Here is a 60948-nt window from a genome sequence, read left to right on the forward strand (position 1 = left end):
GCTTTAAAGTAACTATTACCTTTTTCATTGGTCTACATTTTCTTTTCTACATTCTTCATTATTCTAGGCGTGTGAATATAAAGCAGGTTAGCCACTGGTGAGGCTTCACATACAGTACAGTACTGTATAAGACTCCTGGAGTGCATATACAGTACAGTAGTAGTACAGTCAGTGCACCACCATCTCCCATCCTGTACTGTATAAGACTGCTGGAGTGCATATACAGTACAGTAGTAGTACAGTCAGTGCACCACCATCTCCCATCCTGTACTGTATAAGACTGCTGGAGTGCATATACAGTACAGTAGTAGTACAGTCAGTGCACCACCATCTCCCATCAGTTATAGTGCTGGCATGGGGGGGCCACTATACAGTAAAGGATTAGTGAGAAGTTAGTGACTACTGTACTATAATTGCTGGTTTTGTTGAATGTTTCTTGTGTATAATGTACTATACAGTATAGTGCTACTCTGTAATGTCCTGTATAGTATATAGTGCTGTTCTGTACTGTAGAGATTAAATTGGGCACTATACAATGTAATATATGATACTGTAGCTAATTATTGGTGGCTGCTGGAACCGATTAAACATATTTACATTATTACCTATGGGAAGACACTGCTCGGTTCTCAAACTGCCCTCCGGAACCAATTAAGTTCGAGAACCAAGGTACCACTGTAGTCATCGGCTTATACCATTCTGGTTGTAATCGTTTATGCCAATTATCTTGGTTTGTGACTAGCTTTGCCTTGGGCAGTTAAGCCCTCTTGAGTTTATTTGTACCCCGTTCCCCTACCCCTTTTTTTTTATTCTGTACCCTCTTTCTCTTATTCAATAAAAATTTGTTTGAATACAAAAAAAATTGCTCTACTAATGTATTATCTACTAATAACTTAAGTTTAGAGGGTCTTTTGGGGGTGACAGACACTTTAAAAAAATGTTTTTTGTGTTTATACATTGCTTTAATAAAGTTATATTACTTTGCAATAACTAAATTAAATACAGAGGTACCTCGGTTCTCGAACTTAATTGGCTCCGTAAGGCAGTTTGAGAACCGAGCAGTGTCTTCCCATAGGAAATAATGTAAATGTGTTTAATTGGTTCCAGCACCCACCAATAATTACCACCAGTACCCATATATTACATTGTATAGTGCCCAGTGTAATTCCTGCAGTACATTACAGAGCAGCTCTATATACTGTACAGGACATTATACACAAAAAATATTCAACCAAACCAGCAATTATAGTACAGTGGTCACTAACCCCTCTCTAATCCTTTACTGCAGGGGTGGGGAACCTTTTCCATGTCGAGGGCCGGTCGGGCATTAATAAAATCATTCGAGGGCCGCATACCGTGTGCGGCAGTTAGTAGCGTGGGTTTGCAGCACCCGGGGCAAGGCACAGTATTGTTTCCCTAGTGCCCCTGCTATTGTAGTTAACCCCCAGTGATGACCCTGCTATTGTAGTTAACCCCCAGTGATGCCCCTGCTATTGTAGTTAACCCCCCAGTGATGCCCCTTGTAGTCTAGTTAACCCCCAAGTGATGTCCCTGGTGGCCTAGTTAACCCCCCCAGTGATGCCTCTGGTAGGCCTAGTTAACCCCCATCAGTCATGTCCCAGGTGGCCTAGTTAACCCCCATCAGGCATGTCCCTGGTGGCCTAGTTAACCCCCATCAGGCATGTCCCTGGTGGCCTAGTTAACCCCCATCAGTCATGTCCCTGGTGGCCTAGTTAACCCCCATCAGTCATGTCCCTGGTGGCCTATTTCACCCTCCATCAGGCATGTCCCTGGTGGCCTAGTTAACCCGCATGTCCCTGGTGGCCTATTTAACCCTCCATCAGGCATGTCCCTGGTGGCCTAGTTAACCCCCATCAGGCATGTCCCTGGTGGCCTAGTTAACCCCCATCAGGCATGTCCCTGGTGGCCTAGTTAACCCCCATCAGTCATGTCCCTGGTGGCCTAGTTAACCCCCATCAGGCATGTCCCTGGTGGCCTAGTTAACCCCCATCAGGCATGTCCCTGGTGGCCTAGTTAACCCCCATTAGGCATGTCCTTGGTGGCCTATTTAACCCTCCATCAGGCATGTCCCTGGTGGCCTAGTTAACCCGCATCAGGCATGTCCCTGGTGGCCTATTTAACCCTCCATCAGGCATGTCCCTGGTGGCCTAGTTAACCCCCATCAGGCATGTCCCTGGTGGCCTAGTTAACCCCCATTAGGCATGTCCTTGGTGGCCTATTTAACCCTCCATCAGGCATGTCCCTGGTGGCCTAGTTAACCCCCATCAGGCATGTCCCTGGTGGCCTAGTTAACCCCCATCAGGCATGTCCCTGGTGGCCTAGTTAACCCCCATCAGGCATGTCCCTGGTGGCCTAGTTAACCCCCATCAGGCATGTCCCTGGTGGCCTAGTTAACCCCCATTAGGCATGTCCTTGGTGGCCTATTTAACCCTCCATCAGGCATGTCCCTGGTGGCCTAGTTAACCCGCATCAGGCATGTCCCTGGTGGCCTATTTAACCCTCCATCAGGCATGTCCCTGGTGGCCTAGTTAACCCCCATCAGGCATGTCCCTGGTGGCCTAGTTAACCCCCATCAGGCATGTCCCTGGTGGCCTAGTTAACCCCCATCAGTCATGTCCCTGGTGGCCTAGTTAACCCCCATCAGTCATGTCCCTGGTGGCCTAGTTAACCCCCAAATCAAAAAAATAAACATCCCACTCACCTTACCTCCGTTCCCACGCTGTCCATGTCCTCTTCTGTCCCAGGTCCTCTGTGCCGGTCTTTCTCCTGCAGGCGGCGCGCGATGACGTCATTTCATCGCGCGCCGCCTGCAGCAGAAAGACCGGCACAGAGGACCTGGGACAGAGCCTGTCATGTGTGATGAGCTGCAGAATGCGACGCTGTCTTGTGTGATATTGTCTGCAGAGCCGTGGATCTAGGGTTGGGTTCACATTATAAGGAGGCGGAAGCATTTTTGTATCTGTATCATGGCCACAAGTGTCCCCCCCCCCCCCCCCCCCCAATGTGGCGACCTGGATTGATAGCCGTCATCTCTCCATGGTGGGGTCGGGATTTTTTCCATAATAGATGCATTTGTAGAATGCCGTGGTGAACCCTACCTGAACCTGTGAACCTGTGTGATACTACCTGCTGAGCTATGTATCTAAGGCTATATGTGAATTAACCAATGAGTACCTGAATCTAAACCTAAATCTAGTATGATATGTTCTGATGTCTGATCATGTATGTTAATAAATGAAGAGGCGGTGTTTTTATATGTGATATTAAGTAATAAGCTAGTGTATCTAAGCCTATCATGTGTGATATTTTCTGCCAACCTGTGTATCTAAGCATATAATGTGTAATATGAAGTGCACAGCTATGTGTTAAAGCAGGGGTGGGGAACCTTTTCCATGTCGAGGGCCGGTCGGGCATTAATAAAATCATTCGAGGGCCGCATACCGTGTGCGGCAGTTAGTAGCGTGGGTTTGCAGCACCCAGGGCAAGGCAAAGTATTGTTCCCCTAGTTCCCCTGCTATTGTAGTTAACCCCCCCAGTGATGCCCCTTGTAGTCTAGTTAACCCCCAAGTCATGTCCCTGGTAGCCTAGTTAACCCCCCCCCAGTGATGCCTCTGGTAGGCCTAGTTAACCCCCATCAGTCATGTCCCAGGTGGCCTAGTTATCACCCCCATCAGTCATGTCCCAGGTGGCCTAGTTAACCCCCATCAGGCATGCCCCTGGTGGCCTAGTTAACCCCCATCAGGCATGTCCCTGGTGGCCTAGTTAACCCCCATCAGGCATGTCCCAGGTGGCCTAGTTAACCCCCATCAGGCATGTCCCTGGTGGCCTAGTTAACCCCCATCAGTCATGTCCCAGGTGGCCTAGTTAACCCCCATCAGGCATGTCCCTGGTGGCCTAGTTAACCCCCATCAGGCATGTCCCTGGTGGCCTAGTTAACCCCCATCAGGCATGTCCCTGGTGGCCTAGTTAACCCCCATCAGGCATGTCCCTGGTGGCCTAGTTAATCCCCATCAGGCATGTCCCTGGTGGCCTAGTTAATCCCCATCAGGCATGTCCCTGGTGGCCTAGTTAACCCGCATCAGGCATGTCCCTGGTGGCCTATTTAACCCTCCATCAGGCATGTCCCTGGTGGCCTAGTTAACCCCCATCAGGCATGTCCCAGGTGGCCTAGTTAACCCCCATCAGGCATGTCCCTGGTGGCCTAGTTAACCCCCATCAGTCATGTCCCAGGTGGCCTAGTTAACCCCCATCAGGCATGTCCCTGGTGGCCTAGTTAACCCCCATCAGGCATGTCCCTGGTGGCCTAGTTAACCCCCATCAGGCATGTCCCTGGTGGCCTAGTTAACCCCCATCAGGCATGTCCCTGGTGGCCTGGTTAACCCCCAAATAAAAAAATAAACATCCCACTCACCTTACCTCCGCTCCCACGCTGCCCATGTCCTCTTCTGTCCCAGGTCCTCTGTGCCGGTCTTTCTCCTGCAGGCGGCGCGCGATGAAATGACGTCATCGCGCGCGGCCCGCAGGAGACTGAAGACACGCGCCGCTCTGCTGGGGAAGAAGCCGGCATAGACAGCATCCTCCTGTGTCCGGCAGCTGTCACAGACACCGGAGGATGCTGTGTATGCCGGCTCCTTCCTCCTCCAGAGCGGCGCGCATCACAGGGGAGCTGCGGGCCGCATCAGGTGGTCTCAGGGGCCGGATGCGGCCCGCGGTTCCCCACCCCTACTTTACTGTATAGTGCCCCCCATCCCAGCACTGTAACGGATGAGAGATGGTGGTGTACTGACTGTACTACTACTGCACTGTATATGCACTCCAGCAGTCTTATACAGTACAGGATGGGAGATGGTGGTGCACTGACTGTACTACTACTGTACTGTATATGCACTCCAGCAGTCTTATACAGTACAGGATGGGAGATGGTGGTGCACTGACTGTACTACTACTGTACTGTATATGCACTCCAGCAGTCTTATACAGTACAGGATGGGAGATGGTGGTGCACTGACTGTACTACTACTGTACTGTATATGCACTCCAGCAGTCTTATACAGTACAGGATGGGAGATGGTGGTGTACTGACTGTACTACTACTGTACTGTATATGTACTCCAGCAGTCTTATACAGTACTGTACTGTATGTGAAGCCTCTCCAGTGCTAAAGTCACCAGGTACAACCCACCATCCACGCTCGCAAAAACGTTCAGATACAGAGTACTTCAAGACTGTACAAGGAGGAAAAAAAAAAAAAAAAAAAAAGGTCTGTAAAGGGTTAAAAGAACATTTGCGGGGCACAGACCCACAATTAGTGACGTGGTCTATGGAAGCCCACGCACATGAGTGGTCTATGCACCAGTAGTGTTATTTTAAATAAGGTGATTCCATCATATGTATTATAAGCTGTCTGAAGAAGAGACAGTTTTGGTCTAGAAGCATGTTGCTGTGTAAATAAATGTTTTAATAAAAGTTCCAGCACCAACTCCAGATCTCTGTTTTTGTGGTGATTTTCCCTACTGCCTTTATTACACACTGGTAGCTGGTCCAACAGCGAATAGGAACCTAGGCTGCAGGACCGAAGCAATTTTTCCCACGAACCTGATGTGATTATTGGTGTTGTGCCCTTTGTACAATACCCTCAGGTGAGCAAGTTTTATTCACTCTCCTACTAGGTGAGTCCTGTGGTCCTTTATTACAGCAATGTATTAACAAACAAAAATAACCTTTTAAAGCTTTTTACCCTTTAAAACGTATTCCCTTACAAAAAAAATATGTGTTAGCAATAAGTCCAGCTGCTGGTACTATCGCCGATCATTAGAACACAAGTTTCTTGTCCCAAGTGAAAGTAGAGGAAGTTGAGTATTTAAGGTCGAGCTTCAATCAAGGGACCCCAATTCTCCATACCAGTGAAATCCCAGCGGTTGGACCTCCACAAATAAGATACTTATAACTAGTGTTAACTTTGTACTGGGTATAACTTGGTGTTACTTGTACTGTTTAGCTGAACACCCAGACCCCAACAGTTAAAAACTTTTGACATATTGTCTAGGACGTGTGCAATGTTTTTGAAATAGCAGTGCCCATTAAACCATTCCACTAACTAAGACCCCCACAGAAATTGGCAATAATTCCTTTAACTGTCCTAGGAATTTTCACCAAAAAACTGCAACAAATATGATGGGGTGGGAATGAGCTGCCAGGGACCACCCTGATGACCCGTGGATCGCACAACGTGAAAGTAACGCCAGGTTCTCTTTAAGTTTTTATTGAATTTGCACTACACCTAGAATCTTGGCCTTTTCTCCCAGTTGTTGTAGAGTTGGTTCAAAGAATTAATTATCTGGACATTTCCCATCGTCAGTGTTTACACAATTAAGATAATTAAGTTAATGAGGAAATATTCTTTGTTCTGCTGCTTGTTAACAGAATGTGAACTGCTTATATTTCTTTCTGTATGACTGCTTAGTCTTCTGGCCACATACAAAAAAGGCTTCACGGTCTGCTGAGTCCCTGGCTCATAACATGAAAACTGAGAAATAACAATAAAGAGCAGCTACTGCAATGCATCTTTAGCATTAGAGTATTAAATCTGCATTTGTCTTCCTCCATATAACCTATTATTGCCCTATTGACAGACCCATTATCTGCTGAATCGAGCAGATATCGCTCAATGTAAAAAAGACAACGATCAGCGGAGAAGCAAGCAATACTTCTCTCATCAGCTGATTGTTGTCTTTTAACAAGATTAAAATCCAAGTGAGGAAGTTGCAACTTTTATAAACAGTGTTTGGGTTATAGGTATGAGGAAGAGTGTGTTTTTGGTTGCAATTAAGTTTTGAAATGTTGTAATTTTAGACTGGTTGCCCGTAAAACATACAACATATTTTTCATTACAGACAAAAACTGAAAGCAACTCAGACAACCCCTTACTAGAAGGCCTAAAATAAATTATACTGACTGCTCCACATGACAGAATCCATGGTCTTAAGCCAAGTCAAAAGTTTTTCTAGAGGGCACTGAGTGTTGGGCAGGAAATTGTAGCTTACCAGTTTCTTTAGTGCCAGCACAGAGCAGATGAACGGCCTGAATCCTTTATATAAGAACCTGTTTTCCATATTATATATATATATATATATATACACATACACATATACATATATAATCGCAAGTCAGACAACTGAAATATGTTATGTGTATGTGTAGTTTTGCTTACTATACAGAAAACCTAGGGAAAATATAGAGGAAGAGAAGAAAATTGGTAATAGTGGGATTTTTCCACCTTTAACATTTTAATGGGAAAAAGTTGCATATTTTTACATTCACACAGTGTTTTCAGCTGATGTTTTATGTGTTTTATCTTTTGTTATGAGTTTGAAGCACAAAACCAAGCAGGAATGAAGCTAATAACATGCTGCATGTTTCAGCTGTGTTTTTGGCTTCACACCTGCTTGTTTTTGTACTTGAAAAAAGACAAAACATGCAGCTAAAAATGTAACCTTAACCCCTTAAGGTTGGAGCAAATGTTCATTTTTGGACTTTTGGTTTTTCCTCCTTGTGTTTTTTTTTTTTTTTTTTAAATATATATTTATTTATCAATTTTTACATATATATATATATATATATATATATATATAAAAAGACTGTATACAAAATATACCATACATAGGAGGATACAAAGACAGCACATATTACACCACACAGCGTTACACCCAATTCATAAACCTCATTTACCCTCCTCTATCTATTCCATGTATAGTCCAACTATCCCAACCCCCCCCCCCTACATGGCGCATGCGGTATGTAGAGACCACAGGTGTGTTTGCCCTCATACTATTGGTGGGGATCCACTATATAATATCCATCCTGCTGGGTTGACGTCACTCCCTGATGAAGGAGAAGAACGTACGTCGGGGTTTGGCGGCATCCCGGGAGAGCAGAGCACTGTTAATGGGTATGTGAGGCACTTTGCTTTTTTTCTGTTTACATCTGCACCAGTCACTTTACCTATGATGGACTGATTAGGTTATTATTTCAGCAGATAGCTGTATATGTGGTTACCTATTCCATCTGAAGTACTCTTAGACTCATTCATTAGTGGTTTACAGCGCATGTGCTCACTTTATCATGAGGCTACCCCAATATTCTCTACCTGAGGTGTCGTTTTCAATGTGTGGATTTTTTGACATTTCTTACTGCGATATTTTAACCAATAAAGATATGATTTAGATATATGTTGTGTTCTGATTGTTTATAATATTATTATACTGCACATAAGGTCTTGGTGCTATTTTTTGGATGTTTAGAAACTACCCTCTCCCACTCCAATATTGATGGAGCCCTAGTAGCGAGCCACCTCCTATCAAAAGTCTGCCATAAAAAAATAATCGGATAGATTATTCCTTTAATCTCTTACTTCTAACATTACCTGGAGTATCTTCAAGAAGGGCTAAAAGAGGAGAGGGATCGATTCTACTTTGTACCTTAACGGAAACGTGATTAAATATATGCCTTCCAGGTCCCTACAATCCCAGAGCATATGCATAAAATAGCCTGCCTCTTTACCGCACCTTGGGCAACTATCACTTTCACTTCTATTAATCCTATATAAAAATTTAGGAGTACAATAAGTCCGATGGAGTATATTAACCTGTACTGGATGATGAGTATAACCTCTGGAGACCTTCTTAATATTGCCACAGACCCTTTCTCACTTTTCTAATGTGATCATACCCCACTCCCTGTCCAAAGTAGCCTACTCCTAGGGACCACCCATACCATTTCCAGCAAGTTCTTATATATAACTGCCGTCTCCTTCTATAAGATTTCCCCTCTTTTACAGATCTTAATACCCTGACAGATCCTCTGTATAAATTTTATGTACTTCCTGGCTCATAGCGTGCTTCAATCTAACGTACTCCCACCATGTCTTCTCAGGAAGGTCAAACTGAGTTTTAACCATTGCCCAGTCTTTGAGTTGTCCATCACAATACAAATCCGCCACCCTGGATAAACCTGACGATTGTAAACATGGGAAACCACAAGCCCTCCGAACCTCTTTCAAATTTGAATTACGCCAGATAGGTGCAATACCCAGCACCCCTTCCACCCCGAGTTTCACTTTAAACACTTGTGTTTAAATGGCCATATTTCTTTAAATTTTTTTTTGCTACACCAATTGTACTTTGCAGTGACATGCAAGCTTAATTTTTTCATAAAATATGCTGTAAAACCTAAAGAAAATTATTGGAGTAGTGAAATAAAAAAAATAAAAACAACTTTTGTACACTCTTTGCCGTATGATAAAACTGACATGTTATCTACATTCTACAAGTCAGTAACTGTACTGACAACAATACAATTTGTACAAGACTGGGTTCACATCGTTTTATGCAAAAGAAGGTTGAAAAAAAAGATGCATGTGTGTGCATGTGTGCATGTGTGTGCTTGGCTCTCCGCCAAGATAAGTAGTTGCCGCCCCTCTCCTGGCCTCATGCGCCCAATTGAAACTACTGTATCTTTTCTCCAATATAAGGGTAGGTGCACACTGAGAAAAGGCGAGGAATTAGGTGAGGAATTGAAGAGGAATCCGCTCTAATTTTTCAGCTTGAAATTCCTCCCGTAAAATATGTGCAGAGCAATGTCCTATTGTGTTTAACCCCTTAACGACATCGGGCGTAAACTTACGCCCTGGCGCCCTGGTACTTAGCGCATCAGGGCGTAAATTTACGCCCGATGTTTCCCCGATCGCTGCGTGTTCACACACAGCGGTCGGGGAAGATGGCCTGCTATAAATCATAGCAGGCCATCATAGCTTCTCGGCACGGGGGGTGGTTAACACCCCCCGTGCATACGATCGCTGCTATAGGCTGATCAATTCAGATCAGCCAATAGCGGCGATCGGAACCTTTCCGGGTCATCGGTGACCCGATGACCCGGAAAAAAATGGCGGTCGGAGCTGTCCGAGGACGGCACCGACCGCCATTACTGTAAAAAGTAATGTTGATCGCCGTGCCACCGGCCCGATCGCCGTGAACGGCCGGCCGGCCGTTCACGGCGATCGGGCCGGTGGCACGGCGATCAGAGTCCCACAAAATAGTAAATACCTGCCCTGGACCCCTCAGCTAGGTAGCCGAGGGGTCCAGAGCAGGTATTTGTACATTACTCACCTGTCCCGGGCTCCTGATCGGCGGCTTCCGGGTTCGCGGCGTCCTCCGTCATTCCGTTCGGTCTTCGGGTCTTTCCGGCGGTCCTCGTCGTCTTCTTTCGGCTATTTTCGGCTCCAGCCTCGTCATTTTCCGGATTTTGCGCTCTGCTGCCCCCTAGCGGCTGATATGTGTAATACACTTATCAGCAGCTACAGGGATATTCAGAATATAGAAAAAGTGTTTGTTTTTTTCCCCAATTTTTTTTTTTCTATTTTCTGCACCCTATCGCCGCTGAGTGTTGATTAGCATCGCACGAAAGTGCGCTGCTAATCAGCAACTCCTCCTTTTTGGCGTAGGGTGTTTTTTTTCTATATTCTACTGCCACGGTCTGCTTATAAGTGCCGCACATAAGTCCGGCATTTATCAGCAACTCCTTTGTTGGCGTAGATTTTTTTTATACTTACTGTAAAAAAAACACGTAAAAAACACTACATTACACCACACTACATTGAATAAAGTTTGACACTACACCACTACATACCCCATATACTAGTCCCCATATAAAGATGGCCCCCAGGGTGTTTTCGGTGTCAGAGGAATACGTTATTGCCTCCGACACCGAAACAGCCAGTGAGGATGAATGGGGGGATCCTTCTTTCCTCCATTCATCCTCATCATCCAGTGACGTGTCTGGGGGTAGCGTAGCGTACGCTGCCCCCCAGACACGTCTTTTCCACCAGTACCGTCCCAATAAGAGATGACGGTATGGTGTGAAATTCTACAAACTCTGTGAGAGTACCTCTGGGTACACTTACAGATTTAGGGTACGTGCACACTGCGGAATCGCGACAGATAACCCTTCGTGCATTCCACAGCTGGCACCCACCGGCGGAGTGATGCAGGCGCACGTCTCCATCCGTGTCATAGACTCCATGTTATGCACGGGCGGATTCCGTCGTCCATCCAAAGAATGAACACGTTGGACGGAGAGCGGAATCCGCCCGTGCATAGAATGGAGTCTATGACACGGACGGAGACGTGCGCCTGCATCAGTCCGCCGGCGGGTGCCAACTGCGGAATGCACGAAGGGTTATCTGTCGCGATTCCGCAGTGTGCACGTACCCTTAGAGTGTATGTAGGAAGGGACACCCGAATCCAGCCCCCAGATGCCCCCTCCCCTCCCATCCTCGGAACAAGTGGGAAGATCGTCCGGGAACTGATCTTCCCACTGCTGGATAAAGGTTACCACCACCTGTACGGGGATAACTTTTATACCAGCACCCCCTCTTCCGGTCCGTCGCTACCCGAGCTACTGTAGCTTGCGGCACGATCCGAACATATCAGAAGTAGTAATAGCGCCCTAATATTTAGCAGCCATGGAGCGGACCCAGCACTTCTGGATATGAAGGACCCCGTATCGCACCAGGACAACATTTTCCAGGTGACGTCCCCAGCACTGGAGAACAGGAGACCCCAGAAGAAGTGCAGAGTGTGGCGTAACAGGGGGATCAGGAAGGACACCATTTTCCAGTGTGACGCCTGTCCTGATCACCCCGGCCTCTGCATATTGGATCGCTTCAAGGCGCACCACACGTCACTGGGGTTCTACATTATCTAAATTCTGTCCCTTATTCCTATTTCAGGGGTCACGTTGGTCCGGGGATTATTCTGATCGCCATTATGGAGTCGGGAAGGAATTTTTCCCATTGATGAGGCTACTGTCGTCTGCCTTACGAGGGGTTTTTGCCTTCCTCTGGATCAACACAGGTTGGATTTGATGGACACCTGTCATTTCCAACCTTATAAACTAATAATTGGCCTAATACCCCCAAATAAATTAGAATTGTCCCTTTTCCCCAGCTAAGTAGGTATGGCCGCCATTCCCATTAGAGGATGCCATGATGCAATTACAAAGCCTCTGTGCGGCCAGGACAGTAGAAACCCCCCACAAGTGACCCCATTCTGGAAACTACACCCGATAAGGAATCTAACAAGGGGGGCAGCGGGGATATGGCCCCCAAGTGACGGCCACATTTGGGACGTGAAAATGAAAAAAATGGTATTTTTTATTTTCTCGGCACATGTTCTACGTAAGTGCCTGTCACCAGTGGGGTCCATATGCTCACTGCACCCCTTGTTAGATTCCTTATGGGGTGTAGTTTCCAGAATGGGGTCACTTGTCGGGGGTATCTACTGACCTGGCAGCACAGGAGCTTTGTAATTGCGACATGGCCTCCATCCTCCATTCCAGCCTCTAAATGGCGCTCTGTCCCTTTGGTGGCTTGCCCTGTGCCCATATGGCACATTATGCCCACATATGGGGTATTTTCGTAATCAGGGGAAACTACCCTACACGTTCTGTGTTAATTTTCTTTTTTAACCCCTTGTGGAAATGGAAAAAATCAAGGCTAGACCAACATTTAGTGTAATTTTTGTAAAATTTTTACTCTAAATCATTAATCTTGTCATGATTTTTTCATTTTCACAAGGGGCTAAAAGATAAAAAAAAAACACTAAATGTGTAGAGCAATTTCCCCTGAGTACGGAAATACCCCACTTGTGTACATAAAGCGCCATTCGGGTGCAGGGTAAGCCTCCGAAGGGAAGGAGCGCCATTTCGTTTTTGAAGGCTGGATTTGGATGGAATGGATTTTAAGGGGCCATGTTGCATTCAAAAGGCCTCTGTGTTGCCAAGACAGTTGAACCCCCCCACAAGTGACCCCATTATGGAAACTACACCCCTCAGGGAATGTAACAAGGGGTGTAGTGAGCATATGGACCCCACTGGTGACGGGCACAAATGTGGAACAATGTGGCGTGAAAATGAAATATTACATTTTTTACACTATAATGTTGGTTTAGCCTTGAATTTATCATTTTCACAAGGGGTTAAAAGAGAAAAAAACACACAATATGTGTAGAGCAATTTCCCCCGAGTCCGTAAATACCCCACATGTGGACATAAAGCGCCATGTTGGCGCAGGGCAAGCCTCCAAAGGGAAGGAGCGCCATTTGGATTTTGGAGGTTGGATTTGGCTAGAATGGATGATGAACGCCATGTCGCATTTACAGAGCCCTCGTGCTGCCAAAACACTGGAAACCCCCCACAAGTGACCCCATTCTGGAAACTGCACCCCTCAAGGAATCTAACAAGGGGTGCAGTGAGGATATGGACCCCTTGATGACGGGCACATTTGTGCCATGAAAGTGAAAAAATGAAATTTTTTACTTTTACGTCACATTGTTCCACATTTGTGCCCGTCACCAGTGGGGTCCATATGCTCACTGTGCCCCTTGTTAGATTCCTTGAGGGGTGTAGTTTCCAGAATGGGGTCACTTGTGGGGGGTTTCCAGTGTCTTGGCAGCACGAGGGCTCTGTAAATGCGACATGGCCCTTGAAATCCTTTCCAGTGAAATTCAGCTTCCAAAAGCCAATTGGCGCTCCTTCCCTTTGGAGGCTCGTCCTGCGCCCCCTTGGCACTTTATCGCCACATGTGGGGTATTTCCGTACTCGGGAGAAACTGCGCTACACATTTTGTGTCTTTTTTTTCCTCTTATCCCTTTAAGAAAATGAAAAATTGAAGGCTAGAACAACGTTTTAGTGTAAAAAATAAATTTTTCTTTTTTCACGCCATATTGTTCGGAAAATCTGTGAAGCACCTGTGGGGTCCAAATGCTCACCGCACCCCTTGTTACATTCCTTGAGGGGTGTAGTTTTCTAAATGGTGTCCCTTTAGGGGTGTTTTTTAGGTTTTGGCACCCCAGAGCCTCTGCCAACCTGAAGTGGTACAGTCAGAAATGACCAAATATAACGGAGGCGTTGAAATTCACTAGGCGCTCCTTTGTATCTGAGGCTTGTGGTTGCGTCAAATAGCGCAATAGGGCCACATATGGGGTATTTCTATAAACTGCAGAAACGGGGCAATAATTATTTGGGTGCATTTCTCTGGTAATAGGTTTATAATTATGAAAAATATTGGATTACAATAAAATCTCTGCACAGAAAATTAAAATTTTCAAATTTCTTACACACTTAGCTTTTATTTCTGTGACTCCCCTAAAGGGTTAAAACACTTTCTGGATATGCTTTTGCAGAGTGTGGGGGGTGCAGTTTCTGAAATGGGGTGCTTTGTGGGGCTTTCTAACATACAGGCCCCTCAAATACACTTTAAACCTGAACAGGTCCCTAAAAATATCTGATTTTGAAATTTTACTGAAAATTTGGAAATTTGCTGCTAATGTTTTAAGCTTCCTATTGTCTAAAAAAAATTAAAGATCGTTTAATAAATGCCGCCAACATAAAGTAGACATGTTGCTAATGCTATTTAATATATAATTTATGTGGTATAACCGCTTTCTGTATACGCAAAAAAGTTTCAAAGTTGGAAAAATGCAGTTTTTCACATTTTTTCACATTATTTGGGTTTTTTTCATAAAGATTTGTTATGATTATCGACTCCAATTTACCAGAAATGTAAAGTACAATATGTCACGAGAAAACAATCTCAGAATCAGCCGGATAGGTAAAAGCATCCCGAAGTTATTAATGACTAAAGTGACACTGGTCATATTCATAAAATTTGTCTCTGTCATTAAGGCCATTTCAGGCTCTGTCCTTAAGGGGTTAATGGGATTTCTGCTCTGTTGTTCACATTGCAGAATTTCCAAGCAGAATTTTCTGCCGCTTATCCGCTTTCTGCCCAAAGAATTGACAAGTCATTGTCGGTCATACAAGAGGAGCAAGACATTGGCAGTCATACAAGAGGAGCAATTTCACATGGATTCAATGTCATCTCCTGCTGAAGGAGTGCTATATATCAGATCTAACAAGTCAGAAATTAGCGTAGCTGTCTAAATATACGACCACAGTCTGAAGTATCCCGTATGAGGAACAGGAACAAAGCACAAAAAAAAGAAATAGCAACCCGGAGCAGAACAACAGAAACTCCTGTATAACATAGAAACTACATAAAACAAAGAACACGGACAAAAAAAAAAAAAAAAAATAACCCAGACATGAGACTAAGGGGTATTACATTAGGAGGGGAAGGCTGTTGGGTAGAGGGCGTCCCAGGGATCCCAGACCAGGCCGAACTTCTCAACTGTATTAGCATTTAGAGCAGAGAGGTACTCCATCCTCCTGACATCTCTAAGCTTGCCAATCAGCGCCTGACTAGAAGGAGTGTCAGTGGTTTTCCATGCCGCTGCTATAGTACATTTAGCGGCTGTTAGGATGTGCAGGAGGAGGCGCGCTCCATGTTTGCGGAGAGTCTTAGGGGGAATATTCAGTAAGTACGTGGAAGCATCTAATGGAACCACCACTCCTAGCACTGAGCGTATCAGAAGTTTCACCTCCCTCCAGAATTGTATCAAGTTATCACAGTCCCAGAAGATGTGGGGGATAGTACCCAACCTCCCCCACATCGCCAACATAGTTCCGAGACCTGTGGAAACAGTTTATGTAGTAAGGCAGGAGTGTGATACCAGTGCATCAATATTTTGTACTGGTTTTCCTTATAACTAACACATGCAGAAGACTTCGACGCCTGGGACCACACTATCTGCCAAATTTCGGGTGGTAGTTCTCTACCGAGGTACTCTTCCCATTTAACTATGTAGGGTAGCTTGGCTGGGTCTCTGTCAGGCGGTCGAGAGATGATGTCATAAATGGAGGTTATGAGTCCTCTGGTGGAGTCACAAGTCTTACACAGCCACTCAAATGAGGTAGGTTTGGGGAATCCGTCCTCTGGACAGAACGTGCTTTTATAGTGTGATATCTCTTCATAAAGGCCATAAGCCCGAAGGGGGAGATGGAACCGCTCCCGCAGTTTTTGAAAGGGGAGAAGGGTTCTCTGAAGGGGGTCCACTATATCGGCAAAATGAAAAAGTTTCGCTTGTAACCAAGGGGCTATCACCTCTGCCTGCATACTCGTCGGTATAGAGGGGTTATAGAGGAAGGAGGTTAATAGGGAGCAAGGGGACCTAAGGGAGGCCAGGGAGCACGTGTCTTCCTATATCCGTGCGGTCAATCTCATAGGGCCCAGAGAGTCCCTAGACAGAGGTGGGGAGTCGGGGTTCCAAAGCGTGCTGTTAGGATGACCAGGGGCCATCCATAGCCGTTCCAGGAACATCCACTTCGTATATGGGAGTAGGGAGAACCATGCCGGTACCCGCCTGAGATGTACCGCCCAATAGTACTGTTGCAAGTCTGGGACCCCCAGACCCCTGGCCACAGTTTTAGTCGTCATAGCCCGGAGGGGAATACGGTGACGTCTGCCTCCCCAAATAAACCTCATTATGATTTTCTGAAAAGTCCTCAAAAACATCTTAGAGTTAGGGACAGGTAGGGTTTCCCATAGGTAAAGGAGCTTCGGAAGGACAGACATCTTTACCGCTGCCACACGACCGAGAGGTACATCCTCTTTAATATGACCCACGGATAGAATGGCGCCGCTACGGGGAAGCTGGTGCTGCAGTGGGAGTGAATTCTCTCCCCTCTATGACGCGGCTCCTTTAGAATCAATGGATCCGCGTCAGAGGGGCGGGGGTTTCCTCCCTTGCCTCTGGGGTTGCCTCCAGTGCTTCAGCCCCGGCCCGCTACCCGTGGATAGAATGGCGCCGTACACGGGAACCGGGCCACGGTTCAAAAAACAGACCGCGGCACAGGCTTCCCCGTGACAGCGCCGTTCTATCCGTGGGTCATATTAAAGAGGATGTACCTGATGGTACATCCTCTCTAAATTCTACCTCCGCTTGTATTCTGCTCAAATTCTGCCAGAGCTGAAAAGGCGAGGAATTTCACCCAGAAAACTTTCTGCCACAATTCCTTAAGAATTGCTCAGTGTGCACATACCCAAAGAATTGACATGTCAATTCTTTGGGCAGAAAGCGGATCAGCGGCAGAAAATTCTGCTCAGAAATTGTGCAATGTGAACAACAGAACAGAAATCACATTGAACACATTGCTCTCTTCATATTTTACTGGAGGAATTTCAGGCTGAAATTAGAGCGGATTCCTCTTCAATTCCTCACCTATTCCTCAGTGTGAACATACCCCAATTCCTTGAGAATTCCTCACTGTGAACTAGGGCTGGGCGATATGGGCAAAAAATAAAATCTCGATTTTTTAAAAAATTTGGACGATTCTCGATTTAAATCTCGATTTTTTTTTCTTTTTTTGCTAAATAAACAGAACATTTTCTCCCTGCAGCATCAGATACTATTTTAATGATATTTCAGACAACAACTGTATTGCTTTCCAGTGTAACAGAGCCCCCATATAGTATAGGAAATCATGTTTGTGCCTTCATCTACGTAGGGTGTAGTAGTGGAGGTCTAGTGGATAAGGGGTGTAGTAGTGGAGGTATAGATGAGGGGTGACTGGGGAGACTGAGGGGGAATGGGGTGACACTGGGGGACACTGAAGGCGACTGGGGTGACACTGAAGGGGACTGGGGGGGACACTGAAGGGGACTGGGGGGGACACTGAAGGTGACTGGGGGGGACACTGAGGGGATTGGGGGGGACACTGAAGGGGACTGGGGGGGACACTGAAGGGGACTGGGGGGGACACTGAAGGGACTGGGGGGACACTGAGGGGATGGGGGGACACTGAGGGGATTGGGGAACTGGGGGGACACTGAGGGGATTGGGGTGACACTGACGGGACTGGGGGGGACACTGAGGGGATTTGGGGACTGGGGGGGGACACTGAGGGGACTGGGAGGGGACACTGAGGGCATTTGGGGACTGGGGGACACTGAGGTGATTGGGGGGACACTGAGGGGACTGGGGGGGGGACACTGGGGGGGGACACTGAGGGGTGACTGGTGCAGCTGGGGGTGATTGGAGCAGGAGGGCACATACATCTCCTCCTCCTCTCACCTCCGCACACATGCTCTCCTGCCGGCCAGACATGGAGGTCCCGGGTCTGTGGAGGAGGAGGCCGCAGGGACTACAGTAGGTGGTGATCGCGGCGCTGCGGGTCACGGAGCTATACAGCGGGAATGGGGATCTGCACTGAGCCCCCCCCCCCCATCCCGCTGTATAGCTCCAGGACCTGCAGTGCTGCGATCACCACCTACTGTAAGCCCTGCGGCCTCCTCCTCCACAGACCTGGGACCTCCATGTCTGGCCGGGAGGAGAGCGGGACGCTCAGTGGAGGGGGCGGGGGCAGGTCAGCGGCGGCGCTGTCAGTGGCTGGAGGCCGCCGGCACCGCCCCTCTAAAGCCTGGCCACCCAGCGTCTTCTCCCCACTCACCCACACCGCCCCTCTGCGGCTCTCCCACCGGCCCGCACCGCAACCCACCTTCCTCTCAGCTCCTCTCCGGCACAGCAGCCCGAAATGATTTTTTGTGAAAATCGAATTTACGATTTTCACAAAAAATCAAATCGATTTCAACGTTCTAGACGATTAATCGAATTAATTCGATTAATCGCCCAGCCCTACTGTGAACCTACCCTCAAGTTGAATGGGTCACATACCCGCAGCCCAGGGGCGTAGCTAAGGGTTCAGCCTAGGGGGGGCGAGTGAGTCTAAGTGGGCCCCCAACCAACCTTACCCATAGGGAACCTCAGCAGGTGACAAGGCTTTCTGAATAATAAAGGGAATATTCTTCTACATTACTCATAGTGGATAAGGATAAAGAGCAGTGTAAGAGGCTTCTGTACATTTTACATATAGAACCACAAAAAAATTTAAAGTGCTTAAGATTGGAAAAATATAGCTGCCTTCTTCCACAGACAGCACCACTCTTGTCCTCAGTTTGTGTGTGGTATTCGACTGAAGTGAATAGTGCCAAGGTGTAATACCACACACAACCTAAGAGAAGGGTGGTGCTGTTTTGGAAGAAAGCAACTATGTTTTTTTTCTTAATTCTGGAGAACCCTTTTAACCAGATTATCTTTGCCTAAAAATAATAGTGGTATAGGTAATAAGTTTTTAGACATTAAGGCTATGTTCACACTGCGTATGAGTTCGGCCGCATTTCGTACGCCGGCGTACATGTGCGGCTGAAACTACGGGCGTGGGAAAAATCGACACGCGGCCGGATGCGTACAAACCACTAACATACGCCCGCAGTACAGTTATGCTTCCCTAGCTTAATTCGAAGCGATCTGAAACAGGTCATTTACTTGGAAATCTTCGCCCAGCCCCGTAAACCACACAGAACTTTTTGGATCGAAAAATCAAGTTAAATTTGGCTGAAATAAGTACTTTGTACGAGACCGCATGGAAATCCACGGCAGTGAGTTTCAACATTTCCGTCCTCAAACAATGATCTTGTTCATTTTTCACAGCGCCGTATACGATCCGGCCGTAAGCTCATACGTAGTGTGCATTGTGCGGGTGTATATCGTATACTTTCAAGCGAACGCATCAACCTCAAAACTACGTGCGTATATTCGCGGTTCGCACTACGGACGGAATCATACGCAGTGTGAACATAGTCTCAAAGGGGTGAGCTGGTTGTGATCATACATGTACAATCCAAGATATGTGATGAGCTGCTAGATATCCATCTCCTATCTATCTACAGTATCTATCTCCTATCTATCACATTACAGGAGGAGATATAAGAGGACAATGATCACATGTCCTTCATGCACCAGCATCTTCTCCCGTTCTCAGCCCCGCCCCCTTATGACGTCACCACAGGTCCTTCCTCATCGCTCTGCAGGCTGTCTGCAAAAGAAATAGCTTTTGCAGCCAACATTAAGCCTCTGAGACCTCAGTGGGCCCCTGCCAGTGTGGGCCCAGGAGCCACTGCATCCATGCCCCCCCCCCCCTAATTTCGCTTATGTCACAGCCGAATTATCATTTTACTGCCAGTATGTGACCCGGCTTCTGTAACCCTCCCGCAGCCTGCAGCATACTACTACCTGCTTGGCGGCGCAGCTGCATGTGAGGCTCCCGTCGGTCCCAATCAGCCAATCAGTGCTGCCTATGATCTGACTGGCTGATGAGGACCGACGGGAGTCGGAAGCCCCACATGCATCCACGGCGCAGAGCAGGTAATGTATGTTGCGGGCCGGGGGTGGAGGTTAAAGGGGCTGGGTTACATGAATAAATGAAAATTCCGCTGGGGGTATGTGACCCCATAGAACTTCACACTACCAGGATTCGTGGCTGCAAACTCGCAGCGTGAAATCCTCTGTGGATCCGGTACGAGTGAAGGCACCCTAAAGCAAATCTATCACCCCCAGTAACCACAGGAAGCGACTGGCAGCATTGTGCAGAGTGTAATAAAACCTGCTCAGGTTGCGTGCGGGCGCATACTGGTAATGGGACCGGCCAGCGATACCACACAGGAGTGCTGCTGTTTCTGGGAGAAAGCTATGCTTTTTTTATTCCGGGTTGGGTTTTCCTCCTCAATAAAGTCTGCTAGTTAAATTCCAATGTCCGACCCCTCTCTGCTCACTGACCTCCTATCTGACAACCATGTTTGTCAGGGAAAAGTAAGGAGACCCCATACACATCACATAGGCGGTAGGCTCTGATGAAATTGGCGACTTTTCCCCCTTGGATAACACCCTCGAAGAGCAAAAACACAACTATGAGGTAAAGTTACCTCAAATCTCCACAGTTTTATGAGAAACTATGATATAAGCGCCTCATAATGAAATAATATGGGGGACATGTCCCGGCAACCACATTACAATTGTCAACACAAATGTTCATTTTTTAGCCTCTTTTTTACCTCAGGAGAAAATAGGGGCTTTCAGCGGCGGCTTGCCCACGTGACCGGTCACGTGCCACTGTTTGATTCCCCCCCCCTCCTACACACCTGCACGGATCTCGCCGCTCTTTCATCTATTTCTGGCCAGTGAGCGGGGCGATTGGACGTCACCGGTTGTCTAAATGACACTTTGCGGTTAGGGGCTCGTCACGTCTTGTGTGTTGTGATTGGCTGATGGACCGGCAGGTGCTGCATCTACGGCGCGGTTGATTGGCTGAGCGGCGTGTCCATTAGGGAGGAGGGGAGGGGCGCTCCGTGTGAATGGGAGCCGAAAGCCGGAGACAGAGGAGAAGCAGAGGTGAGCGGGTGGAGCACCGGTCCAGCATCACTGGGTATCCTCATCACAGCGGGGAGAAGCTGCACCACCACCGGGGACAGGTACTATATGTCTGCATCATGTGCTGTGTCTGCCTCCAGGGGGCGGCGCTAGGGGCAAGTGCCCAGGGGATGACGGTTAATGCCCCCGGCACTCTTCTCCAACCTGTAGCTTTACAGCTGCTGCAAAACTACAACTCCCAGCATGCTCAAACTGTAGTTCTGCCCCAATGGTTGGGGGACACTGTCCTAGCTGATGCAAAGGTGTTCATTGTCGTGAATGAAATCCCCCTTTAAATCCCCTCCTCTCATCACCTGCCCCAGGCCCTGCTGCCTGCTTGCTGTCAGTGAATTGCAGTCTCATAGCTGGCTGGTGTTACATCCCGCCCTAACAATCCTCTTCTTACACTGCATTAGTGCAGGTGATGTTCAGGTTACAGAGGACTGTGTAGACTCCATTGCACATATGGGGTCCCTTGTGCTCTGACAGCAAGCAGAGGTATTAGAATGCCTAGTATGGTTATTCAGGACTGTGTCCAGCTGTAATGGTGCAGCCTTGGTGTAGACAGACCGGATGGTGGTGTCAGGGTGATCTTCCTGCTATCAGTCAGTGACTCACCAGCTATGATGTGGCAATGTGCACATAGAATACTGCCCTCATTTCTGTTTCACTTTTTGTTACATGCGGCCGTGTGTTATTTCTGGCCGTACATTGTGACTGGTGTTATCCGGGGGTCATTATTATGGAGGCCGCTGGTCAATAACTGGTGCGCATATACGACTCCCATTGGATCCCAGTTCTTTAACATTGGGGAGAATTGGATCAGAGGGTACAGCAGAAGATTCACACTTTGTAATAGTACAAGAATAAAATAATACAGGTCAGACTCCTAGAATAATTCAGATCCACACACAGCAGACTGCAGACCCCCTCCTGTCCACACACAGCAGACTGCAGACCCCCTCCTGTCCACACACAGCAGACTGCAGACCCCCTCCTGTCCACACACAGCAGACTGCAGACCCCCTCCTGTCCACACACAGCAGACTGCAGACCCCCTCCTGTCCACCCACAGCAGACTGCAGACCCCCTCCTGTCCACCCACAGCAGACTGCAGACCCCCTCCTGTCCACCCACAGCAGACTGCAGACCCCCTCCTGTCCACCCACAGCAGACTGCAGACCCTCTCCTGTCCACACACAGCAGACTGCAGACCCTCTCCTGTCCACACACAGCAGACTTCTAGAATCCCTCCTGTCCACCCACAGCAGACTTCTAGAATCCCCTCCTGTCCACCCACAGCAGACTTCTAGAATCCCCTCCTGTCCACCCACAGCAGACTTCTAGAATCCCCTCCTGTCCACCCACAGCAGACTTCTAGAATCCCCTCCTGTCCACCCACAGCAGACTTCTAGAATCCCCTCCTGTCCACCCACAGCAGACTTCTAGAATCCCCTCCTGTCCACCCACAGCAGACTTCTAGAATCCCCTCCTGTCCACCCACAGCAGACTTCTAGAATCCCCTCCTGTCCACCCACAGCAGACTTCTAGAATCCCCTCCTGTCCACCCACAGCAGACTTCTAGAATCCCCTCCTGTCCACCCACAGCAGACTTCTAGAATCCCCTCCTGTCCACCCACAGCAGACTTCTAGAATCCCTCCTGTCCACCCACAGCAGACTTCTAGAATCCCCTCCTGTCCACCCACAGCAGACTTCTAGAATCCCTCCTGTCCACCCACAGCAGACTTCTAGAATCCCTCCTGTCCACCCACAGCAGACTTCTAGAATCCCCTCCTGTCCACCCACAGCAGACTTCTAGAATCCCCTCCTGTCCACCCACAGCAGACTTCTAGAATCCCCTCCTGTCCACCCACAGCAGACTTCTAGAATCCCCTCCTGTCCACCCACAGCAGACTTCTAGAATCCCCTCCTGTCCACCCACAGCAGACTTCTAGAATCCCTCCTGTCCACCCACAGCAGACTTCTAGAATCCCTCCTGTCCACCCACAGCAGACTTCTAGAATCCCTCCTGTCCACCCACAGCAGACTTACTAGAATAACTCAGACCCCTCCAATGAAAGACTTGTAGAATAGTTCAGACTCCAGATCAGACAGATTCTTATACAGATTTAGTTCCCAGACCAGATTCCTAGATTGATTCAGACCCAAGATCAGACCCATTGAAATATATATATATGTAGACTACTAAATTTAGGTCCAGACCAGAGCCCTAAAGTCTTCAGAAAAGACCCTGTCAATTAATTCAGACCTTAGATCTCTAAGGGTACCTTTACTTGCAGATTTATCAGATAGATTTTTGAAGCCAAAGCCAGGAGTGGATTTGAGAAGAGGAGAAATTTCAGTCTTTCCTTTATGATCTGTTCCCCGTTTATAGTCTGTTCCTGGCTTTGGCTTCAAAAATATTTCAGAAAAATCTGTCTGCGTAAAGACACCTGAAGAGCAAACAAAGCAAAAGAGGTGAAGATTTCAAGTGCAGTCCGTGCCTGTCCTATTGATCCAATGGGATTTCTTGTGCGTCTCCACTTAAAGGGGTTATCCAGCGCTACAAAAACATGGCCTCTTTCTTCCAGAGACAGCCCCACTATTGTCTCCCGGTTGGGTGCAGGTTTTGCTGCTTAGTTCCATTGAAGTAAATGGAGCTTAATTGCAAACCGCACCTGAACTGGAGGCAAGAGTCGCGTGTCTCTGAAAGAAAGTGGCCATGTTTTTGTAGCACTGGATAACCCCTTTAATATGTCAATTCTTTGAGTGGAGAGCGGACCTGCACAATAAAACCCAAGTCTCTGCCTCTTTTCCTCTGTGTGCACGGGCCCTAAGTCAGTGCAGTCACTAGACCAGACCCAGATACTTTAGGTCCAGGCCCAACTACCATGGGTGCTGACACTGTTGCTTGACAGTGATAGGACCACGTAAGGCAGCTCATGGATCTGAACAGGAGCGTGGAAGTGAGAAGGGTCAGGATTAAAGGGGGTTGTCCAGGCTTAGAAAAACATGGATGCTCTTTTGTCCTCCGTATCAGTGTGTTTTAACAGCTCGGTTCCATTGAAATGAATGGAGCTGAATTGTAATACCACACACAGCCTGAGGACAGGGGTGGTGCTGTTTTTACAGAAAGATAGCTGTGCTTTATCTAGCTTTTATAAAGGGGTATTCCCCTCTCAAACATTTTTGATACATCCTGTAGTTGTGTCTGATAGATGCTCCTCCAGCCTATTTGTATAGTGGGGTCTCCCCAATCTTTCTGGCCTGGTCGCTGTGGGCAGGGTTCTGAGATCAGCCTATACGGCTGCTTTACATAGAATGAATAGGGAGCACCAGGCATATGCCCAAGCACCACTGTATTCATTTGCCTGCTGTGTGGTGGAGCTCAGAGGGGGTGGGGGGCCCTGGGTGTGGGTTACACAGGTGGGACCCCCATCTCTCAATCATTTGCACCCTGGTAGACGGTGACTGCTCCATGTACAGTATTCCTCCTCCATGGCTGTGCAGTGGGCGGAGGGAGACACGCTGATCGTACCCAGATGACTTCACACATCTGCTGAGTGCTGGGAAAGCCGAGGGAAGCTCATCATCCTCAGAGATGGCCCCAGCTGCACAGAATGCATCCTTTTGTTCTCAGCACCGCGTACTGTCTCTTTAAATGGCACTAGCGATAACTCTTGAAAGCTCGGCTCCTTTTGAATATCATTTATAGCTTGAGGTGTGTAGCTAGCACAGTACTGTCTCACTGTATATAGGGCTTGTATATGTTATAATCATAATGGATTATTATATACTCATGTAGGATTTGTATCCTATTCTGTATGGGAGCATTGTGATGACAGGTCGCCAGCCGCCCTATGCCTGCTATATAGATGGGCACCATAGTGTACGTGGCCCGGAGCTGGGACGCATCCTTTGTTGGTGTCTGCTTTAATATCATCTTTCTGGTCTGATGGGTAGCGCCAGGAGATCCGGGGCTCGCTGATTAGCTGCTCGCTGGCAGTAGAGCATCGTATGATGATGCCAGACAGTGCCCGCCTACATGGGAGTCTGACAGCTCAGGGTTACTGCCGGTCAGGCACCTGCCTCGTGTGACTCCACCGCCAGGGCCTACGGGAAATTAGGCCTTACTCATCATGCTACCCAAAGGGTTAAATGTGTCACAGAAGACGAATACGTGATGCGGATTACAGAGTATGTAGATTATTATTAATAATCGGATACACACTGTCCTAATGTATTCTGTGATGAGACTGTGTGACGCTGAGCGGCTGTATCTAAGCCTGTCATGTGTGATGAGCTGCAGAATGCGACGCTGTCTCGTGTGATGTTGTCTGCAGAGCCGTGGATCTAGGGTTGGGTTCACATTATAAGGAGGCGGAAGCATTTTTGTATCTGTATCATGGCCACAAGTGTGGGCCCCCCCCCCCCCCCCCAATGTGGCGACCTGGATTGATAGCCGTCATCTCTCCATGGTGGGGTCGGGATTTTTTCCATAATAGATGCATTTGTAGAATGCCGTGGTGAACCCTACCTGAACCTGTGAACCTGTGTGATACTACCTGCTGAGCTATGTATCTAAGGCTATATGTGAATTAACCAATGAGTAACTGAATCTAAACCTAAATCTAGTATGATATGTTCTGATGTCTGATCATGTATGTTAATAAATGAAGAGGCGGTGTTTTTATATGTGATATTAAGTAATAAGCTAGTGTATCTAAGCCTATCATGTGTGATATTTTCTGCCAACCTGTGTATCTAAGCATATAATGTGTAATATGAAGTGCACAGCTATGTGTTAAAGCAGGGGTGGGGAACCTTTTCCATGTCGAGGGCCGGTCGGGCATTAATAAAATCATTCGAGGGCCGCATACCGTGTGCGGCAGTTAGTAGCGTGGGTTTGCAGCACCCAGGGCAAGGCAAAGTATTGTTCCCCTAGTTCCCCTGCTATTGTAGTTAACCCCCCCAGTGATGCCCCTTGTAGTCTAGTTAACCCCCAAGTCATGTCCCTGGTAGCCTAGTTAACCCCCCCCAGTGATGCCTCTGGTAGGCCTAGTTAACCCCCATCAGTCATGTCCCAGGTGGCCTAGTTAACTCCCGTCAGGCATGTCCCAGGTGGCCTAGTTAACCCCCATCAGGCATGTCCCTGGTGGCCTAGTTAACCCCCATCAGGCATGTCCCAGGTGGCCTAGTTAACCCCCATCAGGCATGTCCCTGGTGGCCTAGTTAACCCCCATCAGTCATGTCCCAGGTGGCCTAGTTAACCCCCATCAGTCATGTCCCAGGTGGCCTAGTTAACCCCCATCAGGCATGTCCCTGGTGGCCTAGTTAACCCCCATCAGGCATGTCCCTGGTGGCCTAGTTAACCCCCATCAGGCTTGTCCCTGGTGGCCTAGTTAACCCCCATCAGGCATGTCCCTGGTGGCCTAGTTAATCCCCATCAGGCATGTCCCTGGTGGCCTAGTTAACCCCCATCAGGCATGTCCCTGGTGGCCTAGTTAACCCCCATCAGGCATGTCCCTGGTGGCCTAGTTAACCCCCATCAGGCATGTCCCTGGTGGCCTAGTTAACCCCCATCAGGCATGTCCCTGGTGGCCTAGTTAACCCCCATCAGGCATGTCCCTGGTGGCCTAGTAAACCCCCATCAGGCATGTCCCTGGTGGCCTAGTTAACCCCCATCAGGCATATCCCTGGTGGCCTAGTTAACCCCCATCAGGCATGTCCCTGGTGGCCTAGTTAACCCCCATCAGGCATGTCCCTGGTGGCCTGGTTAACCCCCAAATAAAAAAAATAAACATCCCACTCACCTTACCTCCGCTCCCACGCTGCCCATGTCCTCTTCTGTCCCAGGTCCTCTGTGCCGGTCTTTCTCCTGCAGGCGGCGCGCGATTAAATGACGTCATCGCGCGTGGCCCGCAGGAGACTGAAGACACGCGCCGCTCTGCTGGGGAAGAAGCCGGCATAGACAGCATGTGTCCGGCAGCTGTCACAGACACCGGAGGATGCTGTGTATGCCGGCTCCTTCCTCCTCCAGAGCGGCGCGCATCACAGGGGAGCTGCGGGCCGCATCAGGTGGTCTCAGGGGCCGGATGCGGCCCGCGGTTCCCCACCCCTACTTTACTGTATAGTGCCCCCCATCCCAGCCGGAGGTTCCCAACCCCTGTGTTAAAGCCTGCTACGTGTGATACTAACTGATGAACTTGTGTATCTAAGCCTGTGATGTGTAATACTGTGTCCTGAGCTGCTGTATTTAAAGGGGTTATCCAGCGCTACAAAAACATGGACACTTTCTTCCAGAGACAGCCCCACTCTTGTCTCCAGCTTGGGCGGGGTTTTGCTGCTCAGTTCCATTGAAGTGAATGGATCTTATTTGCAAACTGCACCTGAACTGCAAACAAGATTTGTGTTGTATCTGAAAGAAAGTGGCCATGTTTTTGCAGCATTGGATAATCCCTTTAATGGTGCATTTACACAGTGATTTATCTGACAGATTTTTGAAGCCAAAGCCAGGAATAGACTATAAACACAGAACAGGTCATAAAGGAAAGACTGAGATCTCTCCTCTTTTCAGATCCATTCCTGGCTTTGGCTTCAAAAATCTTACTCTGTGATATTTAAGACTATCCACTGAGCCATGTATCTAACATACCATTTGTGATACTACTAGCTACTGAGTACATGTCATGTCTGCTGTGCTGGTGACTGTATCTAAGTCTATGATGTGTGATATTGGCTTCTGAGCTGATGTATCTGTATCATGTGTGACTTTGCAGTATTTGAATCTAAACTTATCATGTTTGATACATCCCCACAGAACCGTGCAGCATATCTCCCATAATACTGAATATCATACAAAATACAATAGGGACAGTGAGTTGCTGACCTGGTGTATCTAAGCCTATCATGTTGGATACTGTCTGCTGAACCACGTGTGGAAGCCTTTGGTGTGTGTTTCTGGCTCATGATTTGGTGTCTCATCTTGAGCACATGTGATACTCTCTGTAATATATGAATCTAATGCTGCGTTTACACGAAAGGATAATTGGCCCGATCGTACGATTAACGATGTCGGAGTAACGATTTTTTTTTTTAATAACGATCAGCGTTTAGACGGTACATTATATCGTACGGAAAATCGTTTTGCGATCGCTTAAGCCTATCTCACACATTGGTTAAATCGGCGAACGATTGTTTACACAGAACGATCTGCGGATTTTTTACGAACGACGATTTAAGAACATGTTGTAAGATCAAAATCAACGATTTCTCGTTCGACGTTTGATCGTTCGCTGTGTTTACACGTACGATTATCGTACGAATTCGATCGTTATCGCGCAAATTTGCACGATAATCGTTACGTGTAAACGCACCATGGGGGAGAATTATCAAACTGGTGTAAAGTAGAACTGGCTCAGTTGCCCCTAGCAACCAATCAGATTCCACCTTTTATTCCTCACAGACTCTTTGTAAAATGAAAGGTGGAATCTGATTGTTTGCTAGGGGCAACTGAGCCAACTCTACTTTACACCATGTTTGATAAATCTCCCCCCATATGTTTATCGTGTTGGATACACCTTCACAGAACCATTGCGCATGCATAATGATGAATTTTATTATATAATATACTTTGAGGGCAGTGTTACTGAGTTGATATATCTAAACCTATCACGTGTGGTACTTTTCTGCTCAGCCAGCTTTTTTGGGTGATGCTGTGCTGCTAAGCTGATATATCCCGCGTTGCGCTGCACTTGCCATCATGTGCCTCTGAGCTCATGCAAATCAGGTTTGACACTGACTGCTGAATCACGTATCTAGCCCTGTCATGTATGATACCTTCCTCCACCTGCCTGGTATTATTCTGTGTTTGTCACATGGGTTCATTATTTCCCATAAATTTGCAAAGCAAATCAGTCTCAGGGTGATCGGGCCCACTGATCATGTGATCATGTAGTAACAGGGTGACTGGGCCCGCTGACAATGTAGTATCAGGGTGATCGGGCGCGCTGATCATGTGATCATGTAGTAACAGGGTGTCCGGGCCCGTTGACAATGTAGTAACAGGGTGATCGGGCCCGCTGATCATGTGATCATGTAGTAACAGGGTGATCGGGCGCGCTGACAATGTAGTAACAGGGTGATCGGACGCGCTGATCATGTGATCATGTAGTAACAGGGTGAGCGGGCCCGCTGACAATGTAGTAACAGAGTGACCTGGCCCGCTGATCATGTGATCATGTAGTAACAGGGTGACCGGGCCCGCTGACAATGTAGTAACAGGGTGATCTGGCCCGCTGATCATGTGATCATGTAGTAACAGGGTGATCGGGCCCGCTGACAATGTAGTAACAGGGTGACCGGGCCCGCTGATCATGTGATCATGTAGTAACAGGGTGACCGGGCCCACTGACAATGTAGTAACAGGGTGATCGGGCCCGCTGACAATGTAGTAACAGGGTGATCAGGCCCGCTGATCATGTGATCATGTAGTAACAGGGTGACCGGGCCCACTCACAATGTAGTAACAGGGTGATCGGGCCCGCTGACAATGTAGTAACAGGGTGATCAGGCCCGCTGATCATGTGATCATGTAGTAACAGGGTGATCGGGCGCGCTGATCATGTGATCCATGTAGTAACAGGTTGATCGGGCCCACTGATTATGTAGTAACAGGGTGACTGGGGTATAGTCAGGGGTCTGGGGTATAGTCAGTCATTAAGGACATACTCACATTCCATAGATTTCTCTTATACCCAAAAATGTGTATAAATTAAAAAGTTTATAAGAGACCTGTTAATGTATTTTTTTTTTACAATCTGTAAGAAAAACATCCCACAAAGTGTGTATAGAGGACCCTTGTAGCATTCAGTATATACCTTCTTATCCGCGCCTGGTAGGTTTTGGCTTGTCAGCTGATATTTGACATTTCTGCCGCTTTGCCGATGGCTGAGCCGCCATCACTATAGAAACGCTGCAGCAGAGTCAGGTCTCTGAAATTTAGAAAACTGTGTAATGCTGGTGACTATTTTTAACCCACGCCAGCGCTTTTCAGACATCCGTAGCTGTTCCATTTTACAATAAGGCTAATTTGGTTCATTGTGCTCTATATAGCAGGCCGCGCAAATATGGAGGATAGTAGAAGGGTCCAGTCATACAACTATTGACTGAACGCCTCATCATCCCGATACACATGCAAGCTCAGGTTGGCCAAATAGAGAGAAGAGCTCTTCTCTGGGGGCCACAGCCTGATGCCTACATTCAGTTTTGCCTTCGTCCTCCTGGGACCAATTCTGGATGCAAAAGCCAATCCTACATCCACACCCCTAGCACAATCTGCAGTAATGGATTGCTACGCTGCAGGAAAATCAATATCCTCTAGCATCCTTGCAGCCCATTTCTGGATCAGGAAAACATCTGCTTTTATGTTAGGTGGGTCCTCTGTGTATTACCAGCATCATGGGGGTCTATAGCATGGGAGCCTATAGTATGGCCAGCAGAAGTGGGTCCTGAATGGTGAGGCCTGGGTTAGGCTGACAGTCTAATCTCTGATTAGATAATTGGTGTCAGGGGTCTGGCAGGAGACATCCCTACCTGGATCCTAGGGTATGGGCACACTATGGCATGTCTGCGGAGGCTTCAAGCAGATTCTGCCACGCGGCCTTAGCTTGAAGTTCCACCAGTCCCATAGACTTAATGAAATTTGCCAATTCTTTGGGCCATGTGGTGGATTCTGCTTGAAGTCTCCATGGATATTCCGTAGTGTGCACAAACCCTAAGGGGTGTCAGTCGCATTCTGGTGAGCCCATATTCCAATTACCCATAGCCGACAGTGTAAAGTGCGGCCAGAGATGCACTTTACACTGTCTGCACTGTCAGTTTTGTGCATAAAACTTGTGTGGCCACAAGGAATCACGGCCAGAGTATATGCAGAGTGAATACACTCCGTCTGGGATTCCATAGACTTCAATGCAATGTATATTTTCAATTAATCACTACCGGTGTTGCAATTTGCAACAGCAGCCGTCATTAATTGAAAATATACATTGTGTGAGCTTAGCCAGTGAGTGTAATTGGGTTTGTATCTATATACTGTCAATGACTGTAATTGAATTTGTATCTATATACTGTGAATAATGAGTGTTTACGCTGAAAGACTTGAACTATTAGCAGTGATTTTGAGATCAGTTCAAATAACCCCTTTAAAACAAGAAATTAACAGGCCCACCCTAACCTGAGCACTTCTTCAGAAAAATAAAGCTATTTACACAATATTATAAGAATGGAGTCAGCATAGAATTATAAACCTAGAAACAACATGGTGGTAAGATGTGGGCATTCACTGTAAAAAGGGTTATCCCATCCACAGCATACATGTTAGGTATCAAATTGATTGGAGTCTGACCACTGGGACCTCCACCGATCATAGGAATGGGGGCTGTGATATCACCAGGACAGACCAAAACGTATCAAGTTTAGGAAATCCTGAATCTACGGCGCTCTTTAAATGCTAACCTGGGCGAGCCTTGGTGGGACACGTCTCATGTGTATTCCTATAGTAATATATGATTTTCTTTCTTACAGGTGACATTATTTGGCTCTGAACGTTACAGTCCTGCGGTGACAGCAGAAGCCCGACCCTAGCTGGCTTAATTGTGAAATGCCCCATCATCTATCTCCAGAAAGCTCTTTCCATTCCAGGCGAGAGCTGCTCTGTTTTTCTGATACTTCACGAACAGTCAGTGACTATGACCTGGGCACCCCCGATAGCAGCGACCAGGTTGATGCCTTGCTGGCAAAAACGCCCACAGACTCTTATAGCGACCCGCACTACAAGGAGACCTCTATTAAAAAAACATTGTACAATGATAGTCCCTGTGAGATTAACTTTGTGCCATCGGAAAACGAGAACCTGTGCGGCTGGGGGGCGCTCAAACCGGCCTTTTTACAGGTTTTCAACACATCCAAAGGCGTGCTCTTCTTTCTGTGTGTGGCCTCCTTCCTCCAGGGCATGGTGGTCAATGGTTTCATCAATACAGTCATTACCTCCATAGAGCGGAGGTTTGACCTGCACAGCTACCATACCGGACTGATAGCAAGCTCCTATGACATTGCAGCTTGCTTGTGTTTGACATTCGTCAGCTACTTTGGGGGGAACGGTCACAAGCCTCGTTGGTTGGGCTGGGGAGTATTAATCATGGGGGTCGGTTCCTTGGTGTTTGCACTGCCACAGTTCACCACTAGTGTGTTTGTTGTAAACCTCGTGGAGGACACTGGAGTATGTTACTCTAATCAATCTTCCCAGGTTGCAGAAAGTGCCTCAAGTCTGTCCAACTACAGATTTGTCTTCATGTTGGGACAGTTTCTTCACGGGATTGGCGCCACACCCCTTTACACGCTGGGGGTCACCTACTTGGATGAGAATGTTAAATCCAGCTACTCCCCTGTGTATATTGGTGAGTATGGAAGCGTGTAATGTGTGTACTGTGCAGATGTTAGTGCTTGCGGCCATGTGTCTTGTCCCCTTGGAATTCCATCTATGTCAGTACTAAATACTGTATACAAGAAACTCTCGCAGCACTCCAAACTAGTAAGGTGAATCAAATAGTAAAGTTTATTCCATCGTAGTAAACAACATGCAATGTGCAGCATGCTTGAGGAAGGCTTTTCCTTTTATATAGTGTAGAGGACCTGGATCATGTGTTCTTATCTCCTGCTTCCTGTGATGGGCTTCCTTAAAGGGAAAGTGTCATCAGAAAATGACTGATTGTTCAAAGAATATTTTTATTTTAAACATATCTTTTAAGAATTTTTGAGGATGTTTTTTTCAAATTTTCCACGTTACTGTCTATATTATAAAATAATTCTGAAACCCTGAAATGTTTATTCTCACCATAGGAAGATGTGCAGCCAATAACTAGAGATGAGCGAACTGTTCGGACTTTTGGTCCGAAAGCAGTTCGCTCTCTTGTCATGCTTGTGATCCCGGCCACATAGTTGCACTCCCGGGAATATGTGGCCAGGATATTCAGGGAATCGATGTTGAATTCCCTGGAATATCCTTGCCGCATATTCGCGGGATCGCAACTATGCGGCCGAGATCACAGGCATGACGAGAGAGTGCCGATGCCGTCGGACCAAAAGTCCGAACAGTTCGCTCATCTCTACTGATAACCATGATTTATGCAGCTGCACAAAAGAACAAATTAGCCAACGCCTACTGATCGCTGGTCCCACTATGGATTGAACGGCCGTGGCCTAGAGTATCTGTGCCCTAACCTTGCACCACCCCTCCGTCCCTCTTCCCCACCCTCTTCATCATTAGGAATGCCACTGGAACATTTACATTTACTTTGCCCATGTGCAGTGTAAACACAGCTGATGAATAGGAGAATACCTGCCTGGGGCATTCCTAATAATGAGGAGAGCAGGGAGGAGGGACAGAGAGGTTGTGCCAGCCTAATGCACAGACACTCTAGGCCACGGGGCTGCAAATGTAAAAGTTGTTTTTTAGGACAATAACTGCATCACCTGCCAAACGGACCGCAGGATAGATCTTGGATTAAAAGCAGCTAACTGAAAGTACAAGTAATTTGGCCAGGGCAGATTGTGGGTACAGATAATAATAATAATAATGCTTTTATTTGTATAGCACACACAGATTCCGCAGAACTTTACATAGTTTCGCCAATTATTGTTCCCTGTCCCCATTAGGGCTCACAATCTAAATCCACCTATCTGTATGTTTTGGGCGTGGGAGGAAACCGGAGTACCCGGAGGAAACCCACGCAAACACGGACAGAACATACAAACTCTTTGCAGAGTCACTTTAAAGGGCCTTTAGTGTCTATATAACATTTACACATTGCTGACCACCTGCAGGTTAAGATGTCAGACTTGGATATATAATTCTCCATTTTCTATTTTTATTTGCTAAATAAGCAGACAAAATATACCAAGACACAGTTAAAGCAGTACTAGCAGCTGTACTTGAATGAGATGCAAAATTAGCATTTCAGCATCATCCCCTATCCCCCTGCCCTCTGCCCTCCCCACATTCCCTGTAATTACCATACCCATAGTGCCCCTCACATTCCCCCTACAATATTATTATGCCCCCTGCCCTCCCCACCTTCCCTGTAATATTACCATGCCCATAGTGCCCCTCACATTCCCCATACAAGAACTTCTGCGCTCCCAGGTCCTATCCTGTGACCTGACAGCAGGGGACCTCAGAGCAGTAGACATGGATAGAAGATTCAGGGCAGGCACAGTGCTGAGCACAGTGCGGCATCACTGCGTATGGGACAGCACAGTAAGGTGCCGGTGACCAGATTACTTCATCGTTTGAGGGACTATGGGCCCCCTGAGAGCTTAGAGCAGCTGCCCCAAACAACCATATAACAATCTGCCACTGCTGACCTCCGCACAGTGAAGGAGCCGGAGAAGAGGCATAACCCGATCTGCTCTGTTAACTCTTTCAGTACTGCCGAATGTTAGCAATGTAGAGTATTTATCACAGTAAATGTGATATAAAGCAAGTTTGCAATTTACATTTATTGGGGGAGATTTATCAAACATGGGAGGAGATTTATCAAACTGGTGTAAAGTGAAACTGGCTCAGTTGCCCCTAGCAACCAATCAGATTACACTTTTCATTCCTCACAGACTCTTTGGAAAATGAAAGGTGAAATCTGATTGGTTGCTAGGGGCAACTGAGCCAGTTTCACTTTATACCACGTTTGATAAATCTCTCCCATTATTTTTTTCTTTTAGTTATCATAGAAAACACGGCACTTTCTGTTTTCTGACTCTTTTTTTTTTTTTTTTTTCCCCTCAAAAAACAGGAAACAGTCAGAAAACAGGAAGTGCTGTGTGTCCCAGGCCATCTGAATGCTCACGGAGAGAAGGCAGCCATGTGACTGATGGACACTTTGGGCCGTGACTCTCTGTACTGGCCGGGATTCCTGTTTTTAGTCTGTTTACAGGTTGGAGGTCAGAGTTCAGCAATGCAGTTAAGACATGAATTCACAATTTTTGAAAAAAATCGTGAGGCCCCTTAATGGCGGATTAATCAAATCGCCCAGCCCTACCTTAAAGGCAACCTGTCGTCATGAAAATGTTATCTAGTCTGTTGGCATCCATGCAAAGGAGTCCAGTGGGTGATCTTATCATTCAGTGATACCGCCTACTGGACTCTTTAACCCAGAATAAGCAGGGATTTCAATCAAAAACTTATATATGTTATACTGAATATTTTCCTACAAAGTAATATATCCATCTGCCCAGCCCCTTCTGCTCTACAACATGGTGCCGAAAGATTAGATAGCATTTTTATGGTGATAGTTAAACTGTTAAACTAATTTCTCTGTCATTGTTGTAGCTTCCTGTGATTTACTATACAGTGGTATAATTCGCATAATTCGTTCCGGGTCCGTGCTTGTAATCCAAATCCACTCTTAAACCAAAGCAAAATTTCCTATAAGAAATTATAGAAATGCAGACAATTGGTCCCACACCCCAAAAATAATGATTTATTATTCTGAATAACATGTAAAACTAATGAAACAAACATTCAGAAACAGCAGAATATGTGATATTAAGTTACTGTACAGTAATGGAGAGGATGGGAAACACAAGGGCTGACAGAGACTGCAGGGGGCAGGAAGGAATGAGCAGGGCAGATGTGGGCACATACATGCAGCACTCTCTGTCTGGGGAGAGAGGGGTTACAGCTATGGAGAGATTACCTCCACAGTCCTGTCCCCTGATGTGAGCCCCAGCCTGAAGTGGATCTGCTATGATTTGGGAGGTGAGGGAGACTTCCTGGGTCAGAGTACAAGGCTGTAGATCCCGCTATACAGACCATGCCCCTCCCCCACTCACGCTCCCACCCAGTATAGGGAGCTCTTAAACCAAAGCAATGCTCTTAAATCAAGTCACAATTTTGAAAAACTGTGAGCTCTTAAACCAAGTTACTCTTAAACCAAGGTACCACTGTTCTATACTTTTTCTCCATTTACATCCAATAATGCATTTGACCCCCTCTCACCCCATGCATTTAAATCATGGTAAGCTAGTTGTTCCCATAAACTGCTTTCTTCCAGCTGTAATGGTTGGGGTTGGATCAGCCTCTTCCACTAAAGGCAATAACTAAAAATAAGAAGGGTTCCTGTTCTTGAAACAAGGAAGTGTCTGGTCAGTGGCTGAAGTGGTGGCCCGCCTCAGCTTACTTGTGTCTAGACCAAGTGCCATGCAGCTGCCATGGCTCCCTGTGCTACTAAATATCAAGAAACCAGGTGAATTCTGCATGCAGCTCTGCATGTGAACGGAGCATAAAACCACCACAACAGGAAAGATTCTTTCTTTGTCCCGATCAATGAAGCCATCATATGGCGAATGCTGTCCAACCACAGAACTGTACATTATGACTCATGATGACTTCTGCACAGCAAGTAGAGGAAGGTTGTAACCCCCTCCCCCCAGCCCTGGATGGAACCTATAGTGGTTATTGTTAAGATGTGAACTGAGAGAGCATGACAAATCTGTATGTGCACAGCTCAGTACCTTGTTCAGATTCGGGAATGATCAATACTGTGGACAGCGCTGTACATTGTGATTACGAAGCTGATGTCTGACATAAGAAGCTGATGTCTGGCACTGAGCTTACCAGTGTCCTCGGCTTTCAAATCGGTTGTGCTGCCCCAGAGATATGGGCCAAAAACATTACATGCAAATTAGCTTCCTCCATGCACTGAAGGGGGTGCCAGCACTCCCTGTCCATTGCTTTCCATGACTGCCAGTGTCGCTGCTTTATCAGTATTCATGATAATTCAGACTGGAAGTAACCTTAACAGCTTAATTATATTGAATAAATATTGATGAAGTAGCTCCATTGGCGGGCAGGGAAAGCAATGGACTGGGAGTGCTTAGACTGACTCCAGTGCATCGGGAAAGCTAAAGATGCAGAGCCAGTGACTTCCACTTACTTTATGAGCCAAAGGCTCCTTTAGGCCTGGGGGCTGCAAGAGGATGTAACAACTGAGGATCTAGGTACAGGTGGAATGGTGCCACCTGCACATAGACGCCTTTTTTTTTTATGTGTATAGGCACTAAAACTGTAGGAGGGCACAACAGCCACACTATACCTGCACAGGCCACAAATAAGGGAGTACTGATACCATGTGAGAGAAGAAGCCTTCTGTGGTCACTGGATACATTTGCACAGTAATCACTTACATGATTTTGCAGAGCACCTGATTGGGTACTCTTTTTGTGTTCATTTTTCTATTCTCTAAAATTTAGGAGGTATGCTTCAAGGGGGCTTGCGATGATGAGACCTACTAATAAATGAGAGCTGTCTAATAAATAAACATATACTGGCAAATAAAGGTGTTTTCCCACAAAGAGGTGGTAAAGTCAATTTATTAACCTATACATGCCAATTGGTGAGATAGTAAAAATAGTTTTCACTTAAAGGGGTTTTCTAATGATGAAACCTAACAGCACAAGTCTGTCTCCCATCCTGACTGTCTGTTACACTGTACCGGTGCAGATGGGTATACAGTACGTGAAGCGACTAACCCACTAATAAGAGAGGGGGTGCAATTTCTTTTGCCTATGTTATGTATCTTATATTGTACAGCCTGTTTGCTCACTTGTGCCCTCCATGTTCAGGTATATTTTACACGGCGGCCATAGTTGGACCGGCGGTAGGCTACCTGCTGGGAGGATTCTTCCTGAACATGTACACGGAGCTCAGCAGTCCGTAAGTAACTGAATAGGGGGGAAGTTTATGGAATGTTTGGAAAGTAAAACTGACCTTTTTTTTTATATAAATGCAATAATACCGTGTGAGAAAATTTGTTTATTTGCATAGAAAATGTCCTAAAAAGTTCTATAAAATCTTGGTGTCATTCGCCCCATTCACTAGCCCAGCAACTCCCAGCACATGGCTCATGAGGTTCCAGTGCTTCTGTCTGATACGTAAGTTACCCCATCGCCCATAGCACAATATCCAGAGTGGTTTGTGGTGTCGCTCTCTAATCCAGCTCTTGGTTTATGATCAAGAATTAAATTTTGCACTTTGCACTAATTGTATTGGCTGCTCACAACTTATGTGCTGATTTACTGACTTTCTTAACGTTTGTTTGCAAATTTATTTTTCAATAAAAATGTGTTAGAAAGTCAACCTGACTGTTGCCCATAACAACCAATCCCAGTGCTGCTTTCATTTTTCAAGAGCAGTATTTAGAATGAAAGCTGAGCTCTGATTGGTTACAGGACAACAGACAGCCCCAACCCCCTGACATTACTGAGCCCTCCATTGCCTCATTGGCTGACAGATTTCCTTGGGACTTTTACATAATTTTTCATAGTATCTTGCAGGGAAAATTGTCCTGTGTGAGAACTGTTAGAAAATACACTGAGCAGCCATAACATTAATACCACTGATCGGCAAAAGAATAACATGGCGCCTGGGTTGGGATATTTTTGGAGAAGTTGATTAACAGCAGGAAAAATTGAGACATGCAGGGATCTGACAAGGGCCGGATAGTGATGTGTGGATGCTGGGGTTAGATCAATTCCAAAGCGGACGGTCTTGTGGGGTGTTTCCGGGATGTTGGGGTCAGTACTGACTAAAAGTGTCCAAGGAAGGACAACTAGTGACCAGGGCCCGCGTCGTGGGGGACCGAGGCTCATTGATGTGTGTCTGGTTTGATCCCACAGAAGAGCTGCTGTAAAGCAAACTGCAGAAAAATTTCCTGCTGACTCTGTAAAAAGTCTTATTCCTGCTGACTCTCGGATTACACATGACATGGCAGCTTGTTGTGTATCGAGCCCTACAGACCAGTCAGGGCGTACATCACTGTCCACCATTAACAGTGTCTACAATGGGCATCAGAACTAAAGCTTGGAGCAATGGAAGAAGACGCCAGGTGTGATAGATCATGTGGACTTCAGGGTGCTTATGCATCACTTACCAGGGGAAGAGATGGCACCAGGATGCACTATGGGAAGAAGACAAGATGGTGGGGTAGTGTGGTGGGCAATGAAACCAAATGTCGTGGCATCATGTGGATGGTACTGTGACATGTACCACCTACCTAACCTACACACCACTTGTCTATGGGTTCTGGGCTCCAGGGGACACATCTTAGGGCTATGGGGTCAGAACATTAAGGGGATTACATGGTTTTAGGCTTCTATGATATGGCTGATCCGTGTATGTTACATGATCCTAACAAGTTAACTTTATCTCTTATGTACGCTATATGGCCAAAGTATGTAGACACCTGGACTGGATTGCTATTCCAAAACTATGATAGTTAACCTGGAGTTACATTCACAGATTCTGTAGTTTTGTCGGTAATTGCGGATCCACAATTTTGGACATATTATGGCCCATTGATTTCAATGCCGACAAGCTGTAGTACGGACCATAACTGCGACACAGTTGTCCCTTAGAAGTTTGGGATAGAACGTCCGTCATATCCGCAGATCTGTAAAAAAATATCATTGAGTAATCATTTTAAACCATTCCCTTTGATTTCAATATTGCCTTCCCCTTTTTTTACTGATCCAGAAAAAAAAATTGGATTATGGAAGCATTATGGGCAAACTATTTGTGGATTTTGGAAAATTGCAAACATCATATACAGTCCTGAAAAACCACTGAACATGTGAATGTAGCCTTAGATTCCCACCATGTGTAAATGTCTTCACCTAAGCTTTGTGTATTACAGCACTGATCTGACACCAGAGAATCCTCTGTGGGTCGGGGCCTGGTGGATTGGCTTCCTGGGGGCTGGTGCCGCTGCGTTCCTCATCTCCTTCCCCATCCTAGGATATCCACAGCAGCTGCCAGGTACTTACCACTGGGCTCAGATAAGATAAGTTCAGTCTGCGTCAGTAGAATCACCAGACCTTTATCCCTCCGTCCCTCCCTGAGTACACATTATATATAGAGATCCCCATAAAGTCTGGATGTTTATACACGGTTTACGAGAAGTATACAGTATGTATCGAATCAGGCCCAAGAGTCAATATGTGATAGACCTGGATGATCTGAGGGGGTTTAACAAAGATATTGTCTTAACCCTTTAGGAATTATAACCATCTTATTATTGTCCATGGTCTCAGGCTCAGAGGACGAGTAGAGGGGATGCCATAGAAAGAAAGATGTGGAGAAAAATGTCTTCACAGTATCTTCATCAACTCACACTCTTAGGGCCAGTTTACACTGAGCAAAGTCGACGTTAAAAAAATTGACATGTCAATTCTTTGCGCAGAGGCGCGTAAGCCCTCCCATACAGACACTATTGGACACTGAGACAGGTGGGATTCCGCTGAATTTACTCAGTGTGAACTGGCCCTTAAGAAGGTCAATGTATCAGTGTCAAAGTGTACAATCATAAGACGTCTAAGTAAATGGAAATCCAAAGGGTTTATCTGAAGATGTAAACCACTGGTGATACTCCAGAGTACAAAGGCCTCAGAAAATATGGTTAGAAATGCCACGCCGTTCTGTAGCAAGGAGGAAACTAGGATGATGGGAATGGTATGGAGTCAGTAAGGCAGGGCAGGGTATGGTGCTGCTGGATGATGTAAATGCTGAGGGTATAGAGACTTTCTGCTCCGATTCAGTAACAGAGTGATAGTATAGAGGGCTTCATAGTATAGATAAGGGATGAATCAAAGCTTATTACAAGCTTCATAAGGAGAGAAGCAGAATATTCTTTGATGACTGCATCCATCATCTAGCAGTAGGTGACGTCGTCTCAGGGAGGAATCTGTGTCTGGTGATGTCAGACAATATATCTGCATCCAGGTACAACCAATAATCTTGATAGTTACAGTCATGTTACATTGTCCAGTCATAATGGACGGACTATGGATGGAAAGGCTGTGCTTCCTAAAGGGTTAATGCAGTATTGCACATGGTGGAAAATCTACTAACACCAAAGCAGTAATGTTCAACTAGGTACCATACGTTTTTGACATTTTTTATTTTTTTTAAAATATCAAATATCTCTCAAATATATCTCATAATGAACAAAGATTATGGGTCGCTGATCTCATCATATAACATGAATTCTTTCAGGTTCCCAGCGCTATGTGGTCATGAGGGTGTCCGAGGCTCATCAGGTGAAAGACGAGGGTCACAAGCCGGATCCAGATTTTGGGAAGACAATTAAAGATTTGCCAAAGTAAGAGGCAAAACCTACTTTAATATGGACTCCACCTGCAGAGTTTCTATGTAGTGCAGATTTAGCGATGGTTTATCTAGCTGTGAAATAGTTTCCATTAGCTATGACTGCAGTAAGGATATTGAAAAGGTGTCATGTGACCTCCCGTAAGGCTATGCTGGTTTGATGACAACGCTGTCAGCATACTTATTCTCTTTTCAGTAGTAAGCAGGAGATTAGAAGATCCTTGTCCCCTGTGATGGACAGTACTAGGGATCTATTACCACTACCCATAGACCAGATTGCCAGATTGTTGCCGGATCCTGCCAATATTGGAAAGATCTGCTGAGAAAAATTGAATCACGATAGGCAGCTCATGCAGATAGCGGTTTTGTACCATGCTAATACCATGGCAGTATTATCAAGCACGGTCGCAGTTCTGCAATGTGGCTTTATAGACACTCCTTTATATAGAATCAGGACAGCCTTTTAGCCTCTAGAGCAGTGATTTTCAACCAGTGTGCTGCGACACATGGTCGGGTGTGCCGCGGGGAAAGTTCCCCAAACTATGGTGCCCCTGTGTTTTGTTCCCCGGCAATGCGCAGCGATCAGTGGCGGATTATAATGTGGGCAGTTGCGTGGTGCGCTGCGGCGGGCCATGATGCACGCATCCAATCAATGTGTGCGCTACGGCCCACGCTCCCGGTCTCCGCTGATTGGAGGAGCACGTCCGGGCCCTACGGGCGGCCAGTAGGTGAGGCGGACAGCAGCGGCGACCATCTCGGAGGAGGTGAGGAGGAAGGGGGGGAGAGAAACAGCGGAGAGAAGTTTGGTGGAGAGAAGCAGGGGGAGAGAAGTATGGTGGAGAGAAGCACAGGAGAGAAGCATGGGGGAGAGAAGCACAGAAGAGAAGTATGGTGGAGGGGAGAGAAGCACAGGAGAGAAGCAGGGGGGAGAAGTATGGTGGAGAGAAGCACAGGAGAGAAGCAGGGGGGAGAAGTATGGTGGAGAGAAGTACAGGAGAGAAGCAGGGGGGAGAAGTATGGTGGAGGGGAGAGAAGCACAGGAGAGAAGCAGGGGGGAGAAGTATGGTGGAGAGAAGCACAGGAGAGAAGCAGGGGGGAGAAGTATGGTGGAGGGGAGAGAAGCACAGGAGAGAAGCAGGGGGGAGAAGTATGGTGGAGAGAAGCACAGGAGAGAAGCAGGGGGGAGAAGTATGGTGGAGAGAAGCATGGGGGAGAGAAGCACAGGGGAAAAGTATGGTGGAGAGAAGCACAGGAGAGAAGCAGGGGGGAGAAGTATGGTGGAGGGGAGAGAAGCACAGGAGAGAAGCAGGGGGGAGAAGTATGGTGGAGAGAAGCACAGGAGAGAAGCAGGGGGGAGAAGTATGGTGGAGGGGAGAGAAGCACAGGAGAGAAGCAGGGGGGAGAAGTATGGTGGAGAGAAGCACAGGAGAGAAGCAGGGGGGAGAAGTATGGTGGAGAGAAGCATGGGGGAGAGAAGCACAGGGGAAAAGTATGGTGGAGAGAAGCAGGGGGGAGAAGTATGGTGGAGAGAAGCACAGGAGAGAAGTAGGGGGGAGAAGTGTGGTGGAGAGAAGCACAGGGGGGAGAAGAAATCAGGCCCAGGTTTCACACTAAGTGAGTATAAATACATTAAGAATCTATATTATTAACTATATGTATAATATGTACTGTTTTAGTGTCATTTTGTGCCATTTTGGTTGGTGGTGTGTGCCCCGGGATTTTTTAAGTATATAAAGTGTTTTTTAATGCAGATAATGGCATATTTGCCTAATAAACTCAATTACAACGTTTCTTAAAATCGCCTGGACTATTGATTGCCATTAATATCAGTAGAAAGGGATTTTTAACTTGCAAAACATGGTACAGGTTCCACATGAAAATTTGGTGTCGATTTTACCGGTGTGAACTCATCCCTTTATGTTTTCCCCTATAGGGCAGTGCTGATGCTTCTCAAGAACCCCACCTTTATCTTCCTGTGCTTTGCAGGGGCCACAGAGGCCACTCTCATCACAGGGGTGTCAACGTTTGGGCCAAAGTTTCTAGAGTCCCAGTTTAGTCTGAGCGCCTCGGAGGCTGCTACGTTCTTTGGTAAGTTTTGTCCTCTTATTATCTTGTATAGCCAATATAGCAGTATTTTCTAGGGATGGCGTGACATATTAAGGTCACACACATTCATTGTCCTGTGGTATTTCCTCTTAAGAGGAGACGTCACTATTCTGAACACTCATATTTTGAAAGCTGAAACCACATGTCATACGCAGCAGCGGAAACAAACCTGTGGCTGGAAATATCTGCAGAGAAGCTGATCTAGAAAAGACTATAGGAGGCTTCTTCTACTTACCCTGTATGACATGGGAAAAACCCATTCCAAACAGTGATGATATGTGACATGAGTATGCCGTCAGTTTATCACGTCGGACCCCCACTGAGAACGCAGCGTGAGATTAGCATTGCATCCCCGTCAGCATCTATCCTGCAATGCAACCACATCCAGGTGCACAGAGCCCTCACAGTTTCCAGCCAAAAGCACCGCCTTTCAAGCAACCCCCACCAGTCATACAGCAATGGTGTATCCTAACAATATGACATCACATTATATGATGAGGGTATTATACAAATAATTAGGCTATGTTCACACAATGTTTTTCATCAGCCGTTATTTCAGACTAAAATAACATCCATTGCTTAGTATACTTTATTGTGTCCGTTATTGCAATGACGACCATTGGTTCATTATTCAGGTTCAGGTTTAATGCTGGTGGCTTTTAAAGCGCCTCTGTAACCACAATCTGCCCCCCCCCCCAAACCACTTGTACCTTCGGATAGCTGCTTTTAATCCAAGATCTGTCCTGGGGTCCGTTCGGCAGGTGATGCAGTCATTGTCCTAAAAAACAACTTTTAAACTGGCAGCCCCGCGCCCAACGGCCGGGGCTTAGATTGTGTATGCATTAGGCTGGCACATCCTCTCTATCCCTCCTCCCCGACCTCCTCATCATTTGGAATGCTCCAGGGAGATTGGGGGGGTCAGATTGTGGGTACAGAGTTGCTTTAAAGGGGTTGTCCAGTGAAAATCTTTTTCTTTCAAATTAACTGGTTTCCGAAAGTTATATAGATTTGTAATTTACTTCTATTAAAAATGTCAAGACCTCCCATACTTTCAGTGCTCTCTGCTGACATCTCTGGCCAAGACAGGAACTGTCCAGAGCAGTAACAAAACCCCATAGAAAACGTCTTCTGCTCTGGACAGTTCCTATCTTGGCCAGAGATGTCAGCATAGAGCACTGTGTCAGACTGGAAAGAAAACACAATTTCCTGCAGGACGTACAGCAGCTGATAAATATGGGAAGACTTGAGATTTTTAAATAGAAGAAAATTACAAATCTATATCACTTTATGAAATCAGTTGATTTTGGGGGGAAAAAAATATTTTCGCTGGACAACCCCTTTAACCCCCTTTTGGGTGTGGCTATCAGAAAAGTACATTGAATAACCAACAGCCGTTATTTTATACATTGTGTGAACAGTTGGCCGTTGTTTGCATAGACTTCAATGGGAATCATAAAAGAATGTAAACAACGGCTGTTATTTTAAGTAAAATTAGTGGTCGTTATTTAGGCAAAGAAGACAGTGTGTGAGCATAGCCTTACAGGGCTATTTCCATCTCAACTAATATAATTATAGGGGGAACCAAGTATCAGAATGCATAGTGCCTGACACATCCTATACATCATTACTGCTTAGCTGCTATGCTGAATATGTTGTATTAGGTAGGATTTAATATATTGGATACATTCTGTCTTCTGAGAGGATTGTGAAATAAACACTTTAAGGCTGTGTTCACAGTGGCTGTATGATGCGTGAGGGGTCCGTCATGTGACCTCTAAAGAGATCTATTATAGATCTCTTCTTTTTGCTAAAAGAAACCCAGACTGGAGCAGATCTGTATAGTTTTTATGGAAGGGTGAGTATTCAGAGCCTGTCTGTCTGGTTTGGTGTGTCAGGGGAAAGAGGAACGGAAAGACATTGAGGTGGAATCTAGAGGGATATTTATAGCATAAAGGACTTAGCAGAGCGAGGATCCTGACACCGTGAGAGGAACAATTGGTTCTTTATTTGGTGACTAAGCAGCTCAGTCCTACAGTACATCATCCACATCATCACAGGGACATTTACCTCTATAGCAGAGAATATTCCTGTCTCTCTCTCTCTCTAATATCTGACTATCTATCTGTCTTTCTAGAGATGGCATATGTTGGCTGGAGGGTAACATGACGTGGTGTTCACCCCGTTGCTTTGTAGCACTGGGGTCCTGTGTCAGACTGGAAATCATCTGCATGGAGGTTGTAGCAATGTCTAGCCCCTCGGGATGGGGACTAACATCAGTGCAGCCTTTGTACATTGCTTTAGAATACTTTGGTGTTAGACATGTTATTAAAGACATTTACAGGATTTCCTTCTCTTCTTCTTTGCACAGGGTATCTGGTGGTCCCTGCCGGGGGAGGAGGAACCTTCCTTGGGGGATTTATAGTCAATAAGCTGAAACTTCACTGCTCAGGGGTAATCCGATTCTGTGTCTTATGTACCCTCCTAAGTCTGATGTCAATCTTCATCTTCCTGATTAGCTGCCCCAACATGCCCATGGCCGGAGTGACTGTACCCTACACTGGCAGGTATGGACACTGATATAAATCAGGCAGGGAAGTGGAGCCATAGATGGTATAGTAGAACCTTCCACATGGCGTTCTTAGGGTCCTATTTTACGGGCCGATGGGGGCCCGATCAATAATATAAACGAGTGCTGATCTGCTAGATCGGCGCTTGGTTACTGGGCCTATTCCACGGCCCGATAATTGTTTACCGAGGGCTGCAGGGACATTGTTACCGATGTCCTTGCAGCCCTTGTTTAAACACCATACTTCACCTTAGCATGTTGCAGGGCTTCTCCTGCGCTTCTTCTACCTCCCGGCCCCACATGCAGCAGCAGCAGCTTCGGTGCGGGTCCTGGCCACTGATTGGCTGAGCGGTCTGTCAGCTCAGACAAGCCGCTCCGAAGCTGCTGCTGCACGCAGGAGGAAGAAGGAGCGCAGGAAAAGCCCTGCAACATGTATAGGTAATGTATGCTGCTTGTGAGATCATCGGTCGCTCGCCACGCATCGCTATTCCACGCAGCGATGCGCGGTGTGCGGCCGATGATTTTAGGTTTTAACCTAAATAAACGATCAGCCTATGACACGATCATCGGCTGATTGTTGTCTCTATTCCACGGAGCGATAATCGACGGAATTTGGCTGATTCAGTCGATTATTGCTGATTCCGACTATCGGAATAGGACCCTTAGATACTTGTTCTTGTAACATCAAACTATAGAACTTTTCCCCAAATGTTTCTACCCCAAGATTGCCTTTCAGTGCCCAGATAATACTGCCGTATGATGTGTAACTTCATCCAGTATCCAAATTCCTACAGGGTTCACCTACGGTAACGGTACGGTAACTACCATACAATGACTAGATAGGAAGTTATCAAACGGAACTATCCTATAACCAGCTGAACAGTAGAGTATGACTGCTGGGACTGATCCTGAGAACTGATATTCTAAGTCCCCCTGAATAGAATGTCAGTGCCCATGGGCAGGCAACGCTTTGTATTTCCCCTATGGGGCTTCTGAACGTCGCTGAGCTCAGCACTCAGGATCGGTGGGATACCTGCAGTCAGGTCTGTGGATAAGAGAGAACTTTTGATGATAAGAATGCTCTTTGTTCCACTCCCAACCAATAAAGCGCTCACAGACTAGACACCTAGGGGGGAGCCCTTGCCGTCCTCTAATATGGGGTCATGTACATCTTCACACTCTATAACCCTGTAACACCTATGTCCCACCAAGCTTTTCCAGATGTTACCGTTACGTAATATCGCTTTTGATTTTTGTGATTCTTGTACCTGGTATCACTTCTATGGTGGTCTAAATTATTACCTTGCTTCCATTTTGTACAGTTTCCTTGGGGAAAATAGCCTCAACTTGTCTGCCGCCTGTAATGCCAACTGCAGCTGTGCACAGGACCACTACAGCCCAGTCTGTGGAGCTGATGGAGTCATGTACTACTCCGCCTGCTATGCTGGGTGCTCAGGCACGTACATGGAGCGCGATGATGGTAAAAAGGTATGGTGTGCACACTCTCATATCTGTATGGGGGGCTTAGGGGTATCTAAGAGTTGGTGTCCTGTCTGACACCAGTTAAGAGTTTACAAAAACATGGCTGCTTTCTTCCAGAAAAAGCGCCACTCTTGTCCTTGGGCTGTGCCTGGCATTGCAGCTCATTTCGCATTTAAATTAAGGTTGCAATACCCACACAGCCATGGGCAAGGGTGGCGCTGTTCCTAGATGAATGAAGCCTTTTTTTTCTAGGCTCTACCTAATGGTATTGCAATTCAGCCCCTTGAACTTCTCAGGTGTACAGCCCCCAAAACAGGATTTGGGAGCCAGACGTTACATAATATACTGATGTAAACACATAAGATATTGTACAATATATTTATTTCTGTCAAAATGCTGAAAAATAAATAAAAATGTTGAACAAAAACAAATTATATATACTGAAGTAGCTCAGCTGAATCGATCATTCAGCTCTTGAGGCTGCATCAGCACTGCACTAGATCAGTCTTTCCCCCAACCTGTGGCACTCTCTGGTTGTTACAACACAACACCCTCTCATCATGACCTGAGAAGTATTTTTGCAACAGCTGGAAAGCGACAGGTTTGGAAACAGATAATAACTAGATAATGCAGTCCCATGTAAGGGCGCAGATGAGGCATTGGTGCACAGTGTATATATTCTGTTTAACATACATTTTATTTTCCAGGTTTACCAAAACTGTAGCTGCATTGTGTCTAATATTTCCATGTCGGGTGCACAGGGCGTATCGGGGAAGTGTTCGTCCTCCTGTAAGAAGATGTCTCTGCTTCTAGTGTTCACTTTCACTGTCATATTGTTTACATTCCTATGCAGTATACCTGCACTGACCGCAACACTAAGGTATTCTTATATCCCTCTATTGTAGTGCTCTCCAATCTGCGCCCCTCCAGCTGTTACAAAACTACAACTCCCAGCCTTCAGGCATGCTGGGAGTTGTAGTTTTTAGACAGTTGGAGACCCCTGGTCTAATGTATATTGAGATCGCCCCACTGTGTGTCCTGACTTCTGCCATCAGAGGAGGCTGCTGGATTTAACCCAGTAAATCCTGTAGTTTCCTAGGTGTCCACTATGCCTGGCAGTCATTTGTCTCCACCATTTGGCCAAGTGCCGGGACTGATAGACTGTATGATTGTGCTTCTTTTACAGCTCACTTATTCCTTATAGACCAATATATGAAAGAGACACTAATGTGGATGCATGCAATTACCAACTGCTTACCCATTACATGTCCCATAAGTGCTGTGTGTAATGGCAGGATGCGGCACTGCTGTATACATCCTGATTTGTAGTGATCATGTGACTTGTCGCTGGGATGCCGCTCTTAGCTCATAGTGTCATTAGTATAACTCCAATTCCCTGTTATTTTGTCCCTGTACTGACTTGACAAATGCCGTGTCACCTTACATGTCATCACTATGGACAGTACATCTGCGGCATCACCACTGCAGCCTGCATTTGGTCTCTGCAGTCACCTGATGTGTCCCGACTGCGGACAACACAGAGGACGGTACAGACTGCAACTAGTAATCATAAAGTACATTGCAAAGTTCGGTACTTTGCTAATATTAAAGCGTTGCTGTCTTTTGTATTAGTTTTTGACACATCATCAGCCTGTGAAAAGTTACTGATCACACTTGTCACACTCCTGAGACCACTGAGACTTGAAAATCTAAAATTCCCATCATGCATGGTGTGATTAGAATTGTAGTTTTGCAGCAGCTGAAGGGCAGATGGTTCCCTATCCCTGCCTTAAAGGAATGTCGTCAGTTTAATGTGTCCCTGTTATAACTTTCAAAATCTAAATCAACAGTAGATGTGATATAAAGCAAGGTTGAAATTTACATTCATTATGATCTTTTTTTTTAGTTATCATGGAAAACACAACAGTTCCTGTGTTTAGACTCCTTGAGATTAAGAGACTAAAAACAGGAAGTCCCGGTCATCTGGACGTCTTGAGCCTTGACGCTCTGTACTGGACTTCATGTGTTTGATCTCTTTTTTTTTTTTCAACCAGCACAAGACTAAGAAGCTGCCCTCAGGAGACTGGGCCTGGATTTCAAATAAGTAAAGTTTTTTTTAACAGCATCATAAAAAAAAATGAATGTAAATTGCAAATTTACTTTATATCACATCTACTGTTGATTTAGGTTTTGAAAGTTATAATAGCAGTGACACATTAAAGGGGTATTCCACTCAAAAATAACCTTTGATATGTTGCTCCCTATGGTGAAACTAACAATTCTTTCCATACATGTTATTATCTATTCAGTCTTCTTCCCCCAGTTTTCAGCTGCTGCTTTCCGCTGAAGACACAAAAATCTGTGTGTGAGCTTTTCTCTCTGTATCCCCCTCCTCCCCCCTCCCTTCTGAGACAGCTGACGTAAACAAGTGCCTGACTGGCTTTATTAGCAACATTGTAGCTTCTTTGTAACTCTTGGAGGGTTATTCAGAGGTCACATTGCTAATGAACTCACTGTGATTAACCCTCCTGGCATTACAAAGAAGTTACAATGTTGCAGATAAAGCCAGTCAGGGACTTGTTTACATCAACTGTCTCAGAAAGGAGGAGGAGACAGAGAGAAAGGCTCACATACAGATTTTTGTGCTTTCAGCAGAAAGCAGCAGCTGAGAACTGGGGGAAGGAAACTGAATAGATAATAACAAGTATGGAAAGAATTGTTAGTTTCACCATGGGCAGCAACATATCAAAGGTTATAATAAATCAGCAGAAGAGCGTAGACCTCAGCACTGCCAGGCAGTATAAGCCGGACCGCTGTGCTTGTGGAGTAGGAGTGTCAGCTGTCTAGGATCGGCTCCTGATAAAGAAAACCTGTGTCTGGTGGTGCTCGGGTCAGAGTACAGTCTATGTATATGATGCAGGAAGATGAATGAATCCAGCACTCACCGTGAATCTGTTGACAGGTAGGCTTCTTAATTTCTTATCAGTTCATGTGCAGGAAGAGGAGGGGTGCGTGGCGTGTCTCAAAGGCGACGGCCGTTTCTGGCCACTAGGGCCTGTCACCTTTAACACACGCCACGCTCCCCTCCTCTCCCTGCACATGAACTGATAAGAAATAAAGAAGCCTACCTGTCAACAGATTCACGGTGAGTGCTGGATTCATTCATCTTCCTGCATCATATCAAAGGTTATGTTTGAGTGGAATACCCCTTTAATAACCTAAGTGCCTCACCTCTGCATACTAGATGCTGATCCAAGCTGGTCAGTCGCAGTTATATACAGTGAAGTCAATCCTCCATTTCATCTTCCCTGAAACATTGTAACAAACTTTAAGGACAGGAGAGAGATCTGTGCTGCTGTCTATGATTAGTCTATAATGGACACAAATGTAAGAAGTATTAGGTGTATAGTATTTTTTATTTTTATTAATTTTCCCATTCACTGACAAAAAGCAGATTCTTGCAGATTATTAGAAAGCGGCCAAAGTTTTCAGTATACAGTGAGATAAAAGATTGCTCTATGTGCAACCTTATTGATGGTGTGGCCATGTGACTTATTATTATTATTAACCCCTTATTTCCCTGTGGCTTCTGTGTTATAGGTGTGTCTCAGATAGTCAGCGTTCCTTTGCACTTGGGATCCAGTGGATATTAGTGCGGACTTTAGGTATGGAATAGAAAGCAATTACACTAATGGACTGCCTAACCCCAATGATCAGCGCTTCCTGCATCTTATCTGCTCTGTCCTGTGCTCAGGGCAAAGTGCTCTCTGCTAAGTAATAGGCGTGACTGTATAAGGGTACTATTACACGGAACGATAATCGGCCCGATTCGGCCGATTATAGCTCTATGTAATAAATACAACGATCAGCCGATGACAACGATCATCGGCTGATCGTTGATATAGGTTCTGACCTATTTTCATCGGGCGCCGACTGACGATATACATTACCTATCCACGTTCCAGGGCTGCTCCTGCGGTCCCCTTCTCCCCAGGTCCCGCTCGCTCTAGCTTCAGAGCGGCCTGTCAGCTGACGGGCCACCCGGCCAATCACAGGCCGCGGCGGTCTCCGTCTGTGATTGGCTGAGCAGCCTGTCAGCTGACAGGCCACTCTGAAGCTAGAGCGCGCGGGACCTGTGGAGAAGCGGACCGCAGGAGCAGCCCTGGAACGTGGATAGGTAATGTATGTAGTTTAAACAAGGGCTGCAAGGACATTAGTAACAATGTCCTTGCAGCCCTTGTTAAATGATTATCGGGCCGTGTAATAGGCCCAGTAAACGAGCGAAGATCTAGCAGATCGCTGCTTGTTTACAGGTATTATCGGGCCCCCATCGGCCGATCGCACGATTAACAATTTTTAATGAGCAATGTTTTTTTTAAAACGATCAGCGTTTGGACGGAACGATACATCATATGGACAAATCGTTATGCGATCATTTTGCGATAGCTTAAGCCTATCTCCCACATAGGTGAAATCGTTGAAAGAATGTTTACCCGGAACGATCTGCAAATTTTCTGCGAACGATCAACGACAATTTGAGAACATGTTGAAAGATCAAAATGAACGATTTCTCGCTCGTCGCTTGATCGTTCGCTGCGTTTACACGTACGATTATTGTTCGAATTCGATCGTTATCGTGAAAATTTGAACGATAAATCGTTCCGTGTAAAACCTCCATAACACCGTTACCATCTCCAGCTACAGTTTGCTATAAGCTTTATATGGGGACTACTGCTGTGTGTCCTTATCATACATTGCAGACCCCTTAAAGTCACAGTACTTTCTTTATTTGTGTATATATTTGTGCCTCAAAGTACATATCCCATCATTATATGACCATAAATACAAACTTGCCTCTGCTGCATCCGTACATTAATGGGATTATCAGTTATCTGAAAATAGTCTAGCCCTGCCCCTCTGAGTGATGTCAACCTCTCTGACCAGCCTCATCAACCTACATCACCCTCTCCCTTTCATATACACGGAAACATATATATCCTTATTGGGATGTTTATGGAGAGTGAGGCATACTGCCTTGATCTGAATGATGCTACAGTAAGAGCAGACAAGGAGTGCATACAGAAGGTGCTGCAACCTAACTGATTTGGGCATAAAACTGGCTGGAGTGCTGGGGGAGGGGAGTGAGCAGGGTGGGAGGACTGTGTGGCTGAGGAAAGCAATGCATTCTGAGAATTGTAGTACTGAGCAACTGCCAAAACAGGAAGTACAAGTACAAATGGATTTTAGTGGTTACAGACCTGTGGCAGACACGTAAGGACTGTTATATGCTCCTGCAGCATGTTTATTTTATTTTTTACCTGATGTTGGAGTACCCCTTTAAAACCTGGCTTAAACATAGAATTGTATAGAGAACCCTGTCTTCATTCTTCTTCTGTCTGTAATCTTTACCACCTTCTGTTCCTTCCTTAGGTGGTATTCCTGGACCTATAGCCTTTGGCTCCATGATTGACATTTCGTGCCTGCTCTGGCAAAACCAAAGTGGGGAGAAGGGGTCGTGCTACATGTACCAAAATTCAGCCATGAGCAACTATATGCTCATTGCGGGACTTGTTTACAAGGTGAGCGCCATTATGTGCACCATAACAATGCATGTGATATGGAGGCCTTTGTTGTATCGAATCCAGAGTGACTAATATACCTTTTTATGGTCACTATTGTGATGTCTAATGGACCTCCAATCCCGTGTAACCCCCTAGATCAGGGAAATCAAACTAATGGCACTCCAACTGTTGCAAAACTACAATTTCCATCATGCCTGGACAGCCAGCAGGGAATTGTACTTTTGCAACAGCTGGAGGTCCGCAGCTTGACACCCCTGCCTTGGTGTTAAGGTAATTGGTTTACAGAGAGATGCCTTCTTCCCACTCAGCATTTTGGGTGTTTTATTTCTTTCTTTATTTATTTAATTATTATTTGTGCACATGTATTAATTTTACAACCATAATTTTCACGGCCATAAAATCACGTGCATTGACATTTTTGCATGACTTATGGCTTAAAAAAATGGATACACGTAATTAGTAACTCCGCTTCTGTAAGAACCTAAGTGTTAAAATAAATGATACATTTTAGATTTTAAAATAATTTATAGATTATAAATTTAGATTTTGTTCATTCCTACTCAAAAATGGAAACAAAAAGTTATATGTAACCTGATGTGATATCAATGAAACCTAAAAGTCGCCCTGCAAAACGTAGAAACTGAAGAGAAAGGAATGGCTGCACACCCCATCTATGGCTGATACTAATGACGCTAGGCCTATATTAAAAATCAACACCAGAGTGTCTGTATATGATTTGATCAAGCCATAATAGCCCCGTGTACCAACGTGCAGGTCCTCTGGTTTACTCTGGTCCCTACGCTAACTCCACACCGTGTCGGTCAGTGACCGCCACCCCCGCAAAGCGTGCACGTGCAGGGAAGGGGGGCCATGGAATGGCCCTGCAACCCCCATGTCACAGGACCAGACCCAAAAAGCCCCACCAAAACCCGGCCAGCACCACCGACGGGGGAGGCTGCCCCCAAACGACACAAGCATGGATATGGTATTACACTTACCACTGCTGCACTCACAGAATGGGGAAGACATAGGGTCCAGACATGTGAGCCCAGGCATATCCTGCTGATTTTGGTCATGTGGGTCTTATAAAGGAGTGCGAGCTGTTCAGAGAGGGAAATGGCTATGGCTGATACTAATGCCGCTTGGCCTATATTAAAAATCAACACCAGAGTGTCTGTATATGATTTGATCAAGCCATAATAGCCCCGTGTACCAAAGTGCAGGTCCCCCGTCGGTGGTGCTGGCCGGGTTCTGGTGGGGCTTTTTGGGTCTGGTCCTGTGACATGGGGGTTGCAGGGCCGTTCCATGGCCTCCCTTCCCTGCACGTGCACGCTTTGCGGGGGCAGCAGTCACTGACCGACACGGTGTGGAGTTAGCGTAGGGACCCGTGTGAACCAGAGGACCTGCACGTTGGTACATGGGGCGATATGGCTTGATCAAATCATATACAGACACTCTGGTGTTGATTTTTAATATAGGCCTAGCGGCATTAGTATCAGCCATAGATGGGATGTGCAGCCGTTCCTTTCTCTCCAGTTTCCCTGCAAAACATACACCCTCATATGGAAAATTAAAAGAAAACAAAAATGGATTCCTGGTTGTGCGACTCCACCAGTCAAGTGAATTTGGTTGTGTTGCAAATCAGAAGCACCTGCAAGAGCAAACATCCATCTGGGAATCGCTTGTGAGTAGCAACACAACCCTATTTACTTGTATGAAGGATGGAGTTCCTAGTTCCTCGGGAATGGCTTTGTATCCCTGGCCTAATTCTTACTTCACATTTGCTCCAATCCAGAAATATGAGAAAAATTGCTCCAGAATTATTTCATGGGGAATGCAATTTCCCTGTATATTAAACTATCCTCTTATCCTGTAAGAGAGTTTGCAGTTCAGCCTCCCTGTGTCAACAGACTATACCTTTCTCTTTATGGCAGCCTGTAGTCTGCAGATAATATAGGGCATAGGTGTCAAACTCGGGCCCTCAAGCTGTTATAAAACTACAATTCCCATCATGCTAAAGCTTTGGCTGTCCGGGCATTATGAGAATTGTAGTTTTGCAACAGCTGGAAGACCTGAGTTTGAGCCCCCTGATGTAGGGGATCGCTAAATGCTCCTGCAGCCTGACACATGATACCATACTATTCTCTTTCAGTACTGGAATAACCCTGTCTTCTCTCTCCTTCCCAGTTATTAGGGATGGTGTTCTTCCTGCTCGCTCTATTCCTATACAAACCTCCCCCCGTTTCCCCTGCAAGTAGCGTGGACAAGTCAGCCAATGGGCATTCAGCAAAGGGCTCTCAAGGAGAAACGTTAGTGCCATCATCAGGCAATCCTTCCTGAGCGCCCCCTACCCACAGATCCTCTGCACGCTTCCTCTGTTGCCTTCATGCATCACACGGCATCTCACCGATCATCATGGCAGTGCCGCCACAGCTGACATTTTTCTATCGAGCGCATGTAAGGGCTACACCGAGCACTGCGATGACGTCACCAAACCAGACATAACGTGTCTAATACAGACATGGATCAGCAATCTCCCATTTCTGAGCACTTAAATACACAATGACGCTGTAACGTTAGGTGTAAAAGCACTAAAAACATTGTTTCTGTTAATATTTTATTGTATTTAATTGAGATTTTAGTATAGGATGTGCATTTAGTGGAGTTTGCTTACAGTTATGTTGTATGTAATTCCGTATATAACAGAAGGTTCGGGAAATATGCTTTGTACTTTATAATTCAGTTCCTCATTGGTTTCAAGATCTCTGCTTGCTTCTGTGAATGGGAACATTTTACTTGCACGGTTACATTGTAACAATCTGTCAGGAGATTTGTGCTGATTTATTGGGGGTTACTTAGACTGGATAGAATTGTAACAGACCCTCAGCTGTGAGAAATATTATATTTGTTTAGGTTTTTAGTCTCTAGGCTCTCCAGCTTTTGCCAAAGGACAACTCCCATTAGGGCAGCCACAAGTTGCAGAACATGGCTTTTGGTGTTTCCATTAATGGACAGCAAGCAGAGATCTTGGCAGTGGTCCTGAATAGGAACAACAAGTATAGAAGAAGGTTTTAAAAAAAACCCTTTTACTATATTGTCATAGTATATTTAGCAGGACTCATTGGCTGCTGCTTATCTTACCAGTGGTGGAGCCGTGTGGTTGGGATTGTGTATACACCCATTAGGCTTTGGCCTGGTGGGGCATAGTTGATGAGCCTTTTACTTTAGGGGATACATGCCAAGCTTATGTTCTTTCATTGAACTTGGTCCAAAGCTTGTAAGGCTACAGGCTCCAGCTGTTAATCTTACCCAGTGTTGTACATGAGATATTACTTTATGGAATGGTTCTCTTTGCATGACATTACCCCATACTCCTTTTTATGTGAGTAGGTCATGAGACTACAGCTGATATTATGCGCCCATGCTGCTGGGATCTCCAGTCATCAGGCAATACACAATATGGAGATCCCAGATTCTCTACAGGGGAAGTCTGGTTAATGAAAAAGGGTCTTAAATGGGGGCCATTGATGTGGCCAAGTCCCCAGAGTACAGCTGATTTCATAGGCTGCTGGGATCTCAGGTAATCAGCAACTGACCATTTCCTGTCATTGAAAACAAATGAACCATCTATGGTAATGCACATACATGCCAGGTCCTCTAGAGGGGGAATTGTTCCAGTTTATACAGAAGGTCTTGAATATGGGACACTTTTCCTGTGAGGAGATCCCTGTTGTACAGCTGATATCATGGGCCCATGCTGCTGGGATCTCAGGTGATCACCAAGTGATTTTCTGTCATTACGCAGTGTCTACAGAGATCAATGCATCATCCAAGTTCTTCAGTTCTGGATAATGCAGAGGGTCATGAATGAGGACCCTAGTTTATTGCCTACTCGGGCCTGACATAGTAAATAATTGTATTCCACTTAACATAACGAAGACTGCAGCATCTTTTCTCATAACTTTGCACAGTGCCGTTCCTCTGTTATACCTTCTGGATATATATATATATATATATATATATATATATATAATATATAAACCCCAGCAGCCCAGCAAGTCATTGTTAGATCTGAAGCTGTGGGAGCATTTCCCATAATAATCCTATACTGTCATTTGTAATTGCGGTTTAAGTAATGTCCCTATGGTTTTAGGACCTGACTGCTGGCAAAGTTCCTCTCCTCTTCTCCATTAATATCTGGATTCTTGTGTGACCTGCCTTATCCCTGGTAACTGAAAGGATAGGAGGCACATGGAGACTTGGCCGTACTAAGACCAGACTTTCCTCTTTCCGTTACTGCCATATTATTCAGCCTTTAGGGCCGTGGTCCTATATTGAGTGACAGTTCTCCTTTAAGTGTATATGATGCAATATTTTAACCAATTTTTGAACAGATGTATGACAGACTGCTGAAGCACAGAGATCTATGTATAGACAAGCACTAGGCACTATCTGGGATGGATTCTATCTCAGTGCTTAGAACTACTCTTATATACAAGACTAGGAAATGTATCTATGCAGAATTTTATATTCCCAGTATTTTCTGAATTTGTATTACTGTGTGTGTATATATGTTTATATGTATAGTGGCTATTGCAGCTGGCTAACCTAAACATTATACCATGTTCATGCTATTATCTATGGTTTAAATTGTTTCTACCATAGTCATGGTTATATATAGAATTAAACTACATAAAAAGGTCATGTGACTGCGTACAAACATTACATGACTGATCCTGCACTGATCCAGAGTTATATTCTGTAATTCTTTTATTAACATTTTAAGCATAACAATAAATAATTGAAGAAATAAACGTTCCGTATCTTGAGTACGGAAAATCAGCAAAACTCCAAAATGGATGTAGTGGAAGACACCGTAGCATAAGGTTAAAGCAACGGTCCAATATATACAATTTCCTTTATTATACTTCAGAGCTGCACTTATTATTCTGCTGGTGGAGTCACGGTGTATATTTATTCCTGTACTGATCCTGGCTTACATCCAGTATTAGGACTAGTTCACACTGAGGAATCAGTGTTGATTTCTCACTGAAAATTCCGCCTGAAAATATAGTGCAGAGTTAAATTCCATTGAGTTCAATGGAATTTGCGCTCTGCAGTTCACACGGCGGAATTTCCACGCTGAATTTTCTGCGGCGGATACGCTTTTAATTCTGCTGGAATGGAATTGAGCAGTAAGTTTCTGCTCTGAAAGTTTTTAGCATGGAATCCATGTGGAATTGGAAAAAAAATGAATGAATTTGATTTAATAAAAATTGATTTAGGCTGAGGGGATCCTGGGCAGAAAACTTTCCTCGCAGAATTCTGTGAGAATTCCGCATGAACACTTTCCTTGCTGATTCAGCGCGGATTGCTCAGTGTGAACTGGCCCTTATACTCCAATATAAGTAATGACTCCATCAGCAGAATAGTGAGTGCAGCTCTGGAGTATAATACAGGACAGGACTTTTATGGACTTGTATATATATATATTGTACAGTTATGTTATTTATATTCTTGGTTTGTTGTTGTATTGTTTTATATTTTTAAATAAAAGATCTACAGGAGGTAACTCAGGATCAGTACAGGATAAGTCATGTAACGTTCTGTATTTACAAAGTCACACAACTTTTAGTGTGCATTCCATCTATATGTAACATGTATAATAGTGTACAGAGGTGAGCTGGCCCTTTAATGCTTTATTATAATTTCTTGTATGACAGGGCATTACCCATGTGTACAATGAATAGTGTAGATAGCAGAGTAACGTTATTTATGTATTGTTCTGGTTGGTTATGAATCATGTCACTTTTTTTTTTTTACTTTCATTTCTCAGATTATAAAGTTTTCTCATTTCTACAAGAAGTTTCAAAGTGAGTTTTCTGTATGTATTTATGATGGTTCTAAATAGCAGCAACATATACAGAGCACTATATACCTAATGGGTTGTATCTGTACTGAATGGAGAATGGGGCAAATATGATGGAGAATAGGACAGCACGCATGAGGTGGTGGGGCCATCAACAGGACGCCATAGGGGTGGGTTAGACACCTCCATGACATGTTCTCCTACATGATGTTTAGAGGTTGACACTCACTTAGAGTCATACCTTGCTATATAGCAGTGTTACCCAACCTGTATCTATCTAGCTGTTGCAAAACTACAACTCCCATCATGCCTTGACAGCCTTTGGCGGATGGCAGTTGTAGTATTGCAACAGCTAGGCAGATGCAGGTTGGGTAAGGCTAGGTTTACACTGCGTTTTTGCAATCTGTTTTTTTCATCCGTTTTTTGCAAATGGATGCATTTTTTCATCTATTGTAAAAAAAAAAACGGATCAAAGCGGATCCGTTTTTTTTGGACGGACACAAAAACGTAGCTAAAACTACTTTTGTGTCCGTTAAAAAAAACAGATCCGTTTTGATCCATTTTTTTACAATAGAAGTCAATGGAATAACAGATGCACACAAATGCATCCGTTTTTTTTCATCCGTTTTTTGCAAAAAAACGGATTGCAAAAAACGGATTGCAAAAACGCAGTGGGAACCTAGCCTAACAGTGCTATATAGGACATTGTGAGATACATACATTTTGTACAACGCTGCTCAGTATGTTGGAGCTATAACGGTTACAAGATGACGTTCATTAACTGCTGCTTTCTCTTTGTTTACAGACGCCATGTTTCTTTTCCTGTACTTTTTGTATATATGTCTGTGTTTCTGTATTAAAGTTTCTATTAAAACTATGGGCCTTTACCATCCAAAATCTTTGATGTTGTCGTCTTGACTCTTCATGCTGCAGCCTAAAGGGGGCCATACACTTTCAATATCTGACGGCCAAGAGCTCCTGTGTTCTCTATGGGGAGGTGTAAGCTGCAGTGAGAGTGCTGTAGCTGTAGCTTACCTCTTTCTTAACAAAGGGGTCGGCTTTGATTTACCATGGCGGCCGGCAGGGCCAGATCCAAGTTTTCACGGGCCCTCGGGTGGCAGAGCCTCGGCGGGCCCCTCATCCATCCACTGGGCACCCATCATCCACACACTATGCACAATCACATTACTGACACAGACACTGACTGACACACAGCACTGCTCAGTCTTCTCACTCTTCCTCTCTGTCTGGCTGCTCTACACTGTAAGGGCCCTATTCCACCAGGCGATTATCGTTCAGATTATCGTTAAATCGTTCGAATCTAAACGATAATCGTTCGGTTGAAATGCAGTTAACGATTAACGACCGAACGAGAAATCGTTGATCACTTTATAAGACCTGGACCTATTTTTATCGTTGCTCCTTCGCAAAACGTTCGCAAATCGTTCGCATTGAATAAGACGTCGTTCGCAGTAGATACGAACGCAATAGCCAAGAAATAGCGAAGAAAAAACAATCGCAAATATGATCATAAGTAATGATTATCGTTCCATGGAAATGAGTGAACGTTTTCAGTTCTTTCGCAATAGCGGTCATTTGAGATCGTTAATCGATAACAATTACGCAAACGTTAATCGTCTGGTGAAATAGGGCCCTAAGGTTGAGGCCCTTCAGGTCATGTGATCAGGTCCTTCACCCTTTTCTCTCTCTGTGCTGGTCCTGCTCTGTCTCCTGTTCAGGCCGCTCACCCTGTACTACAGTGAGCGGGCTGAATCTGCCTTCACAGTCCTATCTTAATCTTAGACATCTCTGGGATGAGGTGGAAATAAAGCTGAGCAGAAATGATGGCTGCCAATGATGATGGAGAGACATTAAAGAGAATGTTATGCATCAGCCACTGCCCTACACT

At 45.8% G+C, this 60948-nt stretch overlaps 1 protein-coding gene across 5 annotated transcripts; it reads left to right on the forward strand.

Moving 5' to 3' along the window:
- Positions 1-20999: 20999 nt before the first annotated feature.
- SLCO4A1 (solute carrier organic anion transporter family member 4A1) lies at positions 21000-59915 on the forward strand. Of its 5 annotated transcripts, XR_011359714.1 has the most exons (14): positions 21000-21200; positions 31804-32675; positions 37897-37987; positions 39966-40087; positions 41324-41429; positions 43368-43522; positions 45909-46104; positions 47429-47594; positions 48296-48468; positions 51189-51253; positions 53019-53167; positions 55358-56942; positions 59007-59043; positions 59845-59870. XR_011359714.1 is itself a non-coding variant. In XM_069952289.1 (12 exons), the coding sequence occupies exons 2-12, from the start codon at positions 31880-31882 to the stop codon at positions 59079-59081; spliced, it is 2094 nt and encodes a 697-aa protein (XP_069808390.1). In that variant the 5' UTR covers positions 21000-21200; positions 31804-31879; the 3' UTR covers positions 59082-59915. The 5 variants fall into 5 exon arrangements, 3 of the variants coding, with proteins under 3 accessions (XP_069808390.1, XP_069808388.1, XP_069808389.1); XR_011359713.1 differs by having other exon boundaries at positions 55358-59043; positions 59845-59859; XM_069952289.1 differs by lacking the exon at positions 55358-56942 and having other exon boundaries at positions 59007-59915.
- Positions 59916-60948: the final 1033 nt, after the last annotated feature.

Source organism: Dendropsophus ebraccatus, chromosome 14 (genome assembly GCF_027789765.1).
Source record: "Dendropsophus ebraccatus isolate aDenEbr1 chromosome 14, aDenEbr1.pat, whole genome shotgun sequence".
Lineage (NCBI taxonomy): Eukaryota > Metazoa > Chordata > Amphibia > Anura > Hylidae > Dendropsophus > Dendropsophus ebraccatus.

Bases quoted from the DNA above. Each gene is read 5' to 3' on its own strand.
- SLCO4A1 (XM_069952287.1), top strand. From the start codon at position 31,880: ATGCCCCATCATCTATCTCCAGAAAGCTCTTTCCATTCCAGGCGAGAG. The intron at 43,523-45,908 runs GTAAGTTTTGTC...TTCTTTGCACAG, and splicing joins GGAGGCTGCTACGTTCTTTG to GGTATCTGGTGGTCCCTGCC. The intron at 53,168-55,357 runs GTGAGCGCCATT...TCTCCTTCCCAG, and splicing joins TTGCGGGACTTGTTTACAAG to TTATTAGGGATGGTGTTCTT.